The sequence below is a fragment of the Otolemur garnettii genome, unplaced genomic scaffold, assembly GCF_000181295.1.
Source record: "Otolemur garnettii isolate 467f Iridium unplaced genomic scaffold, OtoGar3 scaffold00005, whole genome shotgun sequence".
Lineage (NCBI taxonomy): Eukaryota > Metazoa > Chordata > Mammalia > Primates > Galagidae > Otolemur > Otolemur garnettii.
This window is the reverse complement of record NW_003852400.1, coordinates 24,796,257-24,868,345: the sequence shown is the minus strand read 5'-3', so window position 1 is coordinate 24,868,345 and position 72,089 is coordinate 24,796,257. Positions and strand designations below refer to the sequence as shown.

Sequence of the window (72,089 nt, the reverse complement as noted above, 5' to 3'; positions counted from 1 at the left end):
ATTGTATATAAAACTAGCACATTGTACCCCATAATTGCATTAATGTACAACCTTCTGAAAGTTTTTTTTTTCTTTTAAAACTACCAGGAGCCTGTGGTCCCAGCTACTTGGGAGGCGGAGGCAGGAGACTCGCTTGAGCCCAGGAGTTGGAGGTTGCTGTGAGCTGTAATGCCACGGCACTCTACCCAGGGGGACAGCTTGAGGCTCCTGTCTCAAAAAAAAAAAAACTACCAGGATATGTAGGGATTCACTGCATTGATTTATTTCTGGGTCTACTGCAGAGAGGACAGATTATCTTTGAGTACACAGGCTACTGAATAATGTAAAAACTATCTAGTTAACATAAAAAGAGGGCATACAGAAAATATAGTCTATCAGACATTGAAGGAAAAACATTGGCATGTCTTCACTATGTATGACATTGACACCGCCAATAATGCATCATGGTGATGGTATAAGAGAAAATACATTAATCATCTAGGAACATAGATAACACCCTTTCTGAGCCATCTTCCACTTTTAAAAAATAAAGTTTCCTTTGTTTGCTCTATGGTATATGTCACTGTAGGGTATTACATCAGAGCTGCTTATCTTCTCTCTGAAGTTTTATAAGGCTATTTTCTGTAGTTCAGAACCACCTGTATGTTTTTCTCTAAAGATTTCTAGTCTTTTATATGTGATTGTTTGCTACGAAATGACTCTTTAAAGTGATAATGTAAGACTTTCAAGTTGTTAGTCATAGCATAGTCCAAGTCCTTAGTGAAATGCTGACCACTCATAAGTCCCAATAATGTGATCAGTTAGTATGTCAGTTCCATTGACCTCTTTGAAAATATTCCATTATATTAAAGTGGGTAATCGAAGATTTATTTAAATAAAACTTTAATGCAATCCATCTGTAAAAGTCTCTTTTCTATTTTATATACTTTGCCACCACATTCTGAGAATGTAATTAGAGTGCTTCCTTAAGATATTCAGCGGTAATGTTGTTCCACTGATCTATAGGCATGTTTAAGTAGAGGAGATACAGGGACTTCTTATTGTCAAAGAAAATTTTAAAGGATAAAAATGTAAGCCTTGTATATGTTTAAAAGGAACTGATGTAGATTCTGAAGGCAATTTCAGAGTTCTAAGCATGTACTGGATAATGTCAGCATCACTGAACTAAGTGCATTAACACCCAGGTGAATACTTTGAAAAGAACAGTACTCAGTTGAACTCATAGTTCAAATTTACCCAAGTTCCTGGGTCTGCATTTGCTTTTATGTTCATGAATGTTTCTTAAGGAAATAAGGAAAGTAAGGTTTGAGACCATGTTGAGGTAATTATTACTGAAAAAAAAAATCTGAATTAAAATCTTCAAAATAAGACTTAAAAGCATGACCTTGACTTCTTCAAATACCTTATACATCTTCTGATGACCAGATTCTCCCATCATCCAAACCCAGGTCATGTGCACCTCCTTGTTCATTCATTCATTCCACCCACCCGCCACCCACCATTCAATAATCACGAGCACCTGCTATGGAACAGCACTATTCCAGGTGCAAGGGGGTACCAGAGAGCAAGAGAAAAACTGTGTCTTCCATCACAAAGGTAATGGTACTTTTTCTGTTTCAGTTATGGCAATTACCATAAGACACTTTAATTATCTGGGCATATCTTATTCTCCTGTTAGTGTTTTTATGTCAGCCTCATGGTGTAATTCACAGATATGTCCCCATTGCATTTGTCATAATGTCTCACCACAATAACACAAATGAAGTGTGATGAATGAATGAATGAATGAATGAGGAGATGAATGAATGAATTAATCTTTCTTGGCTATTACTCCTAAGTAATGCAACAGCATTTTTACCCTTCTGAAATGATGTTAAGACAAACTCAATCTTGATCATTATGGATTAGAGTATAAAATACTTGGGCACTAAGGAAATCATTACGATGAAATTTTAAATGATATTCAAAAGTATTTTTGTGGAATTATAGAATACATTTATAGCCTAACATAATTGAATCAGGGTTGAAAAAAGTCTACAGATGTAGAATGATGTATTTACCTAATAGACTCAGTATCTGTTTAGAAGAGGCCATTAATGTGTATCAGGCAAGAATATCATTTTGTGAAATTGCAATAGGGGAAGTATTATAAACTTCTGCAAATATTACTTTTTGCCTAATAATAACTTAGTGAAGAAAGATCAGAAATTATATCTAAACTTTGCTTTATTTTAGAAAGGAGTTTTTTAATCCATGTAAATTGGCTTTGAAAAAAACAAATTATACAGGTAAATACATTTTTTTAAATTGAGATTAATATACACAAGTTATAGAGAAGAGAGGAAAGAGGTGCCTTCTCTCTTTTCTGAGGAGATGGCCACTTGGGTTGGGTTTATTCCTCTCCTTCAGATTTTAATTTCTTCCTATACATTTTGCCTCCATATTGGCATTTTATCTTTTCTTTCTTCTAAACCTACACTATTTTTCTTTCATGTAAATTATTTTTGTTCACAAGCAGATTAATTTACAAGGTTTTTTATAAAAGGTATTGCATTTATGTCTTAACTTTCAAAAATGTTTCTCAGTTTTTTTTAATTGAATGGTAACTATGTACATTAATGCACTTCTGGGGTACAGTGTGGTGTTTTCACACACAATCCGAAACACTTTCATCAAACTGGTTAACATAGCCTTCGTGTCATTTTCTTAGTTATTGTGTTTAAACGTTCATATTCCACTCTTAGAAAGATTCACTTGTACCCTTGTAAGATGTTTCTCAGTTTTAAGGGCATGTGGGTAAGGGAAGGAGACTTTTCAGTTTTAAGGGTTTGTCTAGGAATTTGGGGGCAGAGTCAGCCAATAATAGCAAAATGAACCTAGGGCCCCTCATCTACTCACATACACTTGCTTCCTTCTTCCTTTCCAGAGGCAGGTTAGTTATGATAAAGGGACAGTGGATGTTGGTTGGCACCACACTGTTATCAATTTGCACGACTATATCTGGAGGAAAAGTTTCAGATGATGGAACTGAGAGGAGCTATGAGTTGTGTTTTTGTTTGTTTGTTTGTTTGTTTGTTTTTGGCTGGGGCAGGGTTTGAACCCGCTACCTCCGGCATATGGGGCTGGTGCCCTACTCCTTTGAGCCACAGGCCAAGCTATGAGTTGTGAATCTCACAACTTTTTAAATTTGTGTGTGTGTAATCTTACACACGTACTAAAAAGTATATAACACGTATGTGTATGGTTTGAAGAATGATTATAATTATATTAAAATAGCGATGTATCCCTCGATGTTATGAAACTGAATATACTTGTATTTCAGAAATGCCCCATGCACTTCCCTTCTCTTTCATCCAGCCAACAACTGTCCTGTCTTTGTGTTAACCATTTCCGTGAGTTTCTTTACTATGCTGCTACTTACTTATGTATCTCTAGACAACATATTGTTGTTTTTTTATTTTTATTTTTTAACTGAGTAAAAAGCAGACATAGCTGGTAAGGAAAGGAGAATGTTGCCACTATTAGATGAAGGATCCAAGAGAAGGTAAGCCAAATAGAATTTCTGGACTGGGAGCTGGCCTCAGCTTCCTTTGGGGTCCTCAAGTGGCCCTTCTGGGGAAACAATGGGCAAAGCCATGGATTTGTCCTAGAAAGTATAAAGAAATGTGGTGGAAAGGTAAGTAAGATAGACACAGAATCAAGCACAAGAAATGGTCGGGGAGAGTGCGCTGCTTTCTGTTTTCTGCATGCAGCTCACAGAGGTTATACTTCAGGTCCCAGGAGTATATTATAGCAGAACCTTTCTAGAAGGATGAAATGAGTGTCCTCAGCTGATCCAGGCACAGGACTTAGATGGGAGACCAGGAATCTCATCAATATGTGGGCCAGTTTTTCTGAATGTTTGGTCTTTGAGTTTAAAAGCTGGTAGGGTTTGGGCAGAGGTCTAAGTGATGACAGCCCACATCATACTCTTTAGGTTGACTGACTCTTCCCTAATTAGAAGCTCCCTGACGTACATTGACGTCTTCATCTCGCATCTCTCCAGTGACATTTCTCCATCTCTGAAATACAGATAAGCTGGCTGTTCCATTGGCCTTGATATGGAATCAAGAAAGATCCAGTGTGATCTCATGCAAGCCTGTCTCTCCAGCCTCATCTCTTGCCACTTGCTCTGTGCTACAACTGTGCTCAAATATTTGTACTTCTCAGAACACGTTCTGTTTTTTTTATACCTCTTTGTCCCCATTCTTATTGTTTTCTTGTTTCAGAGATCCCTTCTTTCCTGATTGCCCTGGCAAACTTCTCATCCTTCCAGATTCCTCTCTCGTAAACAGGAATTCTAGGTGGTCCCCATGACACTTTCCATTTACCGTGGTATAGCCTTACCATGCTGCATTTTAATTATTTTCACTCTGTTAGTCCCCTGCTTTCTTGAGGTCAAGGACAGTGACCCATATATTGTTTAATCATAACCAAACATCATTATCACATTTAAATATTAACAACTCCTTATTGTCATCAAATAACTAGTGTTCAAAGTTCTCCAATTGTTTAATGATTTACTTTTATTTATTTGTTTGTATAGGATTCATTTGTTTTTATATACTGGAATTGGTTGATATGTCTCTTAAGTCTCTTTTCTTTTTCTTTCTTTTATTTCAATAGATTGGGGGTAGAAATGCTTGTTACATGGATGAATTGTACAGTGGTAAGTCTAGGCTTTTAGGGTACCCATCACCCTAATAGTGTACATTGTACACAATTGAGGATTTTTCATCCTACACCCCCTGACCCCTTCTGAGTCCCCAGTGTCCATTGTATCACTCTGTTTGATCATGCATACCTATGGTTTAATGTCTACTTACAACTGAGAACAAGCAGTATTTGTTTTTCTGTTCCTGAGATACTTCACTTAGGACAGCTTCTAGTTCCAGCCTACTTGGTGCAAAAGACATTATTTCATTCTTTTTTGATGGTCAAGTAGTATTTCATTGTGTGTGTGGCACGTGTGTGTGTGTACCGGGGCTGTCCAAAAAGTATCTAGCCATGTAATATGAAAAATAGAGAGCATAATGTTGTGGACTCATCATACATAGCATTTATTATGTTGAGGTACGTTCCTTCCATACTTAATTTATAGAGAATTTTTATTATGAAGGCATGTTGAATTTTGTCAAATGCTTTTTCTGCATCTATTGAGATGATCATATGATTTTTTTCTTCAATCTGTTAATGTGATATATGATGTCAGTTTATTTATTTGTGTTGAATTGGCTTCACATCCCAGGGATAAATCCCACTTGATTATGGTGTATGATCCTCTTATTGTCCTATGTGATTTGTTTTCCTAGTTTTTAATGAGGACTTTTGCATCTATGTTCATGTAGGGTATGAAGATTATTAATTTTGTATGTCTACTTGTCTTAATTCTCTGTGTGCCTATTTCATGAAAACTCTTAATTATATCATTTAATTTCTCTTACCCTGGCTTGCTTCTTGAGTAATCTGAAGAAGTGGGATGCCTCTCATAATTAAAAATTTGTACATTTTTAATACTTTTAAATATTTCTGCTGGCTTCTATTTATGTCTTTTGAATATAACTCAGATTTATAAAGGTTTACTGGTCTTACGTGTTCTAACTAGATTATTCCTTTTTGTTTTGTTTTGTTTTATTTTGTTTTTGAGGTGGAGTGTCACTCTGTGCCCTGGGTAGAGTGCTATGGTGTCATACCTCACAGCAACTTCAAACTCTTGAGTTCAAGTTATCCTCTTGCCTAAGCCTCTTGAGTAGCTGGGACTACTGGCACCTGCCACAACACTCAGCTATCTTTTTTGGCGGGGGGGTCCTGAGCTCAAGTAATCCACCCTCCTCAGCTTCCCTCCCATGAGCCACCATGCTTGGCCCTAGATTATTTCTTTTATCAATATCAAATATCCTTTTTAATATCCTGGAATTCATACCTTTAATTCAGTTTTATCTGATATTAGTATCATTATAGAATAATTGTGTTCATATTTGGTAGGTATTTTTTTTAACATCCATTTATTTCTAACAATATAATTTCTGATCCACTTAAAGTCTTTCTTTTGTTTTTCACAAATTCCAGCACATCTATTAACTTACTTAAAAAATACCCTTTAAAAACTATTAATAATAATTTTGTGTTAAAAGGAGCAATTTCAGCATATGCTCCAATTGAAAAAAGATATTCTCATTTTTGTTTGCTTGTTTGGATGGGGTCCTTCTGAAACTACATCCCTGGAAGGTAGTACTGGGTGTCCAGACAAGGTCTTTCAGTTTTACTATGTGCATTTCTTTATTTGAATTTCTGCTTGTTAGTTTCCTTTTGATTCAAGACAATGGAGCACACAGTGTGCTGAGTATCTTCATTTCTCCCTGCCAATGTACCAGCTAGCTGTCTCCACCTGCTCCAGTGCCCTGTGTGTGCTGCTGTCCTGTGTAGACAATTGGGTTTGTCCAGTGGGAGGTACCAACAGGAGATCAGACAGCGGGAGGACAGGTCTGCTGGAACAGTTATTCTCCAGCCCCCCTGTTCTGCTTCTGCCCCCACACCAAGTCACCTTCTTTTGGCTCCATCATCCTTACTGAAGATAGCAGCTGTCAGGCAGCCCTTTGCATACACAGACCCTCATTTCCTCACCTTGATCCTTCTGCACTAGAGGTAGCAGCTACTCCCAAGGGTGTAGCATAGAGTGCTGTGGAGTCATAGCTCACAGCAACCTCAAACTCCTGGGCTCAATTGAGCGAGAGATTCACTTGTCTCAGCCTCCAGAGTAGCTGGGACTACAGGTGCCTGACATAATGCCTGGCTCTTTTTTTAGAGACCAGGTTTTGCTTTTGCTCAGGCTGGTCTTGAACTTGTGCGTTCAAGTAATCTGACTGCCTCAGCCTCCCTGAGTGCTAGGATTATAGGCATGAGCCACCCCGCCTGGCCCTAAGAAGGCTTATTTTAGAAAATAAGCCTTTGCCAGAAAAGAAAAGTAATAATAAATGTTTTATCAGTAGAAACTTCCACTGAAGTTTTCTCTCCCTTTCCCTATTCACATTGTTGCTGGTTCCTGAGCCTAGCGGGGAAAGCAGGCAGAGTGAGGTCCCCTGATGTGGGTTTTTATGCAGCGCTGTGGGGTAATTCCTAGAATCTCAGAGTGATAATGTGCCTTATCTATGCAGTATGAGCAGCATAAAGCTGCACAATTTGTAAGGTAAAGACTTAAAAACCCACCCTGCTGCTTATTCAGTGTGCCTACAAAAAGAATGTTGGTGGCTGAAATATAACACTGACTGGGTGGTGCCTGTGGCTCAAGGAGTACGGCACCAGCCCCATATACTGGGGGTAATGGGTTCAAGCCCGGCCCCGGCCAAAAAGTGCAACCAAAAAAACAAACAAACAAACAAACAAACAAAAAAACAAATAACAAGTGCTTGTCAGCACTTTGGAGAATAGCTAACGATGACAACAGATTAACAGTCCCTGAACCCTTGCTGTCTGTGCGAGATTATTCTCAAAGCTTTTCATGCATAATTTCACTCATCTTTCACCTAACCCTCATGTAGGGGACACTATTGTTAATTCCACTTTTACCGACAAGCAAAGTAAGATGAAGAAAAAGGTAAGGCCCCTGTGACAAAGCCATTAAGTAATTGTGGAGCCAAAATTCAAACCTGAGCAGTTTGGCTCGAAAGCCCATGCTGTTATCCACTCCGTTGTTCCTCTTGTTAAAACATCTCTGTAGAAATATGTAATTATACAAATACTGCTGTGTCTCTAACAACATACTATGTATGTCATTCCACATTATTTATTACGACATAATGTCCCTTTAAATGAATGCCTAGTATTCTGTTGCCCTAGTATACTAATTTGATTAATCCATTTTGTTGCTGGATATTAATTTGCTCTATTTCCCCCTGAATTGCTTTCTAATCCTGGGTCCTCTCATATCATCTCTGACCCCAGCATTTCCTTAACTTTCATATCCTATCTGTACAATGATAATAATACTTAAATCACTAAGTGATTATAATCACTTAAAATTGAAAGTGATTAAAATTATATAGCTTATATCATTGCATTATAATTATTATTCAATAGAGGGTTAAATGTTGCTGTTGGGGAAGGGGGCTCTGGATGACTCTGCATTTCTCCATTTTGTTTACCAGTATATGACTTGTAATGTTTATTTTATTTTATTTTATTTATTTTTGAGACAGAGGCTCACTCTGTTGCCCCAGGCTAGAGTGCCATGGTGTCATAACTCACAGCAATCTCAAACTTCTGGACTCAAGCAACCCTCTTGCTTCAGTCTCCCGAGTAGCTGGGACTATAGGCTTATACCACCACACCCAGTTAGTTTTTTTTTAATATATATTTTTTAGTCGAGATGGGGTCTCAGTCTTATTCAGGCTGGTCTGGAACTCCAGAGCTCAAGCCATCCACCTATCTTGGTCTCCCTGAGTGCTAGGATTACAGGTAGATGCCACTGTGCCTGGCGTAATATGTGATGTTTAAATGTATTGTGGAATGAAGAATATGAGTTGGAGAATATTTTTTAAAACAAACTATTCGATTGAAGATATAAAAGTTAAAATATGCTTTAGTTCTCTTTTTCTAGAAATAGTCTAGGACAAATTCATAGAATTTTGCTTCACTAAGGAGTGCTTATCCTGCATTGTTTTACCCCAGGTCAAAGAAAAAGGTAAGGCCCACTGTGGGCACACTCTCTTCTATACTATCAGAAAATGTTTCCAAGGACTCTTAGCAATCCTTCCCCTTAAGCAAATATGCACAGGCCTCTCTCATTGCTCTGTATTTATTCCCGATGCCTCTGCCAGAGGGAGTGCTATGGGTGTTAGCAGTTCTCAGGCACTTCTCAGACATTGTGTAACAGAGTTCTTGTTTTCCCTATGAGAAGGAGCTGCTGTATTTCCAGCTCCTCATCTTTCTGTATCATCTTCTGAGAACATCTGTGAGAGTTCAGTTTAATGTCCTCATTCTAGTGAGATTCACCCATGGGTGCATTTATACCTGGGCTCCACACAGGGCTGAAATGATGGTGTGCTGATGTTTCACTCAACAAGAAAATAAACGGTGAAATGTTATCTTTAAAATAGACTATCATCCTACTTACAAAAGAGAATAATTGGCATATGTGATCAATTCAGCCTTTCCTTTTTTTGTATTCCAAAATGCAATTGTTTTCTCCATGAATATCTTATGTCAAATGGTTTAGCAAAAAATGCATGTGTGTGTGTGTCAGAGAGAGAGAGAGAAAAAATACATTTTAGACAAAACAGTTTAGTCTCTTTCATCTACTAAAAGAAAAGTTGCTGATGAGATGTAAAGGTTAACAAAAGAATGTGAAAGAATCGTCAAGATATTTTTTCTTTTATTTAAAATGTTAGCTATCACAACACATCATACAATGGACTGAGGACCTTCGAGTCACATTAAAACTTTTAAAAACATCTCTATATAGTCACAATACATGAAACATGCTTCAGGGATACAAATATAGTTTGATACCAAAGTTTCAGCATGTTGGCCATGAAAAATACCAAGGCAAGCATGAGACCATCGGGAATTTCCTTCCCTTTTCGCAGTAGTTGATACGACTGCTTCAAAGCAATTCTTTCTTTGGAGCTTCTATCATTGTTTTACAATTTCACTGAACACTGTGCTTCGCTGTGAAAATTCCCATCAATTTCTACTTCTGAGGGAGTCACCATATTATAATTACAACACGTGTTTACAACACATATTGGCACGATATGAAAAATAAACACTTTTTTTGAGTCTTCAACTCAAAACAACAATTGTTATTAAATAAATAATTATTCCTCCTAGCGCGTGTCTTATTTTGCTTTCATTGCTCATTAACACAAGTGAAGCTGAAATAAATCATTTGTCGGGTAGTTTATTTGCGCCTTCGTTCATAATTCTGCATCGCACTCCTCTCATAAGCCACTGGAAGGAAAAGAGGGGACAGAATTGTTTTCAGGAGGATTCACTAAGGGAGTTAAACAAATAAAGTTCAAGGCAGTCAGTCATTTATTTTAAACTCACAATGACTTTCTCCCGCTCCTGAAGTATTTTATTGCATGTCTTTCAATCCTGCCTCAGTTTCTATCTTGACTGGAAGTGATCTAACTACAGAACTCTTTGTTTTTTTCAGTTATTCATCATATACTTCGTGACCCCAGTGTGTATTTCTAGCTATTCCAATACTGATGCTCTGCAGCTTTCTCAAGCAGTGACAGACACCAACTGTGAGTTACAGAAAGGATAATGTCCAAAGTAACCAGGAATAGTAGCAGAATAAAAGTGAAATGTGGGAGTTTTATTCTAGGACAGGGTAAATAAACTACAGGCCATGGGCCACATCTAGCCTACTATTTGTTCTTATGGATGAACTTTAATAGGATTGCAGACACAGCTATTTATTCCTATTGTCTATGGCTGCTCTGGTCTAGAAAGGAAGATGTGGGTAGTAGCTACAGAGACTGCATGGGTCCCAAAGTCCAAAGTATATACAATCTGGTTCTTTTCATAAAAGTTGGGCAATCTCAGTGCCAGGGGCACCTAAAGGTGGGAGGGTCTCTTCCTCTCTTGTGGATACTTCCCAATGACAGATTGTCCTCAAGACTAAAAACAGTCTATTCTCTGAGAGTAAGTCAATTGGGCCATCTAAATACAACACCATTTAACTTACCGCCTAGAACCGTCATGGCCTGTGAAAGATCAATATTGCTTCAAAAGGTATTTAACATGTAGCTACAAGTAATTCAAATACTTTGAGTACCTGGACCAAAAAAATGCCAAATTATATTATATTATATTGTATTATAAATTATATATAATTTCAAAGGCATCTGTAACCACAAAAGGGTAAGAATCAGACTGTTGTGATCAAAATACATAAGGCTGTTTTCAATCATCTGAGCCAGTACTTTATACACTTACATTTATGGCTTAGTGAAATCATTGTGCCTTTTGAAATTCGGTATGCCTTGTATATGTATAAAATATTGAATTTAAATAGAAACAGCAGAAAGATCTGTAAAAGATTTATGGAAATCTTAGGTGCTACTCTGCCCAGTTTCCTCAGTGAGGTCCGTTGAGAGAGAAGGTAAGTAAAGGCACCAGTGGTATCACTTCCCCCATTCAACACTGATTTTAACATCCAGCTGTTCCTTAAGTGAGGTTAACAATAAGAAGAACATTTCATATCAGTTATGGAATTATTTCTGAGATGGAGCAGTCCAAGCCCCAAACTGGGCAGTTCTGAAGGAAGGGCACAGTTCACGTCTCACTCTGATTTGTTTATATTAGGAGGAGGATGCTTAGCACAGGTTCAGGCTCCATCAGGTTTTTGGTAACACGACTCTGTTCCTCCCAAGAATGAGACAAATGCCAACATAAACTAAAGATGGATGAGAGATTTAGCTGGAACATAACGTCCTTTCGTATGGAAGCAGGGTTTCTTACATGGTCCTTGAACCCTCAGAAACTATATTAAATTTTTATGTGTATGAGCTGATAAAGGTTTCTCTAGGAGAGATTATCTACATTTATCAAATAGTTCCTGACCAGAACAGGGCTAACTGAGTGTACAAGTACCTGATTGACTATGGATACATTTTTGCCTGCTTTTTAAAATTTATATTTTCGAATTCAAATGGAAGAACAAAGGTTTAGTTATAAATTGATTCTGATTAATGAAGCAATTCTAAGTATCATTGCTAATAATTATATTATTACTTTAAGTACATTTAACAGCATCAAATCTATTCTAAATTACACAGTATCTACATTATTTATTAAAGGTAAGCCTGCTTTGAAACCTACATCAATTCTGGAAATGGAGAGTTGATGACCTGTATTAATAAGAACACCACAGTCATACGCATGAGGACTGGCATGTACTGATACAAATAAAAGCCACTGTGGTTTAAATTTATAGTCTACTCCCAACAGCTGGTATATAATACATAGTAATAAAACAATTACAAGTTTTTCATTATGCACGCTGATAGGTTGGGTGAAACTTGCACTGGAGAAGTCCCAAAATTAAAGGTATTAAAGGTAAAGACATACAAAGACAGTGTCTAAATTTGGAGAGTAGAGAACCATTAAAAACACTGGGAAAATCATTGTTTTGCATAAATCTAGATAATTAAGAATTAAGCCAATACATCTTATGGATTTTCTAGAAACTTCTGATAATTTTCTAGACAGCTGCTGATTACTTTCTAATTAAGGAGGTGTTGAATATTTTAATTCTATTTTCATGGAAGGTGAAACAAAAAGAATTTGACTAGCTTTTCGAAGGAGCCTTAGCCTGAACGTGCTTAACAAAAAATTTCTATGAAAATAATATAGGGTAATAATATATTTAACCTTGGACATAATGTGATGAATGTGTTCAGAAATAAAGGTTTCAGATATATGTATGTGGCATTCACATAGAAGATAGAAACTAAAGAGAAGAAAGGAGACACACAGCCTTTACATGGTATGAAGTAGTTGTTTGAAATTAAAATGGACTATGAGAATTGTGGCTTCCCTTGTCGCTAAAGGTTTGATAGCCAGAACTGATTTATAACACTTAAGGATGATTTGATGGTGTTCCTTTTTGAAGATACTGGAACAGACTGTCACTTCTCTTCCTCTCCACCTTCCATCAGTATGTTTTGAGTTTCTACAGCTTCAAAAACAGCAAGCAACTTGTATAAAGGATTTATGTTTTTTGTTTTTTTTTTGGAAGATTGCCAATGTAACATCTGATAAAACTTTCAAATTACTTTGGTAACAAGTGAAAATGGATCTCATTACTCCCTGCGTCCTCCACCCCTTAGTTCAGTAAGATTATGTATAGGTTATTTAACAGATCTGCAGGAGAGTATTAGATTAGTCCAAAGATTCAGGTTGAGTAATGATTAATTGGGACAGATGCTGGTAAGGCTGGTGGTTTAAGAGAAATAGACTGATATTATGGTAATATTAGCTTAATCAGCTATAAATCTATTCTTGGGTTACAGTACTATAATTAGATTTTTCGACTATAAATATTCACTTTAATTCTATTATTCCTTTTTAACACTTTGAAAACTGTGCCTTATAAAAAAATAGAAAATATTTGAGATATTAGTCTACTTTCAGTCATGTTTTTATACATACCAGAATTTAAAGCTCTTTTGCCCATTAGTCCAACAAAGGAATCTGTTTTATGCCCTGAAAAAATACATTTAGGGGTACTTTAATATGTATGTCTTTAAGGCAACAAACTGTTATAACTAGTACAAAAAAAGCAAGCTCCTGAATATATGCCTATATAGTAAATATGCATCTACTTCAAGTTTTTGTCAACCTGAAAAAATAAAGATCCCTCACAAGCTTTATAAATTACACTAAAACAACACAATGAAAGCACTTTTCTAAATATTAGCAGTACCTTTAATTCATATTATATTTTATCTCTTACATAAAGTTTTAAATATTGTTTCTATTTGAGCTAGCTTTGATTTTTAGGGACTGAATGCCATATTTGTGTGAAAAAGAAATATCCAGGCTTATTTTCTCATGTTATTGAATATGTTGTATTTCCCAGCAACTGAACCTTAGTTAAATAGGTCCCTACACTTGATAATGATATTCTTCCAAAAGGTCACTATTTCTATTGATTGAATTTTTTAAAAATACTTTTTTTTGCAAAGGTGTATTAGTTTTGACATGAATAGAGTACATTTATGTTTATTACATAGAATTTTGCTATATACAACTCCCTCGAAAGTCAAATCCTTAGAAAGTAAATATGAATAAAATGTATTCATTTTCAGAGGTCAGACCTTTGGAAAAGATTATTATTTTAATGCTAGTGGGAGAATTTCTCTTAATTTTTACCTTATTAGTTGAGAGTAGGGTTAGTATCCTAATGTGGCCTCCCAGTGAACCAAAGCCAAGACAGGATACGTGTGTGGACAGTATGATAAAGATGGATGGACCCCTGGGAATTCTTGTTACCTCTGGCTCCATTAACTGGTAACCCGAAATCTAATGACCCCCAAGTGCCACAATTTTGCCATCTTCACTGCCTTAAGAAATGTTTCACTGATTGAGGTTTCCCATTCAATTACGAGATTAAAAAACTGCATCTTTGTGTTTATCTTTAGTATGGACTCTCTACTTAGGTTCTTATTCTACTTAATTGGCTGCTGGAAGACCATAATAAATGATGTCATTACAGGACCGGCATACTAAGATGGGTTAGAAGAGGCCTACAAATGCCCCCCCCATGGAAGTGGGCATAGGGGATGTTGTTGTAATGGTGGACTTTTAACCCTCAGATTAAAATTCTTATTTAAAACTAACAATTTATAGGAGTTAAAGGACTTTTTCTTTTTTAACACCGCATCTTTTGATAAGTACAAAATATCTAAACCATAGAGCTTTAAATGATCATATTCTGAGCAACATGAGTCTCCCCATTCTTATTTTTTTGTAATTTAAAGTATTGCCCCAAATTATGATAGAAAATAAGGTAAGATATTCTATAAAGTGGAATTCAGTATGATTTTACATTTCAATTTGATAAATGTCAAAGTAATTTTGAACTTACTTTTGTGAGAGATCTGGCCATGTCCTAGAAGAAAGGTAAAATTAGCAAACACATATAGATTTGTGTTTAAAAAGCTATATCTATTAAAAAGAACTACAAAAGTAGTTGATTTTCAAAATCTATAACATTTTCCATTTATAAATGCTAACCAAATTATTATGAATAAAATCAAATGTTTTGACAAACAAAAGGAAAATTTATTAAGTGCCTCCTATGGGCCATGGATTCAAATCCAGTCTATGAAATTCTTGAGGCCTGTAAGGCTATAACCACCTCCCATGTTCAAGGCTGGCCACCCCTTTGATACTCAGGAAGAGCAAGAAGAGAAAGAGAGAAAGAAAGAAAGAGAAGAAAAGAGAAAGTGAAGGAGGAAGAAGACAAGAATGAGAGGTATGCAAATCCATCTCTTACTTAAACAGGCATAATCAAGATCTCGCATTTTAGCCCATAAAATATTTTATCCACTTTCCTATATGTGCATTCACTGTAGTAAAGATTTATAGGAATGTTTACCATAAAGAGCCTTTAACAGGGCCAGCTGTTTTTCAATTGAGGAATCTGACAAGAGACGAATTGACATTAACTATACGACGTTACACTGATGGTGCCACGAATTCAAGGAAACTGAATATTTCTATTATGAGACACTGGGCAGCCACATCTCACCTAACCCCAGGGAATGCTGTGAGCCAGCTTCCATATGAGCTTGGATCATTCAGTGTCCTAGCTCCTGGGTTTCCCCCGCCCCCCGTTCCCTCCCCCAACCTTCCCCTTCTTTGTCAATTTGCATCTTCAGTCACGGGAACGCTTAGTTAAGGTTAGTTGCTGTTCTTGGTGGTTTGGGTTATTCTAATACTGTGAGGCTTGAGAGGTGAATCTTTTCCTCCCTTTCAGGGCTGTGCTTGTCTAAGTGAGGTGTGGGCTAGAGTCGCGCCCGGGGCGAGAAGTAACACCTCTCTTGGAATGGAAATCTCCGCTCAAAGAGCAGGGAACACTCGGATGCTACGAGAACGAGTAAGCAGGCAGGGCAGGCTGCCCCGAGAAACCTAGGGACGGTTGCCCATCTCACCAGCATCCCGTTTGCCCATTAATCCAAAGAACTGCTGAGGCTTGGGTCTCCGGGCGATTCTCTGCAGAAGATGCTCGAAGGGCTCCGGCAGCTCCTCCTAGGGGACAGACGCACGGACAAACTGGTTTGTAGGCGACCCGAGCGGTCCCCACAAAGCGCTCCAGTCCCGGGCGAGCCACAGCTTACTCGCGGTGCGCTCAGCCCTGAAGGCAGAAAGCCGGCTTCCAAAGACGGTCCTGAGTGGGGTCCGTCCCGGGGCCTCTCCCTGTTTCGGTCCCTACCAGCCTAATTCGAGTCCCGCGCCGCAGCCTCCGCTAAGCTTGGCTGGGAGAGTTAGCACTGGAGCCCTGAGCCCTCTCTGCTCTGCTCTTTCCCTCCCTCCGACCCCCAGCCCCGGGCCTCTCACTCATCTGCTGCGAGGCTACTGTTTTTGTCTTGGCTCTCTGGTGGCCACTTCGGAGACTTCACTCCGCCATAAATGCCCACAGGTGTGTGTGTGGTGGGGCTGGGGTAGGGAAGGGTGACAACGCTTTACAAGTCACCAGCACCTCCGAACTTTAACTGTTCCTCACAGGTGCCCCCTTGCGCCAATAATCTGAGACCCTCGGACACTAGCAGCTGGGCCCTCGGGTCAGCAAAATCAGTGTCAAGGCAGGAAGTTAACTTCCCACCCCGCTCAGTCCCTCCAGCCCCGCGCTCGCCCTGGCTGCCCGCGGGCGCCCCGCACGCCCTCCCCTGCCAGGGTCCAGCGTTTGCAGATGCTTGGGCAGTGCAGCTGGGCTGGAGCCCTCGAGATCCGGTTACGGGGCAATTAAACCTTGGGAAGCTCCTAGCCTCCTGAGGCCCCGGGCTCATGAAGTAGGGCATCCCTCCTTGGAAGAGTTCTTGGATGTGATGGGGGAGCCCTCAAGAGGAAACTTGAATTGTGGGCGCACAATCTGGTGAGGAACCCGGGAAATAGCGCGCGTTTACAGCCTTCCGCGCTGTCTCTGGCCGCGGTCGCGGAGCCTGCCAGGCTAACTAGGGTGCCATCTCGGGGAAGGTGACAGCTCCCAATCCCAGGAAGAAAGGCATGGGCCGCCCGAGACACGGTCTCACCTTGATCTGGTCACTATCAGACCAGTCGGACCAGTAATTCAGATCATCATTGGCTCCAATTTCTTCAGCAAATAGTTGAGTGGAGACAAGAAAAAAAACGGCCAAGGCCACGAGGATTTTCATGTTGAATTTCTAGGAAGAGGGAGAGAAAAGGAGGTGGGTGGGGGGAGAGAGAATACATCCAAGATCCAAGAGTTAGGGCAGCATGATTTTCAGCCCCGTAACGGAATTCAGGTTCCTTAGAACCAACATAAAAAGCTTAAGGGCTAAATCAAGTCTCACTTGTACCCTTTAGGAGAGAGAAGCACGCTCTGAAAATTCTCACATCCTCGTGTTTCTGAATCCCAACTTCCCCAGACCCCCAACCCACCATCCCCCACCTTCAAACCTGGAGGCTCAGCAGGTGAAAAACACAGAAGGGCGCCAGCGTTTCGGAGACCTGTCTCCTCGCTGTCCCCGCTGCAGCGGCGCACCTAGTGCGGCCAGCTGCCCCCTCGAACAGGTGCGCGGAGGGAAGGGCGGGGAGCGCCCGAGCGCGGCTGGCAGGGCGCGGGCACTTACTGCGACGCGCAGGCCGCGGGGCTCCTCCGGCGCTGGACTCCCGCAGTCCCGGTGCAGCGGCGCTGAAGAGGAGTTCCCAGCGCGCTCGCTCGCCTGCTGGGTGCCTGGCGGTATTTATCCCGGGCTCGCCAGCCTCCAGACCCACGTGACGAGACTCGCCCCGCGCTACTTTCTCAATATTTAATTAGCCGCCTCCTCTCCTTTCGCTTGCGTGATTGAGAGTTTCCGAGACGGTAACTCGTCGATGCCCATAACATCTGGACCCAATTGGCTTCGAAATGACGCAATTTTAGGAAAATCGAGGTCTCGACATCCAATCGGGAGCGGCCTGTCTTCCGTCTGCAGATCTGACGCCCCCTCCCCTCGCTTTCGGAACGGGGTTTCATGACACCTGAGATTACTCATCAAAATTGAGTAAAGTGACTCATGCCTTGGACTTCAGCAACTTTTTCGTCTCTTGGGACGTCAGGATAATAAGATGTACTTTTGAGAATGGCCAAATAACTTCAGGCATTAAAACATTTCGTCGGAAACCAGGCTAAGAAAGGAACACTTCAGGTGCGGGGGGTGGCAGGGAAGTGAGGAAGCATATATATGTGTTCTATTTTCATCTTCAAACTGTGTTGTATTTTTGAGATACAACATCTTTCTTGACCAGAACATCCCTCTTCTAAATCAACTAGAATTTGACATTTCTTTAGCATTACAAAAGAATTTTTAGTCCTGTAGTATTTCAGTCAATGGGAATAGATTTATTATTAATACTTCACGTTTTCGAGAGGGGCATTGCATTAGAACTTACCCTTCTATCAGTGCTAGTCTAGGGTATCTTTTGTCCTACACTGGCTAAATCCACTTCCTTGCTATATCCAGGAGTAGGGTTACAAGAGGAGGTATTTTGTTTCTCTCTTACCCTTTTCTTGGGGAAGACTAGGAAACCAGCAAGACCAGTGTTACCAAAGGACTCTACCAATTGTTCGCAGATTTCTCCTGTATAGGACAGCAAGTGTAGTGAAGATGCTAACAGGGTAGCCATTAACAACGCTCAATTATTAGATAACAGTTTTACAGAAATCACAGCTTTCTGTGGGTCCATGATCCCTTGCAGACACATTTATTTCATCACTAAATGAATTAACAGACATTGCATCTTTGGTGGTGGTATTTTCTCCCCTTAGTATTTATTTTTCAAGTAATTAAGACTTTTTTTAGTATAATGCATAAGAGAAATACATTTTTGAAGCTCAATTAAATCAGTAATTTTTCACCAATATTTACTGTTATTTATTTATTTTTTTGCAGTTTTTGGCGAGGACTGGGTTTGAACCCGCCACCTCCAGCATAAAGGGCTGGTGCCCTACTCCTTTGAGCCACAGGTGTCACCCATATTTACTGTTCTTAAATAACCCTGACTTTGAAAATTCTCATGTATTAGGCCTATTCTTACAATGTGATCATTTTAATTTTATTTTTCAAATTTTTTATATGGAAAATTATAAACATATACAACAGTAGGGAGAATAGTACACTTGAGACAATTTCTGGTTTTCATCTACAGCCCTTCCAATTTCCCATCAACTCAGATTATTTTGAAACAAATCCCAGACATCTCATCATTTCAACTGTACATATTTCAGCATTCTTGTGTAAAACATAAAGATTTTTAAACATTATAATAGAACCCTGCCATTGTTTCACCTTAACATAAAATAATTCCTTACATTAAATATCTAGTCAACATTTAAAGATTTCTCATTGTCTCATAATTCTTCCCCACACAGTTTACTAGTTAAAGACTGAATTGTAATGAAGTCTGTATATTATAATTGGTTCATGTCTTGTTTTGGGGGCTGCTGTCACAAAGTACCAGGGCCTGGGTAACTTATAAACAACAGACATTTATTTCTCATAGTTCCAAAGGCGGGAGGTTTTAAGACCATGGTGTCAGGTCAGGTTCTGGTGAGGACCCTCTTTCAGGTTACAGACGGCCTCTTGCCTCCTTATATCCTCACATAGTAGAAAGGTCAACAGAACCCTCTGGGTCCCTTTTACAGGAGGCACTAATCCAATTGGTAAGGGTTGTACCCTTGACTTGATTACTTTCCAAAGGTCCTGCTTCCTAATACATCACTTTAGGGGTTGGGATTTCAACTATGCATTTTGAGAGAACGCAAACATTCAGCCTATTGCATGTCTCTTAAATCTTCCCTAATTTTTAGTGGTCTATCTTCTCTCTCTTTCTCTCATGTGCTCATGCAGTTTATTGCTAAAACAGGTCAAGAGAGTGTACTGCATTGTAGGATTTGCTGCTTGCCTTTTAATGTGTCCCTCTGCCCCATCTACTTCAGATTAATTCGTTGTTGTGTCTAGAAGCTCGATCTTATATAAGTTCTTCTGTAATTATTTATTTTTGGTGACTGGGCTACCTTGTGTATGTTTCTGTATGTTGCATAGCTCTACTAGGAAGCATATGATATCTGCTTTCTCCTTTTGAGTTGTTAGTAGCCATTGATTATCATTTTCTACATCCGTTGATTTATTAGTGTTTTCAAAATGGTACTATTCTGATTTTATCATTCATTTTTTGGTTTATTAGCTGGACTATTTCTTTTCATATAATGAGAAACTTTTTTTCTCACCCACTGCTTAGTTGCAGGCATGATTAATTTAAGAAAGATGAGCTAAATGCTTCATCACTTCCCTCCACCAATTTTGAAAATAATGAGTTGGTAAATTAACATTTAAATCAATCTTTAAATAAGGCCTTTTTTTTTTTTTTAAAGTTAGGATTGTTACGACTTCATGGATTTAAACACATTGGAAATGTAGTCAACCCTCAGTGTCCAGGGATTGGTTGTAGGATCTCCGTGAGATACCAAAGCCTGCAGATGCTCAAGCCCTTGATATAAATGGTTTAGTGTTTGCATATAATGTACACACATCCTCTCACGTACTATAAGTCACTCTGTATTACTTACTTATAATACTTAGTATAATGTATGTAAATGCTATGCAAATAGTTGTTGTATTGTTTAGGTCATAATGACAAGGAAAATAATCGGTATGTGTTTAGTAACATGAGATTTTATTTACTGCATTTCTTTTCCTATTCCTTTTCTTTGCCTTTTTTTTTTTTTTTTTGCTTTTTTGAGACAGGTTGCCCAGACTGTTCTTGAACTCCCAGGAGCAAGTGATCCTCCTGCTTCAGCCTCTCAAGTAGCTGGGATTACAGGCACAGACCACTGCACATGATCACTAAATATTTTTGATCGTGTTGTTTGAAATAGTGAATGTGGAGTCCATGGACATGGAGTGCTGACCGTATGTATTCAGTCTATGACAGGCATTCTTGTAATTGATGCTCAAATTGTAACGTTCTTGGCCAGCAGGTGATACTTTCAACTTGGCTACTGAGACTTTTAATATATTTTTAATAGGCTTTGATGCCCTTTTTGTTTTTGCTGTGACAAAATATTTCAGGTATAAGTTCTATAGTTCCTGCTTCAGACCTGGAATCTGACTTTTAAGGTACACGAATTTGTTTTTTTTAATTATAACTGGTAATTAGAGATCATAGTGTGGGCATTAGGGGTGCACATTTTCATTGAGTTCTTCATCATTTCAATACCTTTTCAATCAATAGAGCTGAGAAATGTGTGTGTGTGTGTAAAATCATGAAGGTATATCATTTCTATTGAAATCAGGATATCATAAGAGCTTTTACTAATCTAATTTATTTTATGTCTTTTTTTTCATACCCCAAATCCCAGTTTTCAGGGACATCAACATGATAACTCATTTACTTTATCTCAATACACAATATCAACATAAAAAGAATTTTTGCTTGAAGCTTTGTTTTTTAAGTTTTAGAATATATCACATTAATCATGTTTAATCAAATTACTGTTACAAAGTCACTGTAACTTGTAGTTATTTATTTTTATCTTTCTTTATATTGTTATACCACCAACTCTTATACAGGTAGATTTATTTACTAATTTTGCTCTTGAGTTATAGTGATTAATTTTTAAACTTAATTTTAGAATTATGTAAAATACCTGGTTCCAAACTCACCTATTAAAAATATAATACATTCAAAGAAGTGTAACTTCAATTCCTGTCTCTCACCCTCTTTCTTCTAGTAACCATTTCTTTTTAGGTTTTTGGTTTATCCTTCCTTTGTTATTGTTGCTATTTTAACATAAAAATATGTAATGATAGTCTTCTTCTTGTAAAACTCTGTACCTAAAGTGGGGCCATTTTAGATGTTTTTTTGTTTCTTAGTTGCTGATGTGTTTATGAGGTAACAAAAAGACAGCTGTTTCACAATTTCTAAACTATTAGCTCAGTATAACCAGTTGTATAACTTTATTTAAGCATCATGAGCTGTAAATGTGCCATAGTACATGATAAAAACATTTATTTCCTAGAATTCAGTAATAAACAATAATGAGATAAAAATTGATCCAAGAATACAGTTCCCCCTTATTCTATGTCATTCCTTAATTGCTAATTTAGTGCTCTGGTAAGGTCATGCACTTTCTGACACACTTTCTCCTTAACCATTGTAGAGCTGGAGATATTGACACTCTTTATTACCTGTTTTATTTTCTAGAACATTAATGAAAATATGCACATTTACAATGTACTCTTTTCTAGAACATTTATGAAAATATGCATATTTACAATATACATTTTCTAGGAATTTGTGAAAATATACATATTTACAAAGTACATATGTTCCTAATGCATGCTCAATTCATCAGTAGAAGAATGGTAGAATGGTGAACAAATTAAGTGATTAATACCTCACTTTTTATACTTGCAAATTAAAAATCGGTAGAAGAGTATGAAGAAAAAATTACCATTGTCCATTTTCTCATCACTCAAAATGAACTGCTATACTCCTTATAATTTTTAAAGGGAAAAAAGTTATCTGATTGTTTTTATAAAATAAGACATACTCCTTTAAGAAAATGAAACAATGCAGAAAAATACAATAGTATTTTTTTAGAAATTACCCAAAACTCAGAAACACCTTTAACATTAAGTGGACCTCATTATGAGTGTCTTTCTATGTATATTCTACATTTAGAAAGATAGAACAACAGAGAAATAACTATTATCAAAATAAGATGAGACCTTAGGGAGTAGTTTTAATGAAAGGTAGTTATTTATATTTTATTTGACCTTAGTAGGAGAAAAAAAAAAAAGAACCAATTTGAAACAACTTAGAAAGTCAAATCCTACATATTTTCATTTGCAAATGGGATCTAAATAGTGTGTACATGTGGACACAGGGTGTGAAATAATCACTGAGACTCAAAAGAATGGGAGGTAGTGAGAGATGAGATATGACTTAATAGATGCAATGGACATTATTCTGGTGATGGTTACACTGAAAGACCAGACTTCATCATTACACAGCATATCCATGTAACAAAAGTGCACTTACACATCTTAAATTCATACACATAAAAATAAATAATCGAAGTAATTTACTAATGCTAAAAAGCAAGGTTTAGGAATAAATATGAGGAGGCTAGTATATAATATTGAAAAATAGATGTTTATGTGATAACTCTTAATTCCCTGTTTTGAAAATTAAGAACATCAGCACTCTTTTTTTTTTTCTTTGAGACAGAATCTCAAGGTATCACCCTGGGTAGGAGTGCCATCATGTTATAGCTCACAGCAATCTCCAACTCTTGGGCTCAAGCGATCCTCTTGCCTCAGTTTCTCTATTTTAGTAGAGACAGGGTTTTCCTTTTGCTCAAGCTGGTCTCAAACTTGTGAGCTGAAGCTATCCACCCGCCTCGACTGGTCTTGAACTCATGAGATGAAGCTATCTGTCTGCCTCGGCCTCCCAGAGTGCTAGCATTACAGGCGTGAGCCACTGCGACCAGCAACATTAGCACGCTTAAACTTTCTCTCATCTCCTCTTTCCCCTACCTCCCAATTTTTCCAGTTACATAATTGCTTTTACATTGTTCAGGTTTAAAACATTCGCATTCAGTTTTGCTACCATGCTTTCATTAGGTGTCTACTATTCACTCTATGTTTAAATAGATTCATTGTTCACTACCAGTCTTTTTAACCCCGCTTTGCCATTCTTCAGCTGATTTTTAATCATCTCTTATTTGGCTGGATGTCATTATCAAGAAAGTTTTTCTTCTCCAAGAAGAAATCATGCATATTGTATTCCCTGAGTTCTTTCATGCGAGTGAATGTCTGTCAGTGGCTTCTACTCTCAAATGGCATCTTGATTAGTTATAATATTTTTAGATTAAATTTAATTTTTCACAGAACGTATTGGGCATTGCTCTGTTATCTTGTGGAATTGGGTCTTATAGAGAATTCTGAGGGGATAGATTTTCTTTCTCCATTGCTTTTCTGCTTGAGTATCTGAGGCATTTTTTTCATTTTTGACATTCAATAGTCAGCCAAGATATGTCTTATTGTTGAATATACTGCATCTAATTTTCTTGAAATGTCATGAACTGTTTTTGTTTTGCATGAATTGGGGCTTTCTCTTTAAAATATCAAATTGTTATCTTTCTTTGTTTTAGAGAAATTCTATTGTATTATACCTTGAAATATATCATGAGGGGAATTTCCACATCAACATAGTATAGTCTTTTCCTTTAGATAATAATATGTAATATATTATGACCCCATGTTTATAGTATTCTTCCAAATTACTTCAATTATTTGTCCTTTTTATTTGCATTCATTCACATTATCTCAGTTCTTCTCTTTCTGTGTCAATAATTCACTTTTGTCTATTCCATATCTTGCTGTATTGAATTTACTTATTTTTATGCATTGCATTACATATTTTTTTCTCATAGAATGGTAATTTCCTTTTTCATCTTATTTTTTTTAATGATTTTATTGGTGTGCTTCTTTTTTTATTGAATTCCTGTTCTTATTAAGATATTCTTAGTGCGAAGTAATTGGGGGACTGTCCGTCTGTTTTCTGAGCTATGTTTTCTTCTAGTTCAATGGCAAAATAAGTTAATTTTGAGTAAAAGTTACCCATTTTGATACTAAGCCATTTGCTATCATGTGAGCCTTGGACAAGTTATTTAAGTACTCTCTGCCTCAATTTTCTAGTCTGTCAAATAGAAAAATAAATAGCATTTACTCATAAAGTTTGCTGTGGGGATTAAATGAGTAAATACATGTGAAGTACAAGAACAATGCCTACACATGAAATGAATATTAACAATTATTATTCTAAAAGGCTCTCTGTGTGTTTGTTTTTATATATGTTAGCTATTATTATTATTCTAGATGGCTCTTTGTGTGTGTGTGCGTTTGTATGTACTGGTTAATTGTCTTGTGTTAACTTGGCTAGTTTACATGTTGCTGTGAAGGTATTCTTTTAGATGTGATTAATATTTAATCAGTAGACTTTGGGTAAAGTCATTACCCCCTGTAATGTGAGTAGGGTTCATCCACTCAGTTGCAGGTCTTAAGAGAAAAAGGCCTAGGTTCTCTGAGAGGGAAGGGATACTATATCCAAATTGCTTCTAGACTCAAGACTTTAAGACAGCAAGATGTCAACTCCATGTTTGAATTTTCTGTCTGCCAGACTGCCCTGCAGATTTCACATTTGCCAGGTCCCACAATTGTGTTTGAGCCAGTTTCTTTTTTTCTTTTTCTAGAGATAGGGTCTTATTCTGTTGCCCAAGTGGGAGTGTATTGACCCACTTATACGTCACTGTAAATTTGAATTACTAGGTTCAAGTAATCCTCTTACCTCAGCCTCTGAGTAACTGAGACTATAGATGTGTAACACCATGCCCAGCTAAGTTTTCTATGTTTTGTAGAGGCAGTGTCTCATATGCTGTCCAGGCTGGTTTCAAACTCCTAGCCTCAAGCAATCCTTCCACCTTGGCACCGCAAAGGGCTGGTATTACTGGTGTGAGCCACCATGCCAAACCAGTCAGCATTTTTTTTTTTTTTGAGACAGAGTCTCATTTTGTTGCCTTCAGTAGAGTACTGTGGTGACATAGCTCACAGCAACGTCAAACTCTTGGACCCAAGTGATTCTCTTGCCTCAGCCTCCCTAAAAGCTGAGACTACAGGTACCGTCCATGACACCTAGCTAGTTTTTTTGTTGTTGTTTAGCAGGCCTGTGCCAGGTTCGAACTCACCAACTCTGGAGCATTGGCTGGTGCCCTAATTGCTGAGCTACGGGCGCCCAGCCAACCATCATCTTTTAAAGCATTTTAAAGATAGTTTTGGTATTCCTCTTGGAATACTGCTATATTATTTTCTACAGTGCCTATGCTATTTAACAAGGATTCCAACTTCTCTATATTCTAGCTATGACTTGTCATTTTTTTTTTCTTTTTTGATCTTAGTCATCTTACTGGGTGGAAGGCAGTGTCTCATTGTAGTTTTGATTTTAGTTCCTAATGATTAGTGATGTTGAGCATCTTTTCATGTGTTGTTGGCCATTTGCTTATCTTCTTTGGAGAAATGTCCATTCAAGTCTTTTGCCTATTTTCAAATAAGATTGTTTTTTGTTGTTGAGTTTTAGGAGTTCTTTCCGTATTTTGAATAGTAATACCTTATCAGATATAATTTGCACATATTTTTAAGGATTCTGTGGTTTGCTTTTTAACTCTGTTGATTGTGTATTTTGATGCACAAAAGTTTTAGATTTTCATAAAGTCCAGTTTATCTTTTTTGCTCTTGTTGCCTGTGTCTTTGGTGTCATATCCAAGGAATAATTGCTAAATCATAGCTTTGCCTTATGTTTTTTCCTAAGAGTTTTATAGTTTTAGGTTATATATTTTGTCTTTGATACATTTTGAGTTAATTATTTTAACTACTGGACTAAAAAATGGGGGTTGCAAGTTAATTATTTTCTATTTTTTTGTAGGGGTCCAATTTCATTCTTGCAAAACCAGTTTTTCCAGTCTTGTTGAAAAGACTGTCTTTTCCCCACTGAATAATGTTGGCATCCTTGTCAAAAAACACTTGATGTAATTTGTTATACTGAATGTTTATGTATCCCCCAAGTTTATATGTTGGAATCCTAATCCTCAAGGTGACAATATTAGAAGGTGGGCCTTGGGAGGTGATCAGGTCATGAGGTTAGAGTCTTTATGAATGGGATTGGTACTTTTGTGAAAGATATCTCAGGGAGATTCTTTTGTCTCTGACAAAAAGAGGGGCATGACACAAACATGGCCATTTCTGAACTAGGAAGAGAGCTGTCATCAGATACCAAATCTGCTGACACCTTGATCTTGAACTTCCCGCCCTCTAGAATTGTGAGAAATAATTTCTATTGTTTATAAGCCACCCAGTCTATGGTGAAACCATACATATGCAAGTTTATTTCTGAGCTCTGTATTCTATTCCATTGGTCTATATGTCTGTCAGTACCACACTGTTACTTTGATACCATTTTCATTAATGAAATTAATGAAATTAATTAATTAATTAATTTCTCTAGTGAAATATTTTGAACTCAGGTTGTCTGCTTCGGAGTCTATGCCACTAACTCTTATCCACTACATTTTCCTTGAAGCTGTAGTGTTGATGTCACTAATGTGCTGGGTATCTGGGAGGGGATTTTGATTACTTCTAGCTTTGTAGTAAATTTTGAAATCAGAAAGTGTGAGTCTCCCTGCTTTGTTTTTCCTTTATTTTGCTAATGTGGTTTGTTATATAGATCCTTTTTTAATAAGTTGAACCATCCTTGTATTCCAGGAATAAATCTCCCTCTGTAATGGGGTATAATCCTTTCAATAAGATACTGAAATGAGTTTGCTAGTATTTTGTTGAGGATCTTTGAATTAGTATTCCTAAGAGGTATTGATCTGTAGTTTTATTTTCATGGAGTGTTTTTGGCCCTGGTATCAGGGCAATGCTAGTCTCATAGAGTGAATTAGGAAGAGTTCTCTCTTCAAATTTTTTTGAAAACTTTGAGAAGGGTTGGTATTCTTTAAATGTTTGGTGAAATTCACCAGTAAAGTCATCAGCTCCATAGTTTTCCTTTTGTTGGAAAATTTCTTATTGCTGATTGAATCTCCTTATTGAGTAGATCTATTCAGATTTTGTGTTTCTTCATCACTCAGTCTTAGTAGAGAGTGTTTCTAGGAATTTGTCTCTTTCAACTAGGAAATTAATATTTTTGACATATAATTGTTCATAGTAATCTTTCATAACTTTTTGTATTTCTGTGGTGTCACTTCTAATGTGCCCTCTTTCCTTTCTGATTTTATTTACTTGAATATTCTAATTTTTTCATAGTTAATCTATGAATCTAGTTTGTCAGTTTTGTTGATCTTTTTGAAGACTACCTTTTAGTTTCATTGACTTCCTCAATTGTTCCTCTAGACCCTATTTCATTTATATTGGCCCTAGTCTTTATTATTTCCTTTATGCATGTTGTGACCTGTCGGGCCCCTATGGTCCAGGTCTTGGTTACCACAGGAAGGAACCAGGCATGACACGGATTAGAAGTATAAGCTTGTGGGAGACGGGCTAGCCCTTACTTTCCCGGTAGCCCTGAGCAACATCCGCACCAGCCTTTTATTGAGACGGAATAATACAGGTGAGGGGAGTAATTAACAATGACTACATGCTGAGGGCATGGGCTCTTTCTCCACAAGGAGCTCCTGTGGCCAAGTGGCCAGAGAGTCCACCCCTCAGCTGTAAATCATCTTGCTCAGAGGTCCTCTGACTCTTGTCGTCCTCTACATTTGTAGTAGCTTTTTTTTTTTCCTTTATCTGGCTCCTTAAGTGGTAAGTTCTGTTGTGGATTTGAGATCTTTTCTGTCTTTTAATGTAAATATTTATAGCTACAAATTTTACCTATAGCACTTCTTCTACTGTCCTGAGTTTTGGTATAGTTTGCCTTTTTATTTTCATTAATTCCTAAATACTTTCTAAATTACTTTGTTATTTCTTTTTAGTTTCTGGATTGTTCAAGTGCATTTTGTTTAATTTTCAAAAAATCTGAAAGTTTTCCATTTCCTTCTGTTATTAATTTCTAATGTTATCTCACTGTGCTTAAACATAATAATTTGTACAATGTACCTCTTTTTAAAGAGCTTTTGAGACTTTATTTGTTGCTTAACATATGGTTGATCCAGGAAAATAAATCATGTATACTTGAGAAGGACGGATATTCTATTGTTGTTGGGTTAGAGTGTTATGAATATGTATGTTAGATCTTACTGATTTCTTGGGTTATTCAAACCCTTTATTTATCCTCTGTCTGATTATTCAGAGGGGAATATTCAAGTCATCAACTGTTATTATAGAACTGCTTGCTTTTCTCTTCATTATTTCAATTTTTGCTTTATATGTTTTCATGGTCCACTACTGGGTGTGTAAATGTAAATATTATAACTATTACATCTTGCTATATTGAATCTTTTATTATATATAGTGCTTTTTCTTTGTTTCTTATAAGCTTTGTTTGTTTGTTTAAAGCCTATTTTGTCTAAAATGAACATAAGTACTCCACTTTTCTATTGGTTACTATTTGTACAGGATATCTTTTTTCATCATTCACTTTCAGTCTACTTATATCTTTGAATCTAAAATGAGTGTCTTTGGAGGGCATGTAGCTGGATCATGTTTTTAAAGTATTCTGCCAATCTGTCTTTTGATTTGTAAGTTTAATACATTTACCCTTAAAATAATTATTGATAAGGAGAGACTTACTTCTGTTAATTTGCTATTTGCTTTCTGTATAATAGTTTTGTTCCTCATTCCTGCATTTCTGTATTCTTTTGTGTTTAGCTGATTTATTTTGTAGTGAAATGTTTTGATTTCCTTTTGTGCATATCTTTAGTTATATATTTTTGTTTCAGCACACATGTGTCATTGTTTAAAAATTTTCCAGTCCACATGTGACCATGTGAATATTTGCTGAATTATTTACTATATATCCCATGATGTGGGAAGAAACAGCACTATAAAGGCAAAGGCAGGGTTTCAAAGTTCTGCACCATATGATCTAGGGTAGATTTTAAGCAGAAATACTCAAAATCAGGTACTATGGTCAAGCTTTTATCAAGGAACACCTATCTATGGAACATCAATCTAATTGCTGCTTGCTATGGTTTGGATATAGTTTGGACATTTGCACCAAATCATAGGTTCACATTTAATTCCCAGTATGGCAGTGTTGGGAGCTGGGGGCTAATAAAAGGTGTTTGGGTCATGGTGGCAGATCTGCCATGAATGGCTTGGTACTATTCCCAAAGTAGTGAGCAAGTTCTTGCTCTATTAGTTCCCATGATAGCTGGCTGATAAAAAGAGCCAGGCATCTCCCTTCTTCTCTCTTGCTTTCCCTCTCTCCATGTTCTGCATCCACTGGCTCTTCTTCAACTTCTGCCATAAGTGGAAGCTTCCTGAGACTCTTATAAGAACAGATGTTGTCACCATGCTGCCTGTACAGTCTGTAGATGTGTGACTCAAATAACCTTCTTTTCTTTACGAATTATCCAGATTAAGATATTCCTTCATAGAAACACAAAGACTGCCTTTATTATTTCATGATGCTACTGTTTCAATAGTTTAAACTTTGTATTACTATCTCTTTTTCTAGAAAGCCATTTTTTATGGGAGCCACATCTAGTTTCTGGTATAGTGAAGTCAGAAAAGGCATGCTATTAAAACAAAGTACACAATATTACATTCCTCCAACCCTCTGCACATGTTGTAAGAATTAATTTAACAAGCATTTGCTTAATGTTTACTATTTGCCAAACATATATGGTGCTGGACATACAGAAATGAATGAATCATAGTCTTTGACACAGCAAGGCTCAAGAAAGTCAGGGAAACAGGAAATATAATAGATACTATAACCAAGGAGTAAGCGTTGTATTGTGGGTTAGGGTTGTGGGGCAGAAGGCATTCCAGGGAATGCTGGAGAGGGAACATTTTAAGCAAAGGCAGAAAGATAAGGGTATGCATTGGATATCAATTGGAGAATCCAGAACCAAGGTGGCAAACACTGGAGAGAGACAGGTAGTAAGAAGGGTGAAATAAAACAAAGCCAATCATCATCAACTCCTGGTTTAGACTACACACCAGCAAATTCTGTTATTAAGCAAATATATCTTTGAAGGAAGAGCAAAGTTTTCAGCTTTTGCCTTTTACCTTATACACGCCTAGTCATTGGTGGTTGCTGATTCAAAAGATTAGGATCTGGTAGTGTTTTGAATGATGTATTAAGACATAAAGTCAAAGAGAGTAGTCTTTAAAAATCTTTAATAAGTTGAGTTCCTTCCATTGCTTCTGGGTGCAATTGAAAAATACTCATTTAAATATATACTTGCCAAGATACTGAAGATAATCTTATTCAACATGACTCTGCAATCTTAAAATAATAAGCCAGACTAATAGGTCTACTGAAAATACTCCTAATCAGATATCAGTTTGGCTAAACTGAATCCTTAAAGGTCAAAAATTCAATTAAAATTAGGTACAGCCAGTACAATTGTCTTGGCAAAATGGCAAGTTTGTAATGCATCACAGAGACACTAGTTAAAACTTTAAGAAATAAATCATTTTGAACCAGATTACTAGTAAGAATGGTCACATTTAGATTCACTGGGTACCCTAAAACAGTGGAGTATATTTTCTAGAGTCACACTGAGAAACCCTTTGTGACTGTACAGCTTATTCATTTCTTCTTTAGGTATTAATAGTTGATATATCTGACAAATATCCTTAACTTTTGCTGGCTAAAGTGTAGACCACACTAGAACCTCTCCTTCCTGATCATTCCAGCCCTGTTGTAACTCCTTAGGTGCTCATTGCCACTCTGCTGACATCGGTTGCATTAATGCCTACAGAAAAATGAATTTTGAACTCAGGATGTTTATTCTGAAGTCTATGCCACTGGCTTTGGCCCATATGTTGCCTGTACTGCTATAGAGCTGATGTCACTAATTGGCTAAGTGTTTGGTGATGGGGTGGTGGTGGGGATGCCCAAGGGAAACAATAACTATTTCTATTTTCTGAGCTTTATTTCTGAATCTAGTCAATTAACTGTAAAACTCATTATCTGGACTTTATGGCTCTTAATTTCTATGAAAATTCTACCATAGGTCTACAGTATAATGTCTTCAATTTTAATTGGGTATTTGGGGAAGAGGGGAGAAGGGAAAAGGCAGAGGGGAAAAGGGAGGGGGATTAGTAAGCTCTCACCTAATAGGCACAATGTAAAGGTGTACAGCATATCCCCTGGGTGAAGGGCTCAACTACAACTTGAACTTTGCCTAAGAGATGCAAACAGTCTAACCTAATTGTTTGTAGCCTTATATTAATCTGAAATTTTAAAAAAGATATAAAAAATTTTGACATAAGAAATTGCTTATGAGGAGTATATACATTTTTATTAAATAGCTATTATAGAATAGTTTATTGTGGTCTTTAATGTTCCTTATACAAGACTGAGTTTTATTTTTTTGTAATTTAGTGTATCCTAGGAAAGTGATATATCTCCTTATATAAGGTGGGAGCTATTTAATTCAACATTTCTGCTTCTCCCTCCTTATTTTTACTTTATTTTCTTATTTTGTTTTTCTTTGTGTCAGAAAACTCAGAGCTAATTTTTTGGACTCAGTTGAACTAACTTCATTGTTCAAGTTAATTATCCATATTTATATTTCTCTTTACAATTTGGCTTTTATACTCTACTTTTTTTTTTTTTTTTTTTTTTTTGAGACAGTGTCTCATGTTGTCACCCTTGGTAGAGTGTTGTGGTGTCTAGCTCACAGCAACCTCAAACTCTTGGGCTCAAATAATCCTCGGGCCCCAGCCTCTCAAGTAGCTGGGACTACAGATGTAGGCCACAATAGCCAACTACTTTTTAGAGATGGCGTCTCACTGTTGCTCAGGCTGGTCTCCACCTCCTGAGCTCTGGCAATCTATCAGCCTTGGCCTCCCAGAAAGTTAGGATTACAGGCATAAGCTACCATGCCCAGCCCTATGCTCTTGTGTTGTAATTTATAAAAATTATTTTAGATCATTTATTGTAAATAGCCTACGTATAGAGTATAAATGTCTTAACACAATAATTGGTGAGGGATATATTAACCAGTATGATGTAAGCATTCCAAATTGTATATGAAATCAGCACATGGTACCCCATAAATGCATTAATGTATACATGATCTATCTCTTTATGATTTTATTTTTAAAAAAGGAAAAATAAATAAATAAATATATATAGTAGAACCTCTGTAAACTGACCACCCACAGGACTGCAATAAGCTGGTGAACATGCAGAGGTGGGCAATATAAGGAATTTCCACTGAATACATATGGTGCTTGTCCAGTCTCTGAAAATTAGGTCAACTTAAAGAGGTAGCCAATGTAGAGAGATGGTCAACTGTGGAGGTTCTACTGTATTTTAATATATATTTAAACATGTTTTATCTACACACACACACACACACACACACACATATTCACATTTACCCCCCCTCAACCAAAAGTCCTCATTAGTTTTTTTCTTACCATTCCCAATGCTAATACCCTGGACCAACTCTTCATAATCTCTTTTGTATGTGGTTTCAACAATTTCTTAACAGTTATTCTTAACACCTGACACAATCCTTTTCCAATTTGTCTAGTACAACACAGTATATAGCACAAATCTGGCCATATTATTCTGTTCTTCAAAACTCTTCAGTAACTTCTTCTTCTTCTTCTTCTTTTTTTTTTACTACAACAAATACAATCTACCTAACTCATTACTTAAGGTATTACCTACTATAGAATCAATCTAATTTTTAGGTTTTTTCCCTCTAGTCTTCCTCTTTAAAATTTATAACTTAGCTTAACTACCTATGGCCAATGTAATTGCACCAGCAATAAACCTGAACATAAAGATTAGTTTGTTTTCCTCTCTCATCATCCCCCCCTCCATCCAGTCCATCAGTTAGAACCCTCCCCTTTAAATGTATCACAAATGTATCCACTCCTCCCCATTTTTATTGCTATCGTATGAGTGCAGGCCATGATTATATCTCTATAACTATTACTTCAATAGTCTTCCAATCCCTTTTTTACCTAAGAATAGTAATAAGTTTTTAAAAACATAAAGAGTACCATGTTACTACTGTTAAAAGAAAAACTTTTGGAGGCAGGCATTGTGACATGTGCCTACTAGTCCCAGCTACTCAGGCTGAGGCAGGAGGATCACTTCAGACTAGGAATTGGAGGATAATAGTGTGCTGTGACTGCATTCCAGCCCAGGTAACATAGTGAGAACCCCCATCTCTAAAAATATAAAAAATTTTAAAAAAGAAAAACTTTAGACAAATGAAATTTAGCAGTTTACTTGAGCAAAAGATGATTCATGAATCAATAAGTTCTCAGAACCAGAAATGGCTCAAAGAGCTCTGCTTAGCAATGTAGGAAGGCATTATATATAGACAGAAAATAACTGAAGTAGAAATAGCTTGATTAAATACTGCTTGGAATTTTCCTTGTATGGGCATGATGTGATGAGTCATTTTTCTTTTGTGGACATGATCTGAACAGTTGGCAGCCTGTGATTGGCTAAATATTGGCTGGTATGATTGGTGATACTCAGCTATTTGTTACAAGAATATAATCTTAAATTATTGTTTGTTTAGAAACTAAAGTTGCAGTTTACTACATAAGGATTCAAAGTATGGAGGCAGCTTTAGGTCAAATTTAATTTAATTTAAGGTTACTTAAAACTTTAAGTAACTTAAATAAATTATAACAAAATCCAGAATTCTTACCATGGCCTGCAAGGCCGTGTATGATCTGATCGCTGCTTACCTCTCTGGGCTCATTTTATACCCCCTTTGTTTCCACCTACTCTACTACCAGTTTGCTATTAGTTTATTGAGGATACCAATCCCTGCTTGGTCTCAGAGCCTTTGCCCAAGTTATACGTTTGGCTAGAGTAGGAGTTGGCAAACTACATCTCATAAGCCAAATATGGCTCATTGCCACTGTTTTTTTCAATAGTGTTTTATTGGAACACAGCCATGCCCACTGTTCAGATATTGTCAGTGGTTGCTTTCATTTTCCAATGATGGAATTGATTAGTTGTAATGGAAAACAAATAACCTGCAAAACATAAAAATATTTACTCTTTTTTTCCATTATAGAATGTCTGTTGACCTCTAGGCTACAGCATTAATTCTCCTGCTCTTCACATGGCTGGTCTCTTTTCATTCTAGAGTTTAATGTCTGCCTCACAAAGTTGGAAAGATCACCACTATAGCTAAGCAGATTACCTTCTAAAATTTTTTTATTATCATAGTAAGTTTGTGATTCCTTTACATTCATCACAATTGTATTTAAAATTGTATTTAAACATTGTCTACTTGTGACTGTTATTGGATTATACAGTCCTGCATTGCTTAACAACAGGGATATATTATAAGAAATGCATTTCCAGGTGATTTTGTCATTGTGTGAACATCAGAAAATATACTTACACAAACCTAAATGGTACAGCCTACTGCACACCTAGGCATATGGTACAGCCTACTGCTTCTAGACTACAAACCTGTACAGCACAGTGCTGTACTGAATAGCCAAGGCTACTGTAACACAGTGGTAAGTGTATCTAAATGTATCTGAACATAGAAAAAGTACAGTGATTTGGGACCTTATATGTTGTCTGACTGAAACACTCTTATGCAACGCATGGGTGTATATTCCATAAGGTCAAAGAACATGTCAGTTTTGTTCTTTATACTCAGTTCCTAAAATAATACCTTGATTATATCAGGTAATACTAGGTAATAAATGTTACATGCCCTACTTTCCAATTCCATTAAAAAATCATTTCTCTTTTGCATGGCAAATATTTTGAGACCTTTAAAGCAGGCTTATTGCCAGTTTCACCTACGCTGAGAAAAGCCCTCATTTTCTGTCCTTGTAGGGCCCTTTGTATGGTTTAATCTAGTTTCATGGGTGGAATCAGACAATAGTCCTTAAGTCTTTATTTGGTCTCAGGTTGGTATGACCTCTTGTAGGGGGGAGATAAAGTAGAGGTCCAGAGAAACATTTCCCTTATTGAATGGTTGCATCAAAATTCAAACAGAGTAGTTCTGATAGAGAAAATCTATGAAGAACATCTCATCAAAACCAAACAAGACTAAGCCACATTTGCTTAGATAGAATTCTCTTACCAGAAAGTGCAAAAACATCCATTCTTTAAAACAATAATAATACTTTTACAGATAAATTCACCAATATAATGTATCTTTCATAATGAAATTAGTCAACAATACTTCTGAAGTTTCTACTCTAATCATGGGATTCATATGCAAGAAGAAATATAAACTTTACTTTTAATCATTACAGTTTTGATTAGAAATATTTCAAAGATAGATGCCAGAGATGTTTAATATGTAGTTATATTTTATAACATATAACCCTGTAGTTATATGTTTATAACTACAAAAGGGATATTTTGGTGTGTTAAGAATTATGTATAAGGCTAATTATTATAATTAATTGATTAGTTGTAAAATTTTATTCAGAGAATCAAGCTTCCCTGTCTGAAAGGGATGATGAACAAGGCATCAGGAAAGGGCAATATTTGAAGAAACCATGTTAAGGTAACTGGTGAAAACCTCAGTAGATAAAGAACTCGAGAAATATGAGGAGAACTGAGGAAAGTTCTTTGTGGGAAGGAGGTTTGTTTGAGACCTTGGACATAGGGGATCTGGTTTATAAGCAGAGAAAGAAAAAGTGGGTTCCCAGGGAACTTAACTGGACTTTGACAATGAAAAAGGATAGTCTGCAACATAGAATTTGAAAGAAATCATATGTTCTTATTTTGGGAAATATCTAGCACTGTATGACTGTGATCACCTTTAAAGTTTAAAGGAAATCTGAAGTCACTACTGCAAAAAATAAAGAAGAAATCTGGGCTGGCACCTGTGGCTCAAGTGGCTAAGGAGCCAGCCACATACACCTAAGGTGGCAGGTTTGAATCCAGCCCGGGCCCACCAAACAACAATGATGGCTGCAACCAAAAAATAGCCAGGCATTGTGGCAGGCACCTGTGGTCCCAGCTACTTGGGAAGCGGAGGCGGGAGACTCGTTTGAGCCCAGGAGTTGGAGGTTGCTGTGAGCTGTGATGCCACAGTACTCTGCCCAGGAGGACAGCTTGAGGCTCTGTCTCAAAAAAAAAAAAAAAAAAAGAAAAAAGAAAAAAAAAGAAAAGAAAAGAAAAAGAAATCTGACGTTTCAGTGTAGATACTTATTCTATAAACAGCAAAAAGACCTGTTGCCTTCCACTCTGCTTGCCTCAGATAGGTCATGAATCATTATTAGTGCTGTATAAAAATCAGTCACAAAGCTATTCTAGTAATGGAATTATCCAGTATGCCACTACCTGGATTAACAGTTATATATAGAACAGTAATGTATTATTCTACATCTATATTAGCCACAAGAAGAATCAATAGCATTATGGGTAAATAGATTTTTAATTATATGGAAGTAATTTAAATAGAAATCCAATGATTTCTCTTCCTCTCTTCTAGCCAACTGGAATTCAAGAGATTTGGGATTGATTCTTCCAAAATTAGCAAGTGGCATTTCCAGTAACTAGGAATTCAGATAAACTTTTTTGTTTGTTTGTTTTTGAAATAGGGTCTTACTCTGTCTCCTGTGCTAGAGTATAGTGGTATTATAATAGCTCACTGCAAAGTCAAACTCCCAGGTAGCTGGGACTACAGACACCTGCCACCCAACCTGATCAACTTTTTTCTGGCTTTTGTAGAGGAGGAGTCTCGCTCTTGCTCAGGTTACTCTTGAACTCCTGGCTTCAGGCAATCCTCCTGCCTCAGCCTTCTAAAGTGTTAGGATTACAGAAATGAGACACTATGCCGGGCCCTCAGAGAAACTTTTAAAAGTTTAAAAGTTAATCCCTTTCCCATTTTCATCAGTTTGGATTCTTCTGTAATTTTTTTCTAGGACATGATATCAGTTAGAAGAAGATTTCATAAAGGAAGACAAGATCGAGTTATTTTTGATTTTTAAAATTTGTTTCAAGGGCAGTTCATTTCAACTTTGTTCCACCAACATTTTGTAAGTACTGTATGTGCTAGGTATACAAAAGAAAAAAAATCACTTCAATTACTCTATCTCTTCTAGTTGAATCGGATCTTGATACCTTAGGCTAGGCAATCAATAGCTGTTTTAAAACTTTAAGATTCATAGATGACTAATATACACATACTTAGACTCAATTAGAAAATATGAGAACCTAATGGAATGAAACACAGATGTTACAGGAATGTGGATCTGGTTTATAGCCTGGTTTCTATCATTCACCAGTGTTTGACTTTGGGGAGATAACATGTGATTCTCTGTGTGTGTGTGTGTGTACACATTATGCCTACTAGTGGAGTTATTGTGATAATAATGTGAAATCATATAGTAAAACACATAATACTGTGCTTGGAATACAGGAGGCATCTAGTAAATTGCAGTCATGATTTTCTCCCTATTGTTCACTTTACTTGTAGTATTCAAGTGTTTTAGGAGAAACATGATTCTCCACTGAGAGAATATTTTCACGGAGGATTTAGCTCTGTATATAAACTAGCTTATTCAACGCTCAATTCCTGTAAAAAAAAAAACAAACCATACCCAATACATCTTTACATTTCCTTTTTATATATCTAAGCCTGTGGCACTGGCCTGTATTTTGTGAATACAAGTTGCACGAGTTTAGCTAACTTAATTAAAGGCATAGCTCACTTTAGACAAACTAGGATTTAAAAGCTTGAAAGTGAGATGAAAAAGATTTTCTTTAATATTAGCTTCTTTCAGAAGCTACTTTCAGAAAGATCTATGATGGAATTTTAGAATTGAAAAATATCTTAGGAATCATCTTACCAAGTCATTTTTTTTTTCAAAAGATGAAACTGATGCCCAGAAGGATAGTTCTCAGGTCACATGGCCATCATTAGCAGACCCACAGCTCCTGACTTCTAATCAGCTCTGTTTCTCATTTCTGGCTCTGCTTTCTTAAGGACAATTTCACAGGACAGGTAATATTTGAACTGGTCCAGAATATTAAGCTTTTCTGAATGTTTAAAATGTACTTCGACTAACAGTACGGATTCTTGTTAGACTTTGTGGGAACACTTACATTGGCGGTGAGGAAATACAGGTAAAACAGTCTGAGCCCATCCCAGGTATAATGATGACTAATAATTCTCAGAATCTGATCTGGGTAACTACTGGGACCAGTATAGGATGTGTCAGCTGCAGGCACAAGATATATTTCTTGGAAAAAGTAGAGAGGTTTTTCCATTTAGTGTGCAAGAGAAACCCTTTTCCTTGTAAAAACACAAAATCTTCAGTAAAACGATATTTCTCATCATTGCAGTTGGAGCTATTGTTTGGTGGTGTGTTTTGAAATGTTGAATTCTTCATCAGGATGAGCACAAGGCAACAGTGGTAATTGCCCAAAGAGGCCAGGCCGTGTAAGAATAGTGAGAATAGTGAGAATAGCAATAGTTGTTTTTTACTGAGTTCCTGCCAAGTGCCAGACTGGTGTCCTGTGCTTTCCATGCCTTGTTCTGCTCAATTATATGGGAACCCTACAACATGAATACTACTATTATCCATGTTTTATTGACTAGGCAACTGAGGCTTTGAGAGATTCATTTAACCAAAGCTCACAAATGTAGTTCAGATTGAATATTCTTTATATGAAATTCTTGGGATCAGAAGCACGTAGATTTCATTTTTCTTTTCAGATTTTGGAATATATGCAAATATACAATAAGAGGTCTTGGGATGGGACCCAAGTCTAAACACAGAATTTATTTGTTTCATATGCACTTTATACACATAGCCTGAGGATAATTTCACACAGTATTTTAACAATAATTTTGTGCACGAAGCCAAGTTTATGTGCATTGAGCCACCAGAGAGCAAAGGTGTCCCTGTCCCACTCCCATGGGCCGTCTGTGCTCATTTGGCATCACCATCGTTCCTACTCTGAACTTCCATGCTACCCATAAGCAATCCTTTCCTACACTTACTCACACATAAGTACTTAACAGCACAGTAGCATCACCCGTGCCCCTGGATCAGCTGTTAACAACAGCAAACAGCAGTAGGCTTTCGGTCTCCATCCATGACGCCATTGTTTGATTAGGAGGTTACTGTACACTGTGTTTTATTTTTTATGATAAGAGGAAACATCAGAAGCAGTTGAGAGACCAGAAAGTGGGTCCTGTGGGAATAGGAGCTATTCTGTAGGATGGCTTTTTTAATTGTGGTAATGTTTTTTTCCAGAGTCATTGGCCTCTTTATGAATGTTTTTTTATTTATCTTAGAATTTCCAGATTTTTATCAGTTGGCATGATTTCTCATTCTGCTATGAATGCAAGCTGCGCTACCTCTTCAATAAGGCCAGCACACATCTTTGCTATCTTGTCTGTAGGCACCTTTTCTCCAGTGTTAACAACATCATCTTCATTGTCACTGTTACAATCACCTTGCTTCAGAACCATTTCAGTTCTCTCACCATCAGTCAGTGAATGAAAACTGGCGCCTCATCATCGGTGTTGAACACCTCTTAAACCTCTACTTCTTCCGGCTTACTCACAGACTCTGAAGGTGTACTTTTGCACATGTAAAGAAGTCAGATATCATTTCTTCTCACTTGACACAGAATCCTTCAAAGTCACCACCACTTTGTTCATCAGCAGCACTGAACATAGTCACAGGCCAAAGTTTGTGTCAGGCACACATAACTATGTGTCTAGTCACTGTATTCCAGGAACTGAGAACAGCATATACAGTTCTTCATGCTGAGCTCCTTTTGAAAACCATCCACACCCTCACTCCTGTTCACTTCTGCTAAAATACTGTTCGAGATGTAAGGATACCCTGGTCACATGGCTGAATTAATGAGTCACATTTGGGGAAAAATACATGGGACAAACACTAATTTTTTTAGTTTATTGTTCTTGGTCTTTGTTCATAGGGTTTATTTTGTTTTGTTTTATCTTGTTTTTTGAGATGGAGTCTCATCCTGCTACCTAGGGAGAGTGCCATGGTGTCAACTGAGCTCACAGAGACCTCAGACTCCTGGATTCAAGGAATCCTCCTGCCTCAGCCTCCTTAGTAGCTGGGATTATGGGTGCCTGCCATAATTTCCCACTAATCATTTTTTTCTATTTTTGGTAGAGATGGGGTCTTGCTCTTGCTCAGGCTGGTCTCTAACTCCTGAGTTCAAGTAATCCTCCTGCCTTGATCTCCCAGAGTGTTAGGATTACATGCATGAGCCACTGTGCCCGGCCAAAATAAACATTATTTTTGATGAGTATATTTCAGCTGGAGGATAAATGGAGGAGCTATCTATCATACAGTCTAGATTCCTTGCAGTGAGTGCAAGTTGTTGGTACAAAATGTTTTGAAACCAATCAGAAAAGATGTTTCTGGTAGCCCATGTTTTTTTGTGAGCATAATAATAGAATGATAAGAAATTTACTCCTTGGCCAGATGCAGTGGCTCACACCTATAATCCTAGTGCTCTGGAAGGCCAGGGCTGGCAGATCCCTTGAGTTCAGGAGTTTGAGACCAGCCTGAGCAAGAGAGAAACTCCATTTCTATAAAAATAGAAAAATTAGCTGGGAGTTGTGGCAGGTGCCTATAGTCTCAGCTACTTGGGAGGCTATGGCAGGAGGATTGCTTGAGCCCAGGAGTTTGAGGTTAGTGAGAGCTAGGCCAAGGCCACAGCAATCTAACCTGGGCAATGGAGTGATACTCAACAGAGTGAGACTCTGTCTCAAAGAAAGAAGAATATTACTGTTTAAAAAGAGTGAAGATGCAAGCTTTGGCTTATCATGGATGCATGCCTGCTGTATGAGTACATCCGCACACAGTATGTTTTGCATCTTTAATTCTTCATCTCATTGTTAGAGTAGGTGGTCAGTTAATTATAAACAAGGGAGGAGGGAATAGAAAAGTTAGTCAGCTGATTCTAACAAACAGCCCTTGAATGAACAGACCTAAAGAGAAGGGCCACTAATTTCCCAGCATTGCACAGGACAAAATGACCTTTCCCCTATTACATCACAATTATAGTAAATTAACATTGTCGTTTTAACCCCCATTGTGAAAAAAACAGAGAAACTATGAGTCAAAACAGAATGAACACTGACCACCCTGCCTTCTTGGACTTCAACAGATAAAAGCAGCAACCTCTCAATGAATGAAAACAGTTGCTCTTTTCCAGCCTGCCCACTCCCTTCCTCAGGAGTGCACTTCTGTTTCGGCATGGCCTTTCCTAAGCCTGCCCACTTTCACTCGCTGAACTTGCCACAATTACTCGACTCTGTGCCTTCCTGTGACATTAGCAAGAACCCTTACACCAGTGACATCACTAGCTACAGTAAGTGCCTTTCTGGGGCAATAACACCCAAACAGTCATGTTTCATCAGCATCATAGACTTGTTCCGCCATCATAGTTTCATCGGCAATGACCTTGGCAAACTCATCAATGACTTCCTTCTTTCCTTTGTGATTAGCAGAAGCTTTTATTACTATAAATCTTTAAAAATGTGATGCTATGTCTTGTTCAAAAGTTCTTCAACTAGCCTCTTGAATATTCCTAGTTCCCTTCATTTTTCAGTTTATCGTGATAGAGTTTTGCTTGTTTCATAATCGGCGTACCATTAAGTGGCAGTGCTCACCACCACACTGACGCGTCTACTCTTTCAGTACCCGACCCGTCTACTCTTTCAGTACCCAATCAAGATCTTCATGTTTAGTTTTATGCTGTGCTTTCCCATTTTTCACTAACTTCTGTTCATCGCCTTCAGCAGAGAACTTCAATAATTTTTCCTTCTGTTTCCTCATGTCATTCACATACGGTGGTCATTCTAATACCACATTTTCCTTAAGACGGTTCACACTTACATCACCGTTCAGTTTCTTCCATAGCTTGATTCTGTGCTATAGATAAATGAGTTTCCTCTTTCTCTTATCACTGTTACTCAGTGGGCTATCTGTAGACCTTGCTGATATTTTCAACAATTTCTTTATATCACAGAGTAGAGAACAAGAAAAAAAAAACCCTGCAGTGAGTAATGCACGTAGGTCTTGGCCCCATGTGCAGCATGACAGGGACCCTGCCCATGGCCCATCTGGCCCACACATGTGCCATTTCATTACTGTTTGAGGAATGCTTGTGCAGGGGCCATCTGGGCATGTGTGGAATAGATAGATTGCAGCTACAGGGGGCTGACAGGGCCTTTTTTCCCTTTCAGATGCTGAATAAACTATGTGATATGTAGCTGTGTCTTGACTGTGACTTGTCATGTGATGTCAGGTGTGGAATTTTCCACTGTGGAATCACGTCAACACCCAAGATGTTTCAAACATTGGAGCCTTTCAGATTTCAGATTGTCAGATTAGAAATACTCCACCTGTAGATGGAGATAAGATCCATCTAAGATCAATTCATGCTCTACAGTGTGCTATCGCCCCATACTCTGGAACTACTGTAAAGTCTGTGCTGTGGTATTATCAGTAACGATTCATCCTTATGTCAACACCAGTTCTTGTCCTTGAGGAATGCTGAAGTCCAAAATGATGATACCCAGATGTGAAGCTAGGCCATTTGACTTTTTCCTCCAGGTTTTAAAACTTTTATTTTCATATTTAAAAATTGTAAAATTGTGCACTCCAATAAATAAAATTGTTTGAACAACAAAAAAATGACATTTTTATTAAACTACATTTTCTCGTCTACGAGATGCCTGGTACAGGCTTAGTGTTTGCTCTGGATCTGCTGTAGTTTTACTTGGCTTCTTTCTTTACCAGCATGCAAGTACTTTTCTTCCCTTGCCAGCCAGACAGGCAGATGACACATTTGTCATCAGTAGTTCTTAACTCTTTCATGGGAGGAGGGGCAGGGGAGTCATTTAAAACCAAGCTATCCTCTTTACATCGTACAAAGTTAAATACTAAAAGAAGCAAAATAAAAGGCAATGCTTGGGGAATATACAGCACATACTGACGGCTCCCACGGCATTATCATTCTCCTCTTTGCTTCTCTAGTTCATTTCTTTTGAAGGCAGTGCATTTTGCTTTTGTTTTCTGTCATTTGCAATTTCTGCTTTCTGGTTGCAGAGAAAGAGGAGCAAAGCATTGGAGACTGTGGAGTCCTGTCTGAGCAGTGGCTGTCCCCAAGTCTTCTTTGACTTTTCAGCATCTGCTGTTCAGCTGAAAAACTGAAGAGAGGAGACATAAAAAAAAAAAAAAAAAAACACGTAGGCAATTAGGACAATGAGCTGCCTTTCTTACTATTAAGCACTGACTTTGAATATGGTAAAGTGCATGTGTTTACTTGGATAATGATGTGAGTCTTCTTCTTTTCTTAACAATTGAACGTATCTTTATCTTTAACTTCATACTTGGGGTTTTCATCCAAATGACACTTCTCAGCCAATCCATTCTTGTTCGCATTGTAGAACATGACTAACGGAAACACCGCTAACAGGGCTATGCTCCAGCCTCAGCAGTCCAATTGATTTGGTCCTAGCCAGAAGAAATAGAGCGAAGATTATAACAGCAGTGTTAAGTTTTAACCTCGTTTTTAGTTTTATGCAATGTTTTCCTGTTTTTCACTTACGATAATATTTTAGGTCTATTGGGTTAAATAAAATATATTGTTGAAATTGAAAAAATAATCTAGGGCTGTGCCTGTGGCTTAAAGGAGTAGGACACTGGCTTCATACACCGGAGGTGGTGGGTTCAAACCCAGCCCTGGCCAAAAAAAAAAAAAAAAAAAAAAACTCTGCAAAAATAATCCAAAATATAATTAAAAAATGAATAAAATTGAAAAGAAATTAATAGGAAGGAAGCTTCATGCCGTGGCATATGCCCATACTCCCAGCTACTCAGAAGGTGGACCTGGGAGGATCACTTGAGCTCAGGAGTTTGAGCTAATTAAAAAAAACAAAAGGAGGGCAGCGCCTGTGGCTCAGTGAGTAGGGCACCGGCCCTATATACTGAGGGTGACAGGTTCAAATCCAGCCCCAGCCAAACTGCAACAAAAAATAGCCAAGTGTTGTGGCAGCTGCCTATAGTTCCAGCTACTAGGGAGGCTGAGGCAAAAGAATCACCTAAGCCCAAAAGCTGAAGGTTGCTGTGAGCTATGATGCCACAGCACTCTACCAAGGGTGACAAAGTAAGACTCTCTCTCTCTAAAAAAAAAAAAAAAACTTCCAGAAAGTGTAATAAAAATATAATTTATGGAAAATAAAAGAGAAAATATAGAAAAAATAAATTATCAATGGCAGGATTCTAACATCTGGCTAAGAAAATTTCCAGGAAAAGAGAAACTAGAATGCAGTGGGGCGATATTATTAAATAAATGCTTTTTTATACTGATTGAAAGGATAATATTTTAGACACTTTGGGTTAAATAAAATGTTATTTTATTTAATGTAAATCAAGAAAATTCTCAGAGCTGAAGGCATAAGCCTCTTGGCTGAAAGAATCCCTGAGTCTTCAGGACAATAGAAATAAAAATATCCTCCTAGAGATTGTGCTAGAAATATCAAAATCTTTAGTATAAACAGTAGGCACTGGGATTACACAGAGATGAAAAGCAAACAAGCAAGGGAACAATTTGCACACAAAGACAGATAACTTGTAAAGGGACACACACCAGAATAGCATTAGACTTTTCATCAGAAACACTGGATATAAAAGGAAGTCCTATCAAAATCTGTGGGAAAATGATTTCAACCCAGTCAAACTATCAATGATGTGTAAGGCCAGAATTTGTACATTTTAGTACATGTAAATAAAAAAAGAAAATCTATTTCCATACACAATCTCTTAGGCAGGGTTGCTCAACCTTTTTTTTTTTTCTCTGCCCCACATTGGAAAAATAAGAGTTTTCTTGAGGCACACATTAAATACACAAATGATAAGGAAAGCTGATTAGCCCAAAAACAAATTCCATGTATACTTTTTGTGATATCTGACACCACACAACATAAGCAAAAGAAGTCCTCACAAAATTAGTATGTGGCCTTCAGTCCACAGGTTGGACACCCCTATTTTAGAGAGTCACTTGAGGATGTTTATCAGCAAAATGAGGGAACCCAGGGAGAAGATGTGGTATTCAAGGAAATAAATGAACCAACCAAGAAAATTAGTGAAAGGAGAGTCCAGGAGGACATTAGTTTTGAGAACAAACTTCCAGATTACAACAGAAGGATGATGGGTTTCGTGAAGTATGGCAGGACAGGGGGAAGCCCCAGAGAAGGTTTTGATTAGATGGAGATATGGAGAAATTTGAAAGTCATTAAAATGACTTGAAAACTATGACCATGTAGTGAGATAAAACAATGAAATGGATCCATAATTCAGCTGGATCAATCCTTGAGAATTGTGTATCCTGTGGTGGGGTATACATACAAACTGAAAGTAGGCTTCCATCAAATTAATGTTCCACTCAGATAAATCATTTACATGCCTTATAAGCCAATGAAATGAAATATCCAAATAAATAATGAATTTGAATGGAGTTATACACTTATAAATCAGTATGCGTCAGTTGAAGTATTAGATAATGTATATAACTTGATTCCAGAGATATGAGCTTTTGATGGTGTAGACCAGCGGTTCTTAACCTGTGGGTCATGACCCCTTTGTAACAATGAAAATATGTCTGCATATCAGATATTTACATTATGATTCATAACAATAGCAAAATTACAGTTATGAAGTAGCAATGAAAATAATTTTATGGTTGGGGGTCACCACAACATGAGGAACTATATTAAAGGGTTGCAGCATTAGGAGGCATTAGGAAGTTGAGAACCACTGGTGTAGATGCTATTCAGAGTTTTTTACATCATTTGTTCCCTATAAGAGTCAGATGTATCCCAGCCAAAATCTGATGATTTTATGTAACCTCAAGCATAAAAAGGCAATATCAAAAGTTCCTTGAGAAGATATAATAGTTTCTTAAGTTGTAATAATAATTAGCCCAAATGTCTACAGCTCTGTATCTCATGTCCAGGTAAAATGTTTGGCTAAAAGTAGCCTCAGTTAATTGAGAAATTATTTTCTGAGAACATGAGTATCTTTTAACCATGAGTATGTAAATGATTTAGTGCAGAATTGATTAAAAGTAAAGTATTTTTTTAATATTTACTTTTTAATGTATGTTTTTTAAATCAACAGGTAAAATTGTATATTGTTTGTCATGTACAACAAGATGTTTTGTATGGGCATACCTTGAGAATATTTGAATTCAGTTCTACATCACCACGATAAAGTGAATATCATAGCAAGTCACACAAACTTTTGGTTTCCCCCAGCATAAAAAATTATGTTTACATAATACTGTAATATCTTAAGTGTACAATAGAAGTATGTTTAAAAAATTGCATACCTTAATTAAAACATAATTTATTATTAAAAATGCTAATGATCTTCTAAGCCTTCAGTGAATCATAATGTCTTTCCTTGTGGAGGGTCTTACCTCAATGTTGATTGCTGCTGATTGATTGGGGTGGTGGTAGCTGTCAAAATTTCTTAAAACAACAGTGAAGTTTGCCACATTCAATGACTCTGCCTTTCACAAAAGACTTCCCTGTAGCACGTGATGCTCTTTGATAGCATCTTACCAACAGTAGAACTTTCAAAATTGAAGTCAATTCTCTCAAACCCCACTGCTTTATCAACTAAGTCTATGTAATATTCCCATTTGGGGGTCCTTTTAACAAGGTTCACAGCATCTTCACCAGGAGCAGGTTTCACACTTTTTTCATTCATCCATAAGAAGCAACCCTTCATCTGTTAAAGTTTTGTCATAACATTGCAGCCATTTAGTCACGTCTTTAGGCTCCACTTCTAACTCTACTTCTCACATTCCCACCATATCTGCATTGACTACCTCCACTGAGGTCTGGAACCCCTCAAAGTCATCCACGGAGGTTGGAAGCAACTTCTTCCAAACTCTAGTTACTGTTGATATTTTGACCTCCTCCCACGAATCCCAAATGTACTTAATGGCATCTGGAATGGTGAATCCTTTCCAGTTTTCAAATTACTTTGCCCACATCCATCAGAAGAAAGGCGTCTATGGTGCTATAGCTTTATAAAATGTATTTCTTAAATATTCAGACTTGAAAGAGAAAACTAAGCTGCAGAATGCTGATGTCTTAGCAGGCATGAAAACATTAATCTCCTCTCCCATGTCCATTTCAGTGAAATGAGGTATACCTGTAAACACACCACAGGTGTCATAACACACATGTGTATGTAAGTGTGTTTGTATATACGTGGTAAATAGTTAAAATTAGCCAATTAACACATGTATCCTATTACTTCACGTCATTATCATTTTTGTGGTAGGAATTCACAAATACTCTTTGTGGAAGAGTAAAGTCTTGACTGACATAATTGTTTTCTTTTGTGGAAAGCATAAGAAAAGAATCAAGACCAGAATGTTACTTTGTTTTTTGCCTTAAGGAATCCATGCAAATTTGTAATTTCATCTGCTTGATAGAGTGACAGTAGTGTGACACAAATTTGAAACTTATAATTGAATTAAACTGATTTTTAAAATGAAATCTTACAAGTTTATATATAGTATTAGAGTATTTGAAAAAACTCAAGGTTCACTACATTTATGTTTAATTTATTAGATTTATAAAAATTAGTAGTTGAGTTTTTTTTGAAGTGGGTAACTAATATTTAATCCTAAATTTATAAATGAAGTTTAAATATCCCAAGGTTTAATTAATTAAATTTGCAAATGGATAAACATCTCCCAAAAGTAATGTTAAAAATAATTGTGCAAATATGTTACACGTGTAAATAGAAATTAAGATTTTTATGATTTATTTAAAAGCCAATGAAGAATTAAGTTTACGGGTTTCTTAACTTTATTTGGCCATAACATATCAATCACATAATAACTTTTAAGACCAAAATGAACCTCTGAATAGTCTTTTCTGTGAAGAAAATAAGTGCATTCCAGGACATCAAAAGTCTCACATTACAAGTGAAGATATTTTTCTAAAAATGGGGGCAAAGAATAGGGCAATTAAACTCAAAGATACACCCAGAGAAGAACAAGAAAAGAAATATCACCTTAATGATTGTTCTGCATTAGAAAACACATAGATAGTCATAATGAAACAAACCTTTTTTGACTTTTAACTTCTCGAACAATATATCACAGGAACACAGAAGCCTTGATTATGGCTATAGAATAAACTGAACATGGTTATCTATCTTGACACTATAATTTTGAGTAAGGATGATGGAAGTTGATAGGCAATGTGGGATGGGGAGACCCAAAAAGAAGAATAGAAAGGCCAGTAGTTTAATGTCACTAAATGGGGGGTGAAAAATTGGTATCTAACAGTTGATACAAGAGGAATCCAGTGGTAGGGAAAGATAGCTGATGAAGAAAGAAAAAAGCCGTGCCAATTGGGAAGATGAGGGAAGGGGAGGCAGGGGATTGCTGAGGGACACAAATCTTCATCAGCATGGCAGAAAGTAATGAAAAATACGGAGAATTGAGAATTGATAAGAGCTCATGGAGTGCATTAACAAGTATGCTTATAAATAATATAGGCATATTAATAAAAGATTAACACACATAGAAATAAAAATATGTAATTAACATATATAAATAATACATATAACATAAAATATTAATGTATGTTAATAATATATCCATATTAAGATATAAATAAATGAACATTAACAAAAACAGAGATAGCAGAACACTGAAACAAACAGCTGAGAACTGAGTCTGGTGAAGGACAGGCCTGTGGCTAGGGAGCATTGCTTATAACCAGCGTGTACATTTGTTATATGACTCTGAGAAACAAATAATAAAAGCAATGGAAAAGAAGTGCTGTGTAAAAATATTTTCTAATTATATCCCTAGAAGATGCCCCTCCTATTTAAAAAAAAAATTGGTATAAAGAAATATTGGATTGTTCAGGATTTTGCATGTTTATATAAGCTTGGAAAGATAATGTCTAATCTAAGAAAACATAAAAAGACGTTTTTATTATAATTCAGAATTATCACAAAAATGCCACTCTGACTCCGTATAGGCCACAGGGACAAGCCACAGCCTGGAAGCCACAATAAGGAACAGCAGCAGTTGCGTGAGGAGCCTGGTTGCTACATGCAGCCCATGCTGGGATAGAAGAGAAAAATTAAAATCTAAGTGCACATAAGATTTCTTAGTTATGTTATTAGAAGATACATGTTTCTTCCAAGTTCACAGATATTTCCGTAGGAATTGGAAATATCTATGAACTTCCTACTTTGGGAACTCTTTCATTGGTGGCAAATCAGACAACACATCAAAAAATCTTGTAAACTTTCTAGTTAAAACAACAAACTGGAAGTTTGTTTTGACTTTAAAGAATTCTTCAATTAAAATTCACGTTCTATTTTTTTGTTTGCATCTGTCATAAAATTTGTGTTTGTCAAAGCAGTCTACTTTTTAAAGAGAGAAGAAAATTACTATTTGTTTTGATGTTTTGGAGGAAGGTTATTTGTACTTTACTGTTGAGAGAAGAAAAGATAAAAGTGATAGTTCTCTATTCCATTTGGTACACTTTCAATTCATAAGAGAGAAATTGGAAAGTTGATGGATGTTGGGGAGTATAGCTTTTTCTAGATTTCCTTGTAGGCTGGCTCTGCTTTTAGTTCTTGGGTAATTTTAACTAATCCAGGAAAATTCTATTTGCCTTTTTAATGACAGCTTTCGATCTTAGCCTGCATCTTGGTGTGCTTAAAGTGATGTCTTCTTTACGGGTGAAGAGAGGCTGCGTTTTGCGGATATCCAAACTATCTGGATAATTCTAATTATGACAATTCAAACATGACAATTCTTAATTTTTTTATTTTTTTAAATTTTTTTTTGAATGGTAACTATGTACATTAATGCATTTCTGGGGTACAGTGTGGGGTTTTCACATACAATCTGAAATACTTCCATCCAACTGGTCAACACAGCCTTCATGTCATTTTCTCAGTTATTGTTTTAAACGTTCACATTCTACTCTTAGAAATATTCACTTGTACCCCTGTAAGATAAACAAACATGACAATTCTAATCACACTGAAATGTTCTTCATCCTTCTACATTTATTTGTTATTTGGATAAATTTAACTTTCGAAGATCTTCTCAAACAGACTTGGGCAGATAGATCAGCTATGACCTGGCACTGCCAGTGACTTCTCACCTCATGTTTCTTTTCACTCAAGAAAAATGTTGAATTCCTATACTAGGGATATCACAAGTGGAAAGACATTGCTCTTCCCTTGAGGGGGCTTATGTTTTAGTGGGAAGACAGAAACAATCAAAAATAAATGAGTAAATAAATGGAACAAAATGGTTACAGATGTGACAAGTATTTTTTTCAGAAATGAACAGGATTGTGATGGTTCAGTGCTTAAGGAAGGTGTCTTTGGTGATGTACTGGATGGCATGTGAGAGAATTGAAAGCAGACTGACATGTGAAGAGTTAGATGAGGAGTATTTCAAATAGAGAAGATGGCAGGTGCAAAGACCCTGCGGCCAGTGAGCCAGTAGCTCACAATGAGCAAGGGAATAATTGTGCAAGATGTGATTGGAAGGCTTTTAGCAAGGACTAGTTTATGCGGAGTCTTAGGTGGTGATATGGAGTTAGGGTATGATTTTAAGTGTTATGAAGACATTGAAGAGACACTGTAGCAGACCCATCAGTGCCTCACTCCTCTCCTACCCCTGCACCCTCCTGTCTTGTGATGCGCTTTTCCTTCTGACACCCAGCTTCAAACCCCTAACGCTATCAAGGTACTGAGCAGCTTTGCTGTTAAGTACAGATAGCTGGACGTGCAAGCCTGAGAAGCATACCCCAGTCGTCTCCCAGCCGTGGACCTGTGACTGCAAAAGGAGGGGCCACAAGCTCAGCTCCCTTGGTTTTGGTCCCCATAGGACCACTCCGAATTGGGGTATAATTATACTGCATAGATTCCCCATAAAATTCAGCAGAGGCCACACTCTTCAGGATTTTGCCTGAGATCTCACTCTTCCTTGACCCCCCCCCATTCCCTGCCTGCTCCCTTTTTCACTCCCTAAAATGTTTCTCCTAGGAACATCCCCTAGTAAACCTCTTGCATGTGAATCCTGGCAGACAGGTCTTGCTTCTGAGGAATTCAGCCTTTGACAGTCTCTCGGCAGCTACTTAGAGGATGAATTATGCAAGAGCATTTAAATCCCACTTTAGCCTCTTATTCGCTAAATGTTCTTGGACAAATTACTTCATTTCTTGGTGCCTCAGTTTCCTTCATGCAATCATTCAGTGGATGTTTCCTGAGTGCCTATTAAATGCCAGGCACTGCACTAACATTAGAAATTCAAGTGAACAAAATAGAGGCAAGCCCCAGTGCTTGTGAAGCTCACATTCGAGAGCGGGAACCAAAGCCAAACAATAGCTAAAAAATATAAAAAAGTTCATCAAGAAACAAATAACACAGTGTTCAAGAGGATAGCAATTGTTAGGGGGAGCCTGGAGCAGAATAAAAGGAATGCTGTAGCAGTGGGGATGAGAGTTGCAATGTTCGAAAGTATGGTCTCTTTGGGAAGATGCCATCGGGGCAGAGGAAGCAGCTGGTGCTAAGGCCCTGGGGCCCAGAGGGGCATGTCTGCTGTGTTTGAAGGACAGTGAGGAGGCCAGGGTGGTTGCAGTGAAGTGGGGGAAAGGCAATGCTGTAGCGGATGTGGTCAGAGAGGGATGCTGGAGTATCTTGTAGCCATGGTAAACACTTTTACTCTCAGAGAGATTGGATACCATGGAGGGATTTTGAACAGATTGATGACTAAATCTGACTTGTGGTTTTAAAAAGGCACCTTAGTTTCTGTGTTATGAATAAATTGGAACTAGGTGGGACAAGACCCGATAGGAATTAAAAGTAGGATTGAGACAATTAAATGGGTTAGCACAAGCAAGCACTCAAATTATCTTAGCTTGTATTGCTCTTCAATGCTGTCTTTGGCAGCAAGCAGAGAGATTTTATTGAAAACCCATTCTGCCTAAAGTTTCTCTAACAGAGATCTGAATATTTACTCACTGTTTTCCAGAAAAAAAAATCTACTAATTAATCTGGGACCAGGCAAAGAGAAAAGAATCTCTCCTGGTTCTTAAGACTCGTCATATACTCAGGAGAGTGGGTTAGTAAGTTTATCATATCTTGAAAGCAGGTGTTCTACCTTGTGAGCACTGGGAAGAGTGACTCATAGTTTAGGTTGAAAATGAAAAGTGGAATGCTCTGTGGGCCAACATTGTGTATTCCATAATTTCCTAGGGCAAGTCTAGTTCGAATAATTTAATGGTTAAGTTAGATCATACTTGGAACAAAAACTACTTGGAACAAGGTCAGAGGACCCTTTTCTTCTTAGGTTCAATATTTGCTGTTGGGTTCTAAAGTCAGATTTTAAAATGGGTGAAAGATAAAGAAAAGTCAGGCATTTACTGAAAATATGAGGATGCTTACTTTTATTCTAAAAGTTTGATGCAAACATTGAGTCCTCTTTCTGTGCCATCACATTTCATTAATTGACTGAAAGAGTGCCTCCTGTTGAAGAACAGATGTTGCCAGGAGTTGGCCAAATATCAAAGTGTGGACACAAGCATCAAAGTACAGAAAGCAATGCTGCAGGTATTCATAGATAATAGAGGAATCGCTGTTAACCTGATCAGGCCCAGACCTCGGGTCCATGGGCAGTAGTATTTGAGTTAGACTTTGAAAAAAGAAAGAGTTGTGAAATTGGATGTGTGGAGAGGGAGGAATAGGCCCCTCCACGTGGTGGAAGAGTACAGGAAAAAGAGGAGAGATAGGAACGGGGGATCCCACATAAGGGACAGCAAAGCACCTTGTTGGGGCTGTGACAAGTCTAGTCATATACACAGGGTGGCCGTAAAGTTCACGCGGAACTTTATGGCCATCCCGTATAACTGGAAACCAGCCCAAACTGGCAGGTGAGGCTGCTTATGGAGATACCACATTTGTTTTCACTGTTAGTACTTCAGATTAAAAAACACCAGTGAGTACTTTCTAGCCTTAGGTTTTTAGCTTCACTTAGTAGAGATGGTCTGAAGGTTAAGCTCATTAAAATTAGTAGGATGTAAGCATTCCAATTTGTACAAATAATCAATACATTGAATCCTATAATGGCAGAAATGTATTTATGATCTATGTATGAAAGATTTAATTAAAAAAAAAGAAATTGACAGGATGGAAGGCAGCTTGCCTATCTGCAGCTTAAAAAAATATTTTATGACAATAAATTTTCTTTCTTTCTTTCTTTTTTTTTTTTTTTTTTTGCAGTTTTTTGGCCAGGGCTGGGTTTGAACCTGCCACCTCCGGCATATGGGGCCCTACTCCTTTGAGCCACAGGCGCCGACCCAACAATAACCTTTCAATAAAAATTAAAAGGCAGATGAGATTTAAAATCAGGTAGAAAGGCAGTGTGTCTGGGAGACAGTGTGAGAGAGTGTTGTGACAGCTTGAGAGTTTATAAAATATATTCTTGTTGCTGTTTATTTATGATCTCTAAAAGAGTTTCTCCTGTTTCTGGTTTCTGCTTGTTCTGAAACTCAGCGTTTAAAGTGTAAAATCCTTAGGGACATAGAACAAAGGACGGTAATTCTCTGTCACCATTACCATTCACAAGTGATCTGCTTGAGACTGAGTAGGAAATAAATCCCTTGTATATATCTTTCAGTTTAAAAAATGTTTCTGAAATTCTGTTTATTTCCCCCTTTTCAGCTAAAGAACGGTTTCTGAAATATTTATGAGGCAGGCCAGTTATAATTAATGGCAGTACACTCTGCTACAACGTCAATTTATTGCATTCCTATTGACACCAAGTCCAATGAACATCCCTGAGGGTTAAATAAGATTCTGGCATTTAATGACAAGACGAAAATTTATGATTCGTTCATAATCTCTCTTCTAGCAGAAGCAAAACCCTATTAGTCAATGAAAAATATATGTTCTGTGACTGACTTTGCTTTATTCAGCACTGTATTGCCAGGGCCTACTAGGTAGAGGGTTTTCAACAAATAGTAGCTGACTGAATGAATGGAGGAATACGAGGATTAATAGATGAATGAATAAAAGCCTGGATTAATAATTTCCCTGTTAGCTCTTGCTTACCTCTACTGAGATAGTTTAATTACAACATGAGACTATATTCCTTGCCTTTCAACTATAGGGCTCTCCTAACCTTTTTTCTTTTTTATCTCCTATTTCCAAGTGTTCTGCAATGCTTGAGCTCTATGAGCGGAGTGGCCAGGGTTGTGACAAGTATGATGTCTCTTGTACCTAGTAACCATGTAGGAAAACTACCTCTTTAGCATTTTCAAAGTAGTAGGCTTGTCTTTACCACAGGTATGAATTATATATTTTTTCAAAATACTTACAAAAATTTAATAATGATTTAGATCAAAGCATAAAAAGAACAAATTAAATCGTTCTCACTCTATATTTAATTATTTTTCTCTTGAGTCTTAGTTTTCTGGGGTTTTTAATCTGTTTGTTCTTTGAAACAAGCATTGTAAAGACTTTTAAAAAATACAGTAACTTTTAAACTTCTAGTTAAAATGAAATGATTGTTTTTTGTAATCCTGTTTCTCCCCAATTAGGCATTTAATTAAAGCAACAAGTTATCCAGTTATGTGAAAAAATACCCACCTGTTAGTTTCACAGAGATATTCTTTTCCATTCATCAAAGAAGAAACTTGGGTAATTACCTCTAGAAAATGCTGCCTCATCTGAAATTTGAAGTTCAAAGTAGCTTATCTAAGGCATCCAAGCTTTGGTCCACTGAAAAGAAACAAAAAAGATATTTTATTAAAATTATACCAATCTTTCTGAGGCAGGAGAATCACCTAAGCCCAGGAGTTGGATGTTGTTGTGAGCTGTGAGACCACAACACTCTACCGAGGGTGATGGAGTGAGTCTCTAAAAAAAAAAAAAAAAAAAAAAAAATTATACCAATCTTCATGTGCATGCTTAAAAATAAGATTTTTAAAAAATGAATAATTAATTCTGAAATTAGCAGCTTGGCATTCTTTTCTAAATTTTGGAAAAAAATTTTTTGGGGGGGTAAATGAAATGTATTAATTTTTATAAGATCCTTCTTTTGTCTTCAGATAAGCAACAAGTAACAACCGCTGATACTGAACGTTTTCTAGCCTTGCCTACCCTTGCTCTGGCCTGCCTGGCTGGAAGGAGATGCTTACTGATTGTGTCCGGTGCTGAAGAGGTTTCCAGAACAACAAAAAGAGGAATTTGTAAGTGTCTGGGTTTGAGATCCTTGGATTAAGAAGGAGAACTTTTGGCATTCTTATATTGACAATGAGATGTGTATTCATGCTAAAAGCATGTGTTTTCCAATGAAAACATCCTGTGTATAAAGAAGATTCAGAGAATTTGGGTGGCTGAGACAGAGACTCCGAGGTAATGTATTACTCGTACAAGTGGCAGAACTTCCATCTAAAAACCTGTTTTCAACCTGAACAATCGCCAGCATGTGGATCAGCATTGGTAGGGACTGGAAGATTCCCTCCAAAAAGTCCTACAGAATGAACTTTCGTTTTCAGATAGCACCCTTCACCTCTTCCTGGAGAGGCCCCTGACTTCCAAAGACATTGAGGTGTGTATTTCTGAGCAGACTAAGAACTCTGTGGAAGAAGCAATTCACAAGTTTGACTTGAGGAACAGACGTTTCCCTGAAGAGGATGAAGAAGGGAAAAAAGAAAATGATATAGATCATGATTTGGAAAGTTCATCCTCTGGGCTTGAACACAGTAGTGATGACAGCAGTTCACCTGAATGTAAATAAGTACAGCTCCGCAGGACTGCTGAAAAAAATTCTAATTCTATCTTAGGAACGTCCAGTCATAGAGACAAAAGCTTGCTAAAAAGGTATTCTTACCTCAAGGTCACTGTCACAATATGAACTATATTTTAAAAGTTTGTAGGATTTTCTAGAAAAAATTAAGTCAGTTCAAAATATTATTATATTCCTCCAAGACTTCTTGCTTCTGGGAATATTTTAAATACTTCAGGATACTCTACAATATATTTCTTTCCTCCTCCTCCTCTTAACTCCTCCACTTTTCTTTTTCTCCTCTTCTTTCTCTTCAACCTCCCCCTTCTTCTTAATCCAATTAACTACCAATATACAGCCATTGTCTTCTCATTCAATCTTATGGCTTTAATTTTAGAGTCTGACAACTTCCCTCCAAAGAACCCTGTCTCTTAACAATGGGACTCTCCCAAATTTAATCAGCATAGCAGAGCATTTCAGCACTCCCTTCAGCATATTAATGTGATGGGATGTATCCTGTGATTGGAATCCTGTGAACTTTATTTTCCCAAGTTAAGTGACGGACCCACCCTTTGAGAGCAGTTTCTTATCACACCATTCTTCACATCCAGGAAAACCATGACTCAGTAGCCTCTTGGACATCATCTTGCCAAATAGCTTAAGAATGCAGAGGAATGATTTGGTAATTTTTATGGCATTTGTTTTTTCACTTTACTTTATATCATTTTCAATAGTTTGTTAGAAGTGGGAAAGTTGTAAGATATATTTTGTCTTCACTCTCTCCTCTTTTTTTCTTGAAATCTTCTCTTGTAGGCCCTTTAATGACCCCGTTGCCTCCTAGTCCTCTGTCCCTGACTGTCTTCCCTCTCATCCCCCCAACATGGAATGTCTTCTCTACTAGGTGGAGAAGAGAAGCTTCGTGTCTGCATATGTAAATGCTGCATGTGGAGGGAAGGAAGGGGCGAGAGAGGCCAATGTCCACCCAACCCACTAAAATGCTTCCAGAGTTGATGCTATGCACGGCAGGGTGGGGCGCAGCCTAAGGAGTGTGGCTGAGAAACCTACTTCTCTCCTGTGCTTAGCTTTCTCCATCAGGCTTTATTTACAGGCAGTCCCTGGGTTACGAATGAAATAGGTTGTATAAATTGGTTCTTAAGTTGAATTTGTACGTAAGTTGGAACAGGTACATTTACCTATTACCTGTAACAGCCTCTGTTTGTAAGTGTGAGCTGTTCGTAAGTAAGTTGGATGTTGTAACTCAGGGATTGCCTGTGTAGGGTTGGTACAATTCAATAGAATCACCACCAGGTGTTTGAGGGATTTAAGATCAGTTGTGGCTATTCTCTCATACGTATCTTATAATCTAAGAGCAGAGATTTTTTTTTTTGGAGACAGAGTCTCATTGTGTTGCCCTGGGTAGAGTGCTATGGTGTCACAGCTCACAGCAACCCCAGACTCTTCGGCTTAAGTGATTCTCTTGCCTCAGCCTCCCAAATAGCTGGGATTACAGGCGCCCGCCACAATACCTGGCTGTTTTTTATTGCAGTTATCATTATTGTCTAGCAGGCTGGGGCTGGTTTCAAACTTGCCAGCCTTGGTGTACATGGCTGGTGCCTTAACCACCGTGCTATGGGTGCCGAGCCTAAGAATGGAGATTGATATGTTCATAAGTTCTATAATACAAGATAGAAAGCTGCTATGTTTAAGTGCTTTCATAGAGATAGCAGATAAAGAGAGTTCACCCAGGTAACCGGGGAAAGCCACAGGGAGGTTTAGGCATTTCCTTTAGAATGCAGCTATCCTGGAGGAGTAATTTACCACAAACAATTATCCCTCCTCAGTTTATTACTTACATTTCTAGAGGAGCAGAGTAAGCCCCGGAGAGAGCAGTTCTAAAGACAGGGAAGTTTTGATGGCAGGGATGAGGAAAGAAAAGGTGTTGCTGGAGAAACCAGCAAGGGAACAAGTGAGTTAGGATATAGGACGGTCCTATGGAGGGAGGATCCCGGGAGGGGAACCACTGGGATGGAGTTGGGGAGGAGAAGGGGAAGCAGGAGAGAGAAGAGTGGCGAGAAGCAGATGGGAACAGAATTGGGCACACTGGTTCTGCTGAAGTTGCCATTTATTCACAAGCTGTGTGACTCAGTGTTAAGCAGCTATGTATGGAGATGCTTCTGGAAGAAGAGCAAATGTATGTACCTTTTTCCTCTTTATGTAATCTCTAGAAATTATTTAGGCTGCTCCCTCTTCCCTCCTACAGGTAACAGGTTACCATCAGCAGAGCTCAAGACACTTTCAGGAAGGCCAAGTGTAGCTTTCAAGAGTCATGTGGTGCTCTCAATGACTTTGGAGTCATTTTTTTTTTTTTTGGTCTTAATAATCCTTTGTTTTTAAATTGATGACTTTTGAATAGATGTAAAAACATTTTCCTACAGATAGTATTCTACTTGCTTTTATAATACACCATCTGTTAGATGGGAATGTAATGACCTAACGGGTATGATGTAGGGGTATGTGGCACATTTCCTGGGTGAAGGACTCAACTGCAACTTGGATTTACCTTCCAAACACGGACAAGGTAACCTAATTGTATGTACCCTCATATTAATCTGAAAAAATGATTTGATTCCCCTTTATACCTGCTACAGATATTTGTTTCTAAAATAAACATTTATGTAAAAATAAACCTTTCAAGCTTGATTTGAAACAATGAAATATAGGATCTGTAAAATTTAAGTGGGTCTGGGAATTTGATTATGTCACAGAAGGAATTATTATTGCTCCTGGTGAGACGGAATATCAAGTTGGCTGAACTTTTGATCTGATTGAACTGAGTTTCTTGAAGCCTTACAACAAAATGTGCATTTTCCTATTTTACTGTTTTTGATTTCTCCCTTTCTCTAGTTAATGTGCATATGTTTACACATAAACATACCTAAATATTTTAGTTCTTATGTTATTTCCATCTGGGTCCGAGTTTTCTTTGGTATTAGAGTCACCAATTGCAAAAATATGTTCAAACTTAAAACTATCTCCTGTAACTAATAACTCATTTGGGGCCAGTTTCCATTAATACAGATCTGAGGAGAACATGAACATGTTGATAATAGCCTGGAATGTAATAAGTTATGCCTTAGAAAGTCATTTAAACCTATATTTAGCCCAACATTTAGAAAAGTGCGGAGGAGAGGAAATCACTATGGGGAGGAGAAAGAACCTTTTTTCTTTTTCACAAGCATGTGGGTTGATGTATTTTTATCTTTTTTTTTTTTTTTTAGTCTATGACAGCGGAGGCTTGGTGAATGTTAATGACAGAAACAACACATCACATATTCCTAGGTGCGAGTGAAACTTATGGACAGAAGATTCATTATATGAAGTTAAGGACATAAATACATGTGGATGATGTAGATTTGCCACAGTAAGATCGAGAAATCCTATAACACATATTCACTATTTAATATAATTATTGACAGTAATAATTGTCACTGCTCATATCTCATGTCTATGACTGATACATATATGTACAGGACATAGGGCTGTGTGTCATAGCAGGCATTTGCCATTGTATATGGACATTAGGTATTTTGAACACCCTTCTTATACTTGAGGAATTGTATAGCTCTATTCAGCCTCTGCCTCTGACTATAGAAATGTTAATCTCCAAACTTCTTTCTAAAAGGAATGTACTAGCTTGCATTCCCACCAGCAGTGCAGAAGTGTTCCCTTTTCTCCACATCCACGCCAACATCTGTGGTTTTGGGATTTTGTGACGTGGGCTACTCCTACTGGAGTTAGATGATATCTCTAAGTGGTTTTGGTTTGCATTTCTCTGATGATTAAATATGATAAGCATTTTTTCACGTGTCTATAGACCATGTGCCTGTCTTCTTCAGAGAAGCTTCTGTTCATGTCTCTTGCCCACAATGAAATGGGATCACTTGTTCTTTTCTTAGTAATAAGTTTAGTTCTCTGTGGATTCTGGTTATTAGACCTTTGTTGGAAACATAACAAGCAAATATCCTCTCCCATTCGGAGGGCTGTCTACTTGCTTTACTTATTGTGTTTGTGGTAGTACAGAAGCTTTTTAGTGTGGTCAGATCCCAGTAATGTATATTTGGTATTGCTTTAATTGTCCATGGGGTCCTCCTCGTAAAGTATTCTCCCAGGCCAATTTGTTCAAGTGTTTCCCCTGCACTCTCTCCAAGAATTTTTTATAGTTTCATGTCTTAAGTTTAAGTCTTTTATCCAGTGAGAGTCAATTTTTGTTAGAGGTGAAAGGTGTGGGTCCAGTTTCAGTCTTCTACAAGTCACCAGCCGATTCATCCAGCACCATTTGTTAAATAAAGAATCTTTCTCCCAATTTATATTTTTGATAGGCTTATCAAAGATAAAATGGTGGTAAGTGTCCGGGTTCATCTCTTGGTTTTCAGTGCTGTTCCATACATCTACCTCTCTATTGTTGTGTCAGTACCATGCTGTTTTGATCACTATAGATTTATAGTAAAGTCTGAAGTCTGGTACATTCCTTTTGGAAAGGAGTTTGGAGAACACTCAGGGATCTAAGTGTAGACCTGCCATTTGATCCTGCAATTCTCTACTAGGTGTATATCCAAAAGACCAAAAATCACTCTGCAACAAAGTTATTTGCACCAGATTGTTCATTGTAGCTCAATCCATAATTGCCAAATCATGGAAGAAGCCCAAATGCTCATCAACCCATGAACAGATTAATAAATTGTAGCATATGTGTATCATGGAATACTATGCAGCATTCAAAAAGATGGAGGCTTTACCTCTTTTATGTTTACATGGATGGAGCTGGACAATATTCATCTTAGTAAAGTATTTCAGTAATGGAAAAAAAAATCCAATGTACTCAGTACCATTATGAAACCAATTTATAATCTCTAACACTTTCATATGAAAAATGAATCAGAGCTATCACCCAGGATGAAGGAGAGAAGGGAAGGGAGACAGGAGGGGAAGGAAGTGGTTTGATGGGGGGGGGGCGTAAAAGGTGGGACCATACCTGTGGAGCATATTGCAAGGGTACAAGTCAAATCTATCAAGAACACAAATGTCTTAACACAGTGATTAAGTAAACGAGGTGAAAGCTATGTTAATTAGTTGGATGTAAGCACTCCAATTAGTACAAATAATCAACACATGGAATCCCACACAGGCATAAATGTATTCATGATCTATGTATATATGACTTAATAAAAGGAAAAAATAAATAAAAATAAAGAAATGTAACTCTCTTTTCCATCTTTCATTTAGTTAGAGTTCAGGAATGTGATCATCTGACGTAGGCTTTGATAGTCAGAAGCCAGGAATGAAAGACACAAGTGACACATCTAATCCACTGTAGCTTGCAGGACGATAAATATTGCTGGTGTCCATGTTTGGTGGGGATGAAAGCGGCACCTTCCCACTAATGGGAGCACGGCATGGTGGTTAAAGGCAGAATTCAGAGCCTAAGTCTACATGTGCTTAGAGCTCAGATTAAGCACTTACTGGCTGTGTTGACCTTGGGCCAGTGATTTAATATTTCTGTGCTTCAATTTCATCTTGTGTAAACTGAGAATAATATTAGCTACTACCTTGGGTTATAAAGATTAAATCGGTTAATATTTATCATATGGTGTGGACAGTGTTTGATCACTGTAAACCCTCCAGTAACAGGAAAACTTTTCTCCAAGTAAGGAAGTTTTAAAGAATCAGTGAGAGAGAATAAGATTTGTTTGTGTTTACACCCTGAGACTGGGCCATTGTAGTTACTAGTTATATCCATAATTCTTAAGCTCTGTGCCAGAGCATCCTAAGCCAAAAGGACATGGAGGGATATTCAAAATTTTATTTTTTTGTACCTGGAGAGAACATAGTGATAGTTGATATCTTTTAGACACCGCAAGAACTACTAACTCAAGGTAATTTCCAGTTTCATTAGTTTGTGCTATATATTTTTTTTTGATAATGTTGTAGTTTGCAAAATGAGATGTTTTGGCAGTTGCTGTGATAAAAATAAGTACTATGTGAAAAATTAATATGGAATAGAAAATGAAAGTGGAATTTTCTAATCTGAATCCAAGGTTTGAGAAATTGTATACCACCCCATACATGCGCACATCCCATAAGTTAATAGTTGTATTCAAAAATAAAAAGGGTTTTTTTCAATAATTTTTTTTCAAATAGTTACTAACTTGATAAGATAAAGAAACTTCAGTTGTTTAACCTTACCTCCTTCAAAGAACTGTAAGGTATTTCTTTTGGTCTACGATCGTTATATAAATATCACAATGACTTCAGGAACACCATACATCAAGAAAATATGGGAGTTTCTGAGTCGCACACATTTTTGGCAACAAGCAGACTGGCACCCCGTCTGTGGAGTAAGAAATTTATTTATTTATTTATTTTTTATTTATTTATTTTATTTTTTTGAGACAGAGCCTCAAGCTGTCTCCCTGGGTAGAGTGCCGTGGCATTACAGCTCACAGCAACCTCCAACTCCTGGGCTCAAGCGAGTCTCCTGCCTCCACCTCCCAAGTAGCTGGGACCACAGGCACCCGTCACAATGCCCGGCTATTTTTTGGTTGCAGCCGTCATTGTTGTTTGGCGGGTCCGGGCTGGGGATTCGAACCCGCCACCTTAGGTGTACATGGCTGGCGCCTTGAGCTATAGGCGTCGAGTCAAGAAATTTATTAATGTCCAAGTGAAAACATCCTTCAAGTTCCTGATTCCAGCAAAAATAGAAAACCAAAAGCAGTATCACATCTCGAAAGAGAAGTACAGAAGCTGCCACTGCCATAAAGACTTGGCAGATAGGGGGCTGCGATGCCTGTAATTTCTCATTTATCTCACTGTCTGAAATGCCAGGAGTCATGAAGGTTGACAGCTTGAGTTCAGGGCAGATCTCTGTCTACTGCTGTGGATTTCTGTGACAATGACCACTTCAGGACCATATTAAACTAATTTCCCACCAGAATATTTTTAGCCAACACGAGTAAGGTAAGTTCAGACAAGGTCACTGTGAGACTTGACTTTGTGCTATAAATGCCCCCCAAAGCTTATTTCCCTCCCCCAAGTGGCATCGTAGAGACAGAGAGTTTCCTTGTGCTGGATTGGTTGCTATCAGCTTGGCACCACCATCGCCAATCCCTTCTAAACTCTGGGTTAAAGTTTAACAATGAGAACACTTTAGAAAAGATTTGAATGAAGAGATGAAGTGGAAGTTATTATTAGAAGGCCGAGAGATGATTTGGTGTTGCAGCTTAATGAGTAGACATTGGAGATTTCTCTCCACTGATCACAGCTGTGGGGAGCGTCGCGCACATCCCTCGTGCTCTGCCATCGCAGTGGCTGTGCGCTTCACAGGCCCTTCCATAAGTCCCAGCTTCGCAGTTGTCTCTTGGCTGGATACTTCACGTCTTGGACTTCCCCATCATCTCTGCCTTTTCTGTAATGACAGTTTTCCTGGCTGAAGTGACTAGTAATTATTTCTCTCATCTAAATTCCTCCCTCCTTCATTTTCCTAGTACCTACTTGCACTCCAGTAAGCGAAAAATTCCTATTTTTAGAATCGTTCTTCCAGTAATGCTAATACCATCTCTGTTTCACTGGAGAACAGAATTTCATGGGAATCTGATTTGGTTTTTGGATGAGTAGATGTAAAAGTATTGATGACCCAGGGGTGAGGGGGTCTGGTGATCTATAGCTACAGTGGCCAAAGAGATACTTATATAACCACTTGTGGTCACCTGAAGCCAAATGAACATAGAAGACCAAGGTGACAGTAGAGAATTAAGGTAGGAACTAAGCACATAAGATTTGTGGGTAAGTCATTTGCCTGTGAGTATCCTAGAAAACTTAGATAACGGAATAATGAGATCAGGGTTTTACATTTGCAGGTCAAAGCTCAAGTAAAGAACCAGAAAGCTTTCTTCACTGCCCTGAAAAATGTATTTATTTCATGCACCACAGGGTCTAGACAAGTGGCATAGTTACCACACTGACTGAGTCCACAGGAGCTGAGTTTCAAAGTCAGGGCACTAACTTGGAAAGAATGAGAAGCTGAAGAATGAGCTGGGGACATCTGGACATCAAATTCCCCTGGGCCTCCCTTCCCGGTAGAAACATCCTTCTTCCCTTGTCTGAGGAAGGCAGCTTCCTCGTACTTCGAGAATTTATAATAAATTCTCCTGATGTCTTAACGGGCAATGTGGTCCCCTCACCTCTCCTTCCCTACCTCTTATAGTTTCTAGTTCTTTAAGAGGACTCAAATATAAACAGTTTCCAAGGAGGCAAAGTCAAAAGATGATCACACAGAAGTTCCATAAACACCAAAAGTTGTAATATTTTGCCACTTACATGGACAGAAATGTGGGCAATATGTATGGCAATAAATCCTGTGTTAGATGAGAATAGAAAAAATATTACGTTGGATTAGACTAAATGTATTGATGTACATGACAGCCAGAGATTCTGACTTTTCCGTGCTTAATACAAGCAGCTGATAGGGGCTCTAGCTCTTGGTTGTATGGCTGAACTATGTACCCCCAAATTTTATACACTAAAGGAAAATGAGACTCCAGAAGTGTTTGGTGTTTTATATAAAAAGCTATGCAAAAGCTTTTTTAAGATGAGAATTCGAACTGAACATGTCTTCACTTCACTTTACACAAGATGAATAACTGCTCAGTCGTTCCTTCTGTCTCCCGGGGGCCCGAGGCATATGCCCTTCACTAAGGCTTTGAAAAATACATCATTGTGGGGAAAACCAAGGTCCTTGAAAGGCTTTGCCATGACTGTTCTCCGCCACTGAGGTTTAGCAGTCAGAGCAGGGACTTACGGAAGTCAGAGGATTAATGGAGTTTTGGCTTGGGTTGTTCTCAGTGAGTTCATGTGTCCCCTTCTTGGTGATTTTCCCAGTTACAGAATGCAGAGCTGGGCGAGACATAGTCAGTGATTAGCAGAATCTCATTATTGACTTGATGACCCATGGATGAGAGTCATCGTTGCAGGGCTGACCAACTGGAAGCTCCTCAGATTGCCTCTCTGCACCAGAATAGTTAACCAAAGCAATTTTATGTTTCTGGAAGGATTATAGAGATGAGCGCTCTCATCAACAACTTGCAGCCATTCAAGCAATTATTCCATCATGTTCCCATTCAGTTCCCCTATTCCTTCTACAGAAGACAGATGGACTTGGAGAATGGAAGTAGATTATCACACACTTAATTAGGTAATGGCTCCCACTGCAGCTGCTGCTCCACACGTGGTTCCTTAACTCAGAGAAAACCAACACAGCTCTTAGCTTTCCCTGCTAGCGTGTTCACAGGCGGCCAGGCATCATATGTTAGTAGGCGCAGTTAATTTGGGCTCTCTAAGGGAAGTAGAGGTGTTGTGATTCAGTGAAGACATAGAGGAAGACACAGGGTATGGAGGTCAGGTGAGGAGGCCTGGAGCGCCTTGCGACGCTTCTGTGCACTGTGGTGAATGTTAAGGGAAGACTAGAGCAGCTTCATTCAAGCCGAACTGCCACAGACTCAGATCCCTCGGGAATAAAGTTCCTGGTGCCCCGTCAGATGAAGGCAACAACTAGGTGTCTTTCTAGCTCAAGGGTAAAAATGTGCAATGTGCGTTATAAAAGAAAAGTCATCAGTATCAGCTACAGCTTGGCGACTTGAAGAAAATAGGCTGATATGATAAATATATTTACTTAAATATGTTTGACTTATTTTTCTTTCTTTACCCTCTTCTCATTCCCTACAATTTCATATAGGGTACGCTGATGGTGGTTTCTAAATCCCTATCTTTCACCATTCGATAGTGAGGTGAAGGAGGAATAAGCATGCTCTAGAGATGCTGGATTTGGAGCTGGATGCAATAATGAATGGAATTGCTAGTTTATACGAGGGAGAATAACACACAAGGAGGCTGAGATGCCAGAAGCGTGGACAGTAATGGATAATTTCCATTTTTCTTGGCTTCTCCTTTGTTTAACCTTTTGAATTTGGGGGGAATTTTTACCTAATAAATAGGTCTGTCATTATGGAAGCCAGCAATTCGTTTCTCCAGTTTCATTGTGGCTACGTGCAAATTTGTGATCCCAAGCTGTGCCCGTTGGACATACCCAGGCCAGTCTTTGAAGCTGACTCTATGCAGAAATGAGTGCCATGAAAAATCTGTTCTGACTTGGTCGACAGAAGATACACCAAATTTCTAGAGGTAGCAGTGGCAGAGGTTCCAATGGCAGGATCCTGTGTGCAGGGATGTCGACGTTGCAGTGCAGACTGCTGTGTCCATGCCGAGTGGGAATGGCTCTGCTGTCTCCAAAGTGCTGTCACCAGCTCTTCTACAGTCTGGTTTAGAGCGCTGGTTCTGGTTATGTTGCTACAAAACTTACTGCTTTGGTCCTCCTGAAGCTCATCTCACGCATTTACTTCAAAACATTTAATGCATTATTTTTGTACTTATACTAGTGTTGACTTTTTTTTCTGACTAAGGTTCTTATAATCAGGTGCTTTTCATGTCTCACTCTAATCTTTCTAACTACTGTATAAGAGATGCTTCATTTTATAGGTGAAAACACAGAAATTAAATAACTTGTTCTTATTACCAAGACTAAGGATTTGAACTCACATTCAGTTCTTATAATTTATATTTATTAATTTTCGATTATGGTTGACTATGAAACTATTATACAGGGTGTCCATAAAGTTCACGTGCAACTTAAAATAGTGTAATAGTGTAAAAAATATTTCGCACAAGAACTTTATGGACACCCTGTATAATAGCTGCATGCTCAACTATAATTGAAAACTCATAAATATAAGTTATAAGAACTGAATGTTCTTGAACATATAATTGTTCAAATATAAACAGTAGTGAGAATGTCAATAGCATGATAGCATTTATAGCTTGATTTCGTTTTCTAGTTATTTTTACATATTCGACTTCTGCGTAGTTGTGAGTCATAAAAGACAATTAAGTTGCTTCCATTATATATCTGTATTTTGAAATGTGTTCAAAACGCTCCCGAGTATCCTGATGCAAATGATGTTTAATTGAGCATCTTTGTGCCATTTGCTTTTGAAGTCGGGATTTCTTTTACCTATGTTTTATCTGCTTTTTTTTTTAAAGCATTTTTTTCATAGACAGCCAGCCTAACCTTGCAGTTTGAACACATTTGGGAGCACATCTGCCTTTGTACCACAAGAGGCGATGAGGGAAGTATTAAAAATATGCTCAGACCAAATGAATGGCAAAACAAATCCCAGATGTGCTCATGCTGAATCAGAAACGGGGAACTTCATTCACAGCCAGTGGGTTAAGACATAGAAATGTTTTCAAAGTTTAAACTTCTATCCTGCAGTTTCAGTAGTAATGGTAGCCGTTTATGTAGGGATAAGGAAGGTAATGAATATATCCGTGGGAGGGAAGATAACCTGGAATCAAGAAAACTGTTTCTGTATTACTACATTAATATTTATGTTTATATAGCTAATGTCGTAATGACTGTTCCAAATGCATAAGCACATGCTGTACATAGAAGTGCACTTATTTGAGTGTTTATGGGAATCAGAATGTTCCTTAAAAAGCCCACTATATGCCAGGTGAGGTGGCTCACACCTGTAACCCTAGCACTCCGGGAGACTGAGGTGGGTGGGTTGCCTTAAGGCAGGAATTTAAAACCAGCCTGAACCAAAGTGAGACCCCATCTCTACTAAAAACAGAAAAACTAGCCAGGTGTTGTGGCAGGTCCCTATAGTCCCAGCTACTCAGGAGGATGAGGCAAGAGGATCGCTTGAGCCCAAGAGTTTGAGGTTGCTGTGAAGTATGATGCCACAGCACTCTAGCTACTCTGTCTCAAGAAAAAAAAAAGTTAACATAGCAGAACTATTATTATTGACTTTAACAATCTTTCTTATGATAATGTCACTGATAAGGAAGAAAGTCTCTGATATTAAAATCCTCTTTCTAACACATTCTATTACTACTGCTTGTTTTATCTAGGTTAAAACTGGGTTTCAGGAAAAGAAAAAGATAACTTGAACAAATATTTTATTTACCATTCAAATTTACTTTTAAAAATTCATTAGCTGATCACAAAGACCAGTAGTTGCCCAGATTCATCATTCATTTTCCACCTTGTGTACACACAGCACTGTGTCAACGATCTCCTGAATAAATCAGGCAGAGTGAAGATGACTCACTGCACTGCAGCACCCATGGCAGGAATGAGGCTGCAAGTTAGAGTGAGTGTGAGCAGGGGCAGCAACATTCCAAGCTCAGCCATGAGGCTGAAATAACCCAGAGGCCAGGGGAGCACCCCCCACCCAGCCCGGAATCAGTGAATATTTACTCAGATTTGGCTTTCAGTTCTGACATATATTTGGTTGAAGATATTTAGCAATGTGTTATGTTATGACCCAGTTAAAGAGAGGGACCAACATGTATTGCATTTTTTTCTTTGTTAGAATTTGCATTCAATGCAAATAAGCAAAACAAATACTTATCTCCTTCCAGAGTTTCAGAGATCTTCTCCAACATTTATATATTTATATTTTAATTTTCATCCTAATCTATTTATTTTTATCTTCAGTCTCTCTCCGAGCTACTTACTTATATATTCAACAAACACAGCAGAAATCTCTTTGTAGAGCTGTATCTTACCTTCTTCAGGACTGCATAATAATAACCAGAAGGTGTGTAGGTTCAAAGGCTAGGGGAGTGGATGGCCACAAGAGGAAAGATTTAGCCCTTAAAGTCTCACAGAGATTAAGCTCATTTATTTATTACTATTCAGGTGCTCAGCGGGTAGTCACACATTAGAGGAGGAATGTTTTGGTAACAGATATGGAGCAAAGTTACTCCTTTATAAAGAGCAAGCTTGTGAATTGGAAATGCCTCCTCTGTGGCTGTAGTTTGAAGGGCTGTGATTCCCCCCTGCCTTGTTGAGGAACATGTTAGAAGTTTTGAAAAGCTTTGTCAGGCGAGGATGTGATTGCACGAACTACAAGATCCAAATAGGCAGGAATGGGAGAGGAACGGAAATGAATGTAGGGAAGGATGAATATTCGAATCACCACCTGCCCATGCCACAAGTGAGGGTGAGGAGACTTGGGATGTGGAAGTCTGTTTACTTTGTTTTCTACTAAGAGGTAGGGCCTGTGCTTATCTGCAATCTGCTGCCACCTTGTTCCCTTACCTTAGGTCACCAGTGATTCTTCCACAGCCATCACGTTTCTGTTTCTGCTCTTCTTCCTCTTAGGATCTTTGTCCTTTTGACAAATATTCATGAAGGTTGACACTTGTGATAGGCACTATGGGAGGGGATGCTATAAAAGGAAGTATAAGGTACGGATTTAATTATGTAACCTAAATTTCAGGTGCCCACTCATGTGTTCAATCTCTTCCCTGTGCTCCTCGAGAAGTCTCTTATACAGGGTACAAGACAGCAGTATATGATTTGCAGAGTGTTTCTATTACACCTCCAGAGAAAAAAACTTGAATCCATTTTTGGCATTTCTTATCCCTAAAACCCACTCTTCTGAGTACACTGCCAATTGGTATGGTGGTGGTTGTGGGAACTTTTCCTTCTGACCCTTCCTGTGGTTGAGGTATGAGGAATTTGTCCTGGGAAAGAGTCAGAATCTTGGGGAGAGGGGAGAGGTTATCTATAGATCATGAAAGCAGTAGGTATGGTCATTTTTAGAGGGCAATTATAGAGGTGAAATCTGAACGTATTTGAAATACAGCATCAGCTGTAAAGACAATTGACAATATATGTAGCAGTTGTGCAGTGAGGATTTAGGGTTGGGAAATCCTTAAAGAAAGAGTTGGGGAAAATGATGCTTAAGGAGGCCAGGTAAGTTACCCCAAATCAAGTACAGAAGTAGTTAAGTTGTGAAGGTATGATTTAAGCTGGGTAGTGACTGCACAACCCACACTTTGAACAGACATGCTATCGCAGCTTCAGTTTGAACACGTGGAATGTTGGGCCGACAGTTATAGATGGCCTTTAGCAACTGGTGGAAGGTGGGCATGTCAGCTGTTTACTTCTTTTTTCTTTTCTCACTTTCTTGTCAGGTGCCGCGTGATGCTGTGAATTGCATTGCCTGCTAAGTAAATGTTTAAAGGAGCAGCATGGGGCACCAGTGTGTAGGGGAAAACACAGGGGTCCTACCACAGTGGTGTTCCTCTCTGAAGTAAAGTCCTGAGTAAGATCTTTTCTTAGAGCAGAAGGGACTTACACACACACGGGGGTGGGAAACGCTCTCACCTAATACACTCAAGATTTGCAGCCACTGTGACCAGGATGAGGACTGATTATGCCCTCACTGAATAATGTTTTAAGTCTGGCACCTTTAATTTTTTATCCAGGAAAGAATTGATTACATGGCTGAGAAATGCTATGCTGTTTCTTCAACTACATATCTGTAGGTATTTGCAGATGGGTGTCCCAGGAAACCACTAAAACTTAAATCCAAAGGAGTCCAGTTTCCCTGGCTTCATGGATGAATTTGCAGGAAATTAGAGTATAAAGTACATTTTAGGGCAGTGCCTGTGGCTCAAAAGGGTAGGGCGCCGGCCCCATATGCCAGAGGTGATGGGTTCAAACCCAGCCCCAGCCGGAAGGAAAAAAAAAGGACATCCAGTAGCTTTGCTAGCCATATGCTGTATGTAGAAACATTTAGATGTAATATATTCTATAGCCAAAGAACTCCGTTTTCTCCAAAGAATTTGAAACAAAGGAGTTAAGAACACAAAATATACCTAGTAGGAAAAAAGAGTGCTATTTTACTGCTGCTGAATTCATGAATCTATTAGAGAAACTCATTTTAATCGTTAGGTTTAGTATGTCCTTTTTATCAAGAGTGAGACTTTTCTTTGTGTCTGTAGTAGAAAAATGACATCAATTAAGTTCTGCACTTTGCCAGCCCCCGCTTGTCACTATTTTTTGAATTATCATGATTGTCCATCAATTGTACTAAGGTAGAATAGAAAATTAGGCTGTGGGTTGGGTCCTGTGAAGGATATAGATGGAGATGTCTACAAAACATTGGTAAAGATGTTGCTCTCGTATTTTTTCCTGTAGGATGAGGCTCTGTGTGTGTGTATCTTCAGGTTTTTTTGAACAATATAAACAGGTTTGTAGTCACAAAGATCTTTTCGAAGATTCTTACTTCCAAAGCTTTCATGACTTTGGAATGAGGCATTGTTCGGCCCCCAATTTTGTTTGTATTCTTTGAGCTCAGCTAATTATCTGAGGTCACAGGAGTCTACTGATGGTTTTGCATGTGTAACTGGATATTCCAAATTCTGCCCAAAGCAGTGCATGAATATAGTGGTTAATTAAAGGTTTTAAAAAGTAGCATACTCTACAATTTTAATGGTACAAGGAAATTTAAAGGTCTCTTAGTTGAACACATTTATTTTGCAGATGAGAAAACAAAGACCCAGATAGCCCTTAGGTTTCACGGAGGGTCACGTGCCCAGTGCATGGCAGAGATGATATCTGAAACAGATTTTTGCCTCATACGTCAAAGCTCTTTCTTTTTACAGTTATGAGAAGTGAAGGCATCACAAAAAGTTGAGAGCATAACATGACTAACAGCTGTGTATGCACCACCCACTTTGTCAGTTCTTAACATTTTGCTATGTATGCTTCTTTTATTTTTTTAAGAAAATAAAACAGATTCAATAAATGTCCTTGTATAATTGTTACTGACAATACCCCCCCAGATTGCCTTCCAAATTTACTATTGTTATGTGAAGATGCAAAACCAATAACTACCTGTAAATATGGT

At 37.8% G+C, this 72,089-nt stretch overlaps 1 protein-coding gene and 1 pseudogene across 4 annotated transcripts; one reads left to right on the top strand and one right to left on the bottom strand.

The window, feature by feature from the left end:
- Positions 1-9,392: 9,392 nt before the first annotated feature.
- On the bottom strand, positions 9,393-16,931 carry TAC1 (tachykinin precursor 1). 4 transcript variants are annotated; one of them, XM_012811709.1, is made up of 6 exons: positions 16,806-16,931; positions 15,708-15,804; positions 15,152-15,196; positions 14,639-14,662; positions 13,201-13,254; positions 9,393-9,987 (listed from the first exon to the last, which is right to left on the bottom strand). In XM_012811709.1, exons 1-6 carry the CDS (start codon positions 16,926-16,928, stop codon positions 9,938-9,940), a joined length of 393 nt encoding a protein of 130 aa, XP_012667163.1. In that variant the 5' UTR covers positions 16,929-16,931; the 3' UTR covers positions 9,393-9,937. The 4 variants fall into 4 exon arrangements, with proteins under 4 accessions (XP_012667163.1, XP_012667171.1, XP_012667166.1 ...); XM_012811717.1 differs by lacking the exon at positions 13,201-13,254; XM_012811712.1 differs by lacking the exon at positions 15,152-15,196.
- A 24,735-nt stretch (positions 16,932-41,666) lies between these two features.
- LOC100962214 lies at positions 41,667-59,620 on the top strand (annotated as a pseudogene).
- The last annotated feature ends 12,469 nt before the right edge of the window (positions 59,621-72,089 follow it).

Coding starts and splice junctions, on each gene's coding strand:
- TAC1 (XM_012811709.1), bottom strand. CDS start 16,928: ATGAAAATCCTCGTGGCCTTGGCCGTTTTTTTTCTTGTCTCCACTCAA. Junction 15,197..15,707: donor AATGGGCAAACGGGATGCTG/GTGAGATGGGCA, acceptor GTCTCTTGTCAG/ATTCCTCAATTGAAAAACAG. Junction 13,255..14,638: donor TGGCCAGATCTCTCACAAAA/GTAAGTTCAAAA, acceptor GTATTTTTTCAG/GGCATAAAACAGATTCCTTT.